General features: G+C 49.0%; 8 protein-coding genes across 8 annotated transcripts; 6 read left to right on the plus strand and 2 right to left on the minus strand.

The window, feature by feature from the left end:
- Positions 1-311: 311 nt before the first annotated feature.
- Positions 312-1267, plus strand: PtA15_12A258 (uncharacterized protein; the record flags this gene model as incomplete). Its single annotated transcript, XM_053161848.1, has 5 exons — positions 312-590; positions 660-675; positions 752-971; positions 1069-1093; positions 1235-1267. The coding sequence occupies 5 exons, from the start codon at positions 312-314 to the stop codon at positions 1265-1267; spliced, it is 573 nt and encodes a 190-aa protein (XP_053025825.1).
- A 1496-nt stretch (positions 1268-2763) lies between these two features.
- Positions 2764-3552, plus strand: PtA15_12A259 (uncharacterized protein; the record flags this gene model as incomplete). The annotated part of the gene is made up of 2 exons (XM_053161849.1): positions 2764-2767; positions 2837-3552. 2 exons carry the CDS (start codon positions 2764-2766, stop codon positions 3550-3552), a joined length of 720 nt encoding a protein of 239 aa, XP_053025826.1.
- A 13359-nt stretch (positions 3553-16911) lies between these two features.
- On the plus strand, positions 16912-17569 carry PtA15_12A260 (uncharacterized protein; the record flags this gene model as incomplete). The annotated part of the gene is made up of 2 exons (XM_053161851.1): positions 16912-17083; positions 17343-17569. The coding sequence occupies 2 exons, from the start codon at positions 16912-16914 to the stop codon at positions 17567-17569; spliced, it is 399 nt and encodes a 132-aa protein (XP_053025827.1).
- A 9920-nt stretch (positions 17570-27489) lies between these two features.
- On the minus strand, positions 27490-30100 carry PtA15_12A261 (uncharacterized protein; the record flags this gene model as incomplete). Its single annotated transcript, XM_053161852.1, has 2 exons — positions 27490-27519; positions 29960-30100. 2 exons carry the CDS (start codon positions 30098-30100, stop codon positions 27490-27492), a joined length of 171 nt encoding a protein of 56 aa, XP_053025828.1.
- An 84-nt stretch (positions 30101-30184) lies between these two features.
- PtA15_12A262 (uncharacterized protein) lies at positions 30185-30813 on the plus strand (the record flags this gene model as incomplete). The annotated part of the gene is made up of 3 exons (XM_053161853.1): positions 30185-30226; positions 30290-30360; positions 30495-30813. The coding sequence occupies 3 exons, from the start codon at positions 30185-30187 to the stop codon at positions 30811-30813; spliced, it is 432 nt and encodes a 143-aa protein (XP_053025829.1).
- Positions 30814-30871: 58 nt separating this feature from the next.
- Positions 30872-31665, plus strand: PtA15_12A263 (uncharacterized protein; the record flags this gene model as incomplete). The annotated part of the gene is made up of 3 exons (XM_053161854.1): positions 30872-31401; positions 31483-31557; positions 31626-31665. 3 exons carry the CDS (start codon positions 30872-30874, stop codon positions 31663-31665), a joined length of 645 nt encoding a protein of 214 aa, XP_053025830.1.
- Positions 31666-32593: 928 nt separating this feature from the next.
- On the minus strand, positions 32594-37629 carry PtA15_12A264 (uncharacterized protein; the record flags this gene model as incomplete). Its single annotated transcript, XM_053161855.1, has 3 exons — positions 32594-33166; positions 36019-36028; positions 36887-37629. The coding sequence occupies 3 exons, from the start codon at positions 37627-37629 to the stop codon at positions 32594-32596; spliced, it is 1326 nt and encodes a 441-aa protein (XP_053025831.1).
- A 3670-nt stretch (positions 37630-41299) lies between these two features.
- PtA15_12A265 (uncharacterized protein) lies at positions 41300-42128 on the plus strand (the record flags this gene model as incomplete). Its single annotated transcript, XM_053161856.1, has 4 exons — positions 41300-41606; positions 41688-41762; positions 41837-41998; positions 42124-42128. 4 exons carry the CDS (start codon positions 41300-41302, stop codon positions 42126-42128), a joined length of 549 nt encoding a protein of 182 aa, XP_053025832.1.
- Between the last annotated feature and the right edge of the window lie 11514 nt (positions 42129-53642).

Raw genomic sequence — 53642 nt, forward strand, 5'->3', positions numbered from 1 at the left:
GTGCAAAAGTGGACCGTAACAGTTGCATTTGATGAGTTTGTCAGAGAGATTAATCAGGGATTTGGAGTGGATATGCCCAACTGGATGATGTTCTGGCCATTGCCCCAATCAAAGTGATTGTCAATGGGCATCGGTTGTTTCAGTATGTGCCTCAGCCAATAAACCGAGTCGTCATTCGGAATCTGGCTTGAACCGGTCGCAGCCTCAGGTGAACCACTCCCCGGGGTTTCTCGATCTCCCCCCGGCGCTCCGACAAGTCTCAGTGCCGGGCCGCACCGGCACAGCCAACGCCGAGGCCCACCACCGCCATCATGAGATCCTACCGAGCACGGCCGGCCAGGAACCCATTCAGGCCAGCGCCCACTAGTCTTCTCGCCAATCGGGCTCCCAGCCTGCAACTCACTTGCGCCCAAGCCGGCCATACGACTATCGCCAGATCAATCTTCCTTCCCTCCATCAATCACCATCACCCCCCTTCCTCGGCCCTCGGCGCTAGCTCTCATCGCCTCGCGTCCTCATACAACCCGTGGAAAATGAACACGGATATCGAGTATCGTGACCTCAAGCCTATCACTGACATGCCGAGCGATGTTGAGTGCCTTCAATGACCCCACAAACCCGAATACCAAACCTGACGCGAGCTTGCTTGATCGGCACAGGACATTCTCCTCATAGGTTCGTCCCCAGCCACCCAGCTCTAACCAAAGAGAGCGAGAGAGAGAGAGAGAGAGTTGAGAGGAGGGCTGCGCAGATGTACGCGAAGAAGCGGAGGTGATCCAGGGAAACATCCCGTCCTCGGTCAACATGCCCATGTCCACCTTCGAGAAACTCATCGAGCTCCATCCCGACGACTTCATCAAGACCGTCGGCTTCCCGAAACCCAAACCGGAGCAGAAAATCATCTTCTACTGTCGCTCGGGCGCACGCTCGGCCAAGGCGCTGGAGATCGCCAAACTCAAAGGCTTCAAAAAGTCCGTCCTTCCATCCCTCCTGCTCTCTGCTGCTCCCGCATCCCGCTCATCGTCCTCTTTTACTATTGTTTCTGGTCGGCCGGCCTCGCGGGTCCAGCGTGAGGAACTACAAAGGCTCTTGGGTACGCATCTCCCCCACACCTTTCATATATCCATCAATTTGTGCATGTAGAGCTCGGTCTGATCGTTGCTTCCGTTCCGACACGCGTCCATGCTTTCATCCATTCGCATGTATACTAACATGCAAATGCACGACCACGCAGTTGGATTGGATGGACAAGGAAAACGCCTCCTAGGAACCCGCGTCGCCCCTCATTGACCACACTCCCCATGTTGTCCTGCCTGGGCTTACACAGTCATGATATCCATAAAAAAGAGGAGACTGACGGGATGTACAACCACAAAAAGAAGGGTCTTCAATACCACCGCACTCCTCCAACCACACAAAGAGGGTCTTCAATGAGCCTGAACTCCACCAGTTTCTCCATCCTTAGTGCTGTGCTTGTTATTGTTCACGGGAGTTTTCATTTTTTTTGCAACCACATGGGTTTGTTCTCATGTAACAAACTCCAGTGCGCATTCATGAGTCGCTCTCAGACCGATCGTCTCTGCGACATAGTTAATTCCCAGTCGGTGTCCCTTCTTATCGGTGATGCGCTCACGCGCTGTCCGTGTCACCAACGAGCTCCTTCACAGATCAAGTGCTGTTGTTTTCTGTGATGACCAGGTGCTTTATTGGCCCCGTCTTCTCTATATGTATCTAAATGAATGCCATTTCCAGTTTAACGTAAGGTTTTTGGGGGCAACAAAAGTTAATACAGTTTGCCTGTTATATTTTGGTGCAAAATTGGTCGAAAGAAACATCAAAAGGTACTGAAACATCAAAAGGTACTGTCCCAACAGTGGCTTGAACACTGGACCTTCAGATGAGGTGATGTGATCACCAGCGATGAGGCCGGGAGAACAACTCTACTTCAGTCTGACGCTCTCCCAACTGAGCTATTGAGACCGGGGGATGATGCCAAAGAGCACTTTTCAAACTATATTCCGCTTAGGCCAAGTCAGCGAGGTCCCACATGGCTCAGCCTCCGGTCACTCGAAGTCATCCGAGCTGTTGGAGAAGTGCCCAGTGTGGTGCCGAATTGAATAGAGCGCCCGCCGGTCAGTTTTGAGCTGCATCTGAAGCTGCTTACGTAATATTCGCAGAGGGTTTAGCGTTTCAGGGTATGGGTGGCACAGCCTCGCTGGGGGTGCGGATGCTCCAGATGGGGGGCTGGGCTGGTTCCCTTCTTCGGCCGGATCCCTCGCCCCGCCACTGCCCTCGCTCACCCTGCCCCAGATAGTCTTGGCTCTCGAAACCTCACACACTTCCATCCAACAACTATCACCACAACCACCCACCACAAACAACACCCCCTCGTCCATCCACACAGTGTCAGTCGTCCTTCCCTCCCCATTGCTGACTCGCCCCCTCCCTTGCCTTTGCCCCCCCGTCCGAACATCCGTCTGACTATCGCTACCGGTTCTTGCCCCGTTTGAGAGATACAGAGCTCTGAAAGGGTCATGGAGACTTTAAAAAGAATCAATAATAATAATAAATCTAGTCTTGGCGCCAGTATCGGATCTGCTTTCAGCGGAGCAGCCGGTACCGATGGCGCTCACCTCATCAACCCCTCCTGCCTGGACTCTGCTGAACATCAACACCCTACTACGCCGTTCAACGAAAAGACCGAGTCGTCTACTACGTTGGACAGGAAACTAGGATGGTGGCCCTGACGTTGGTGTGGAAGAAATGCGTCAGTCTCTTATCTCTCTCTATCTGCCCCCTTCAACTACCGACTAACTTTTGCTCTCTCACCCACCAGCTCCCGATGATTACTCTAAGGGAGGTCGCGACCGACATGTGAGAGATGTCACCGCGCCCAACTTTTCCAATCCTTCTTCCAGTCCCGTCTTTGTCAAGTTTCCCACTGCTACCACCGTTTCGCCCATCACCCCGTCCTCTAGTCCGACTGGTATCGATCGTCACTCGCTTGCTGTTTCTGCCCAAAATAACCGCTACACCAACCCGCCCGCGCTGTCCAGCTTAGATTTCAAGGCCCCCCATCCCGTGTACTCTGGCCGTCCCAACCCGACCCCCCTGTTGACCCCCTGCTCGAGCTTCGACAGTCTGTCCCTCAATTCGGCTCTCAGCACCCGTCACAGCACCCCTGCCATCCTCACCACCATCTTCCCCGAAGGGATCCCCGATGTCCAAGCCATCCACGACATCTCCACCCAGCTTCCCAACGCTCTCAAAGGGGCCATCGTCGACCGCCCCTCCGGAGTCCGCTCGCTCTACATCCAAGGCCTCCCCTCCTCCGTCTCCTTTGACCACCCAGTCCGCGACATCGTCGTCCGTGTCCTCGACCTTGCCGACGAAGAAGTCGAGGCCGACCAGGTCCTCTTCGCCCTCGAGAAGGACCACGAATCGTTCAGGGAACTCCTCCAAGGCTTGCTCTATGTCGGCGGCGTCGTCGTCAAGAACACCCAACACCAGCCCGTTAACAGTCGCTTCATCTTGGTCGGAATCGAGGTCTAAGATCCCTTCTACCCGCTGAGAATTTTGTTTTTCTCAGCGGCCCTCGTTTTTTTTTTTCCTTCCAACCGTCCCATCAAGTCATCTGTGAATCGGCCTGTCGCGGTCGCAGCCATCCCCTCCTCCCCTTGTTTTCTTTTCTTCCTACTGTGGTGTCTCCCCCCTCCCCCTCCTGTTTACATACCCCCGGTTCCATAAATACATGTCCCCCTGTTATTTAGCCTTACCCTTGTAACCGGTGTGTGCGAGTGATTCGTTGAGGGCCGATCTGGACCCCCAATTGACCCTGCAACTGTTATTTTGTCCCCCCATCCCAGCAACTCCATACGTGTCTTCCTCTTTACCTTTCCCACTTTTTCTTTCTTACAACCCCCCCCCCCCCCCCTCCTACACACATCCTATTATTCTGAAAAAATACAAAAAAATCTGCAAATAAATCCCTAAAACCCCGCAAAAAAAACACTGCTTTTTGTTCTGTTTTATTCTTTCTGAATATATATATGTTTTACCCCTGTCTCGTTGTTTCCTCCGAGTGTTTGCGGATGTGATACACCACGGGTTGCGGTTGACCGACCCCACCCAGAAATTTGGGTGACTGACCTGATGTCTCATAGCGGGATGTATTGGGGTTTTGTGTCAGCATATCTTCCGACAGCGGGTCTACGCAGTGGAAGCTGTCGGCGTATCTTCCGACAGCGGGCCTACAGAAGGGCAGCTGTTGGCTGATCTTCCGACAGCGCGTCCACAGAGCATTCTGTATCAATAATGGGTTGCTGCTGCACAGTCAAAGATTGACAGTAGCATCAACCTGCGTCAACTTTAACAGCAAGGTTTGGCTGGGTGAGAAAAATCCCTGGATGGAAGATCCGTGACCCCTTCGCCATCCTTTTTTGGAATTGCTGTAACACAAGTCCCCCACTTCAGAGGGCCCTGGTACAGCCTGGGCTGGCGCGAAGCGCGACCTCTAAAGGAGGGACTTGGGACTAATGTCCACATTTTGGCCTGAGAGATTCCGACCTTCCAATGAGTTTTGCTGGTGATTTTGTGCCTTTCCCATTTTGACCCTGTTCCCGAAGGGCCCCATGTATGCCCTTTGGACCATGAGACGCACCTCACTCTTCCCTATCTTTTGCCACTACACACATGCCGGGAAGTCCATGCATCCTCATTACACAACCCGTCAAACTTATAGATTTTGGGGTGTCTTCAGGGTATTATGAGCTGTATGATGTGAATGTATTGAACTAGCTGAGAAAAACAGTACAGCATTCAATTCATTCCCCAGGAACCAAGCTCTGTTTTAGATGCCTTGGCCAGTCAAGCTTGTGCCACCAATCCTCATTTTGAGGATAAGGACCGGGAGCTAGGATTGCAGGCTCTTATTGCCCTTCATGGCTTGACTGGAGGTGGGCTACTCTTTTTAGTCATAAGCCTCTCCTACGGAGAGTCCCTTTGGGATGCAAGGGTGCCCCCCTCCGTTTGAGAGCCTTAGTTAGGCTAGGTCTACACAGCGGTTGCATAGCGCAGTCAAAAGAGCCGCAAGATTGGCCGTCAAATTGACAGTCCCCCCTCGGCCATTGTTGACCGGCAAAAAACAGCCCCCGCGTCAGCTGTCAAATTGATGGCCAAATTGTCAGCAACGCTGGGCCGCTACGCTACACTACGCTACAGGGACACTTAGCGTTAGCGTAGCGGCGCTAACAGGAGGCCAGTTTTCCTGTAGTGTTAGCGGGATTTTACGCCGCTAACACCAAGCTTTAGCGTAGCTTTTTTTTCTGCGCTAACACTTTTTTTAGCGTTAGCACAAAAACAAATACGCTACACTAACGGTTAGCGTAACGGGATAGGCGCTAACGGATTTTTGCTCCCCCGGTAGCGTAGTGCAATGAATTCCTGCTACGCTAGGGCGGCAAAAAACTGGGCAGAAATGACATGCTAGTTTTTTTCCTGTATTTGCGTGACTGCAGGAAAAAAAAGGAGTGTTGCTTCTGCCCAGTTTCATCTCTGTAGTTGCGTGGGGACAAAATTGGGCTGTTTCTGCCCAGTTTTTTTCCTCAGGCGGCGCTAGCGTACACAAAATCTATGTTAAAAGTTAGTGTAGCTTTCTTCTAAGCTAACACCGCTACACTAACGCTATCCAGACAAAATTGTAGCGTTAGCGGCTGTAAAAAAACAACTGCTAACACTATGCTAGCGCTACACAAGCGCTTTCTTCTATCTTGTTAGTGTTAGCGGGAAAATCCGGCTGCTAACACTAGCACCACCATAGCGTAGCTTAAAAAAGCTAACACTACGCTACGCTAGTGCTAATGTTAGCGTAGCTGGCCCACCGTTCTTGTCAGCCTGCCCACCAGAGAGCAGCTGGGCAAACTGTAAACCCCCATCCCTTGTGGGGTTTCACAAGTCCTGTAACCTGCTTATATCATCCTTGACTTGCCATGAGTACTTAGACTCGTCTCCTCCCCCTCCTTCCCAGTCTGGCAAAGAGCTCTCTCTCTCTCTGGTCTAGGTCAGCCAGTCACCCTTTCCTTTTGCCTTTCCTCCTTCCTAGTTGTACTTACAGAGAGAGCTCTCCCTCTCTCTGGTCTAGACACTTGCAACAAAGCCCCCCAACGTTGGAAGTAGAGCATTTCATGGCCCTTGTGCCACTTCCCGTGCCCCTTGGACAACGCTCAGTGAAGGACTCAACCAAGTCCTTACACAAACAGCTGGCAAAACTTCTGGCCCGCCAACCCAAGCGGCAACTCAACTTCAACCTGGACCCCAGTAACAAATGCGGGCGGCGTGTTTGGCCACCATTTCACAACAACAAACCGCCAATGCCTGCCAATCACTTCACCAGCAACTCAGAGCCAGCTGATTATTGATTCTTGGGACACCACACTGTTCAGTCAACTTGCCAGGCACTTGGAACAAGATTTTGTGGCCACAGGGGCACTTTTTTTTCCAACAGCGGCCCCACAGAACGGCGGTTGTGGGCTGGTCATCAAGCTTGCCCATCAAAAAGCTTGAGTATTGGGACTCAAACAGCAATCACAACCCTTGGCCAAGTAGTAGGCCCAGTGGCACCACTAACCACTACACCAAATTGCATTGTACCAGGCCTTGCTGATTGTTGTATATGGACAGCAAAGCATGTGCCTTGCAGTATTCTTGTTGAGTTTGGTGGCTTTTTTTCTTGACATGTTCTTTTGCTTTAATTTATTTTTTTTGTAAAATTTGAACTGTGTAGCCTCTTTCTTACAGCAAAAGAGGCACAGCCGGGTGACTTGATAAAAAAAAAAAAGAAGCCCGACCAATTGTTTAGCTAACCCAGACAGCAAGCCAATCATGACTGAGGCTTGAAGCAGGTCCAACCAGATGGCGGTGTTGGCTTGCTCAATTAGACAAGCCTTTGTCCGCTGCTGAGTCCTGTTGGACTTGGATTTGACAGACAATCAAGCCAATGGAGTCAATTGGGCATGAGCAACCCACTGACACCGTTGGCCTGCTTGCCAGGGCTGGATGGGGTCCACTGGACAATCCATGACCCCTGATTGACCCTGCTGTCATGCCGACACACTGTGTTGGCGGTGGTAGCTTGACATGCGGGCCGGATGGGTCAGACCAACATAGTTCTGACCCATTGCCAGCATCAAACCGTCTCTGTTGTGAAAAGCAAGGCGGAGAGGTCATGTCAACCCTGTTCCTGACCCCCCCCGCCAGTCAGTCTCTCACCAACGCCTCCAACCCAGTTCCACCCGCTGGTAGAAACCGCTTTGGCTGTTGTAGCTCACCTGCTGACGCGCCGCTGCTACCAGTCCACGTGTGTAGTCCGCCGCAGTCCAGCCCTGTCTTTCCGCTCCGGTCCAAATACCCAATCTGAAATCCGTGCATTTCAGTCCGTGCGTGACTTTCCGTAAGCTTTATTAGCGTGCTTTTCTGACATCATCCTCAGTGCTTATGTCATTGGAATACACTCTGCCTGAGCCGCTCTGTGCATTCCCGCCTGCGCTATCCCCAAGTGGACATTCTACCACGCATGCCTATATAATTCACCACATCCGACCCAGTTTTGAAGTCCTGCCCCCAGGATCTTCCCACACATTCATCCGCTCCCACACTTGAAACCTCTCCCGTGCCCATCACCCATCACTTCCCGTCACAATGGTAGCTTGTGATTGCTGCACTAGACTCAGCCTACCCTGCGTCTACTCCCGCGCTGGTTGCACTTGCAACAACTGCTGAGATTCAAAACGCCGCTGCTCCGCTTTCACACCCAAATCCAACAGCTCTTGCAAAATTTCCCGCCGCCTTCTGGATCTCGAAGTTCTTGTGCGGAACGTTCCCCGTCCGTCATCTTGTTCAGTTCCCACACCAAGTTGCTCTCCGCACAGGTTGAAGACCTCATGACGCCTCTGCCTGTCCAAAACAAGTTCCCAAACGCCAAAGACTAAGTCCGCAAGGCCAGGGAATGGGCCTCCAAACACGGCGTCAACCAGCCCCTCTTTGACAAACGTCTCAAACGGCCCCAGGCGCCCTTGTTGTCTTCCGCTGCTGGAACGTCTACCACCCACTCGAAGCAACCCTTGGAGGACCCTCCGTAACAATCTCCAAAGTGTCCGTGTCCTTCTGCTCCACACACTCTAGGCCTTGCCAATTGTCTTTCCGCTTGTCCGCGCGACCCAACACCAATCATACTATCCCCCAGGCTCCAGGTACGTAACTTTTCCGCTCTACTGATTGTCTCTTTGCTAACCTTGACCACTTTTTCTGCTTCAGCCACCCCAACAAAGGGCACAGAGATGGCACCAAACAACCCGTCCCATACCCCGTCCGGTTCGCCCCAAACCACGCCGCAAGTCCAAGCCGCCCGCGCCTCCTTGATCCATATGTTGGAGTCCACAAATCCGCCTTATCTGCCGGCCAATACCCGTCAAGAGGCACCTTGACTCCTTGCTCCTCCACGCGCTACCGCCCAAGCCGTAACGTTGGCTCCCAACTCTCCGCCTCTGCCCCCTCGAGCCGTGTCCGTGCCTACCCACCTACCGCCTCAAACCAAACATAGTGCGGCAATGGATCGCCGGGTTGCGGAAATTTCATGCAACCTGCACAACACCTTCCCTGACAATCCCCTTTGGGAGGAAGCCGCATTTCCCGCCACCGCCGTGCTTGAATATGTAGGCCCCTTCCGCGACATGTATCACGACTTGCTTCACCTTGCCGCGGTAACACCTGCACAATGCCCATTGTAGGTACATGACTTTCCTCGTCGGAATCCACCAACTTGCCAAGAGACTTGAGCTAGCCATCATTGTTCCCACCAACAAACGCACTCAACAGGCTCAACGCAATCTAGATGAAGATCTGCGGAAAGAGCCATACCCAGTACAGCCGTCCAAGCTGCAGCACCGCACCACCCCTCCTGCGGAGCGCACCCGTTGCGCCTCTCACTCCACCCTTCCCTAGCTTTCCTTTTCTTGTTTTTCTTCTTATTCTGTCATCTCCTCTTGTATATAGTCTTATCCTGCTGAAAACACTTGTAATCCATACACATTCTGAGCCCCGCGCACAAATAACGGCTGCCTTGAGAGAGAGACTGAGAAACCAAAACAAAGTGAGCAAAAGGTCCACCATCCACCGTAATCAAAACAAAAAAAAATCTTATAAGTGCCTGGAACGCCCGAGAAAGAGAACCACTTTAGGGCCTATACCATGGGCCTCAATTTTGAAAAATTTCAACTTTTTTTGCCCTGTACACAAAAATTGAAAACTAGCGGAGGGTTCAAATGTTGAAATTCTTCACATTTGGGCTCCAGCATACATTTTGGACAGGCGCAGTTTTTGTCCCAAGAAATTCTGAGGCAAATAAATTTGGAAAAATGAAATTTTCATGCCCTATGGTACAGGCCCTTAGTCCCTGAACTTCCTTTTCTATGTTATCCTTCTTTTTTTTATTCCACCACCCTTTTACCGTAACACAATCCAGAAAAGAAAGGGTCAGCCTAAATGCACTCCAAAAAAATCCCAAAAGCACTCCAAAAGTGAGTGTATGGAGTGTTCACTCCAATGATTGTTGGAGTACAGACTAGAGTACCCCAAGTCAATTGGAGTGCACAACCAGGGACTCAAGACTCTTTGGAGTGCGCCACAAAGAACTCCAATGGCCAGGAAATGTAATGAGTGCCCATGATTCTCACTCCATCAGATTGGAGTGCATTCCCCCAGCACTCCATTTGTGATATTTCTCCTCCTCCAAAGGGGAGTGCAGTACTGTGCACTCCAGCCAGAGCTGGAGTGCCTACAACTTCAACCCCATACATACCTGATGTCCGGCATCTGCAAGCAGGGTATGTATACTACAGGGTGTCTGGCCATCCTGTACAAACACACCTCTTGATGGCCGGCGCAGACCGGTCATCAGTCACACCTCCCAATGACCGGCACAGACCGGTCATCAAGGGTAATAACACCTCCTCTCAATGACCGGTCATCACCGGTCATTGAGGGGAGTAACATCTCCTCTCAATGACCGGTACACACTGGTCATTGAGGGGAGTAACATCTCCTCTTGATGACCGGTCAGACCGGTCATCAAGGGGAATAACGACTTCTCTCGATGACCGGTATACACCGGCCATTGAGGGGACTCATACCTCCTCTCAATGACCGGTACACACCGGTCATTGAGGGGAATAACACCTCCTCTGGATGACCAGTGTATACCGGTCAACAAGAGGAGGTATGAGTCCCCTCGATGGCCGGTGTATACCGGTCATTGAGAGAAGTCGTTATTCCCCTTGGTGACCGGTCTGACCGGTCATCCAGAGAAGTTGTTATTCCCCTCGATGACCGGTCTGACTGGTCATCAAGAGGAGGTGCTACTCCCCTTGGTGACCGGCACAGACCGGTCATCAAGAGGAGATGTTACTCCCCTCAATGACCGGTGATGGCCGGCCATTGCGAGGAGGTGTTATTACCCTCAATGACCGGTCCGTGCCGGTCATCGGAAGGTGTGACTGATGACCGGTCCGTTGTGGAACTCCTACCGTGCCAGGCGGTAGGCAGAGCGTTGAGGGGAAAGGTGCTGTTGAGGCTGCCCTTGTGGTGGTCCGGATGAAGAGCGATGAGGATCAGAAAAGGTGATAGCGTTGGGGGGAAGGATTTTGTTGAGACAACGGGGATGGAATACCGTCGGCAGTGGTTAGTTTGTTGGAGATCAGATGATAATGATAAGGGGATCAGGGATAAAGGATCAGGAATAGTGCTGGGGATACTGCCAGCGGATCAGAAAAGAGTGATGGAATTTCTCTTGGATCAGAGCAAGTCCCATGCCGTCCCATCCTCCAAGTTCGAACTCAAACTTGGACTCTGGGGAGTGACATGTCACAGGACATGTCATCACATCCCTAACTACAAAACAACACCACAAGGAGAGAAAAGAAAACACAACACAACAACAACCAACAGAAGAGAAGAAATAAAACAAACATGATGAAAGAAACCCACATGACTCATGTGTTAGGACCAAGAAACATGAAAAAGAGCATAAAGAGAAAGAAGGGGGAAGGGATCTTGAAGGATATTGAGAATGAGGGGCTTGATGAGAATCTTGAGGCTGAAGAGTCTTGCTGTTGAGATGTCTGATCTTGATGATCTTGAGGCCCTGTACCCATCTGGCCACCACACCGTGCCGGTCATCAAGAGGTGTGAGTCCCCTCGATGACCGGTCTGACTGATCATTGAGAGGTGTGATTGCTGTGGGCACTCCAAAAAAAAGGAGAGTTGGAGTGCACCCCAATGCACTCCATTTGGTATTTGGCAGCTGGAGTGCAAAGCCAAAATCCTTCACTGAAAAGGTGGAGTGCTTGGGCTTGCACTCCATTTTTCTTGGAGTGCATCTAGCTGCACTCCCCTATTTTGGTCAATTTTGGAGTACCCAGTTGTGTACTCCAAAAAACATGGAGTGCCCATCTGGGGACTCCATGTTTTGGGAGTACAAAATCAAGGCACTCCAACTTTTTTGGAGTGCTGGCCCCCCAAAGCCAAAAATGTGGAGTGCACAAAGTAAAAGTTTGGAGTGCATTTAGGCTGACCCAAAAGAAACCAATCCGCAATCCAAGAGAAAAATCCAGAGAGAAACCGCAAGGTACCTGGTCCGCCCCAGAAGAATTTTCTGCACAAAAATCCCCGCACCACGCACCTAGAAATACAGATAGACAACAAGCCAGTGAAACGTATAAAAAACAGAAACCAAACTCTATAGGGTAACAAACATTCTGGGGTGGCTATGTAACCTGGCTGTAGACCAGATAGCGCACCCCCTCACCAATAATCACTTGTGGCCTTTGCCTGCCACGGCTTTTTCCGCCCCAGCCCTTTTACCGCTGTCCTTAGCGGTCTGAAATCTCTGACTCCGCCGCAAAGTTGGAGGTGGCTGATCTGCACCATCTCCATCTGACACAACCTCTGAGCACAAATATCCATTGCTTGACACAGCACTCGTGTCTTCCGCGCCATCTGAGCTAGCCAAAGACAAAGCATCACCCAGAACCTGAACCTCTTCCTCAGAGTCATCGGATTCCGCAGTCTGGTCAAAATCCGTAGAGCCCCTTGCATAAAACCGCTTGATGTGCGTAGCCGCCGCCTGCCGTTTCAAAGGCGTCCCATCCAGCTCCTCCAGCTTGTAACTACCTCCCGGAAATTGCAACACAATGCAATAAGGGCCATTTCAACGGTTAGCAAACAGGTTACCTCACTGTGACTCAAGGCTACAATTATAGAGCAGAAACAATTCCCCCTTGCAGAGTGAATCCCGCAGCCTGTGGGAGTAGCAGCGATCCCAGTAACAAACTGCCTTAGCGCGACTCTCCTTGAGGCGCGCCGCCACTTTTGCAATAACCAAATCCCGCCGCAACAGCTGCTCCGCCCATGCCAGAAGCAAGTTGTCCGCCGATTTAACTTTCCACCAGTCTACCTCCAAGTACGTGAACATCTCTATGTCCACCGGCAAGACCGGCCGACACCCAAACAGCAACTCGTACGGCAAATACCCCGTCGTCCGTTTGGTGGAAATCCGGTCCGCAAACAACATGGCAGGCAAATACTGCTGCCACTTCTTCCCGTCTTTGCCGCACAGCTTCACCAGAGCGCTCTTGATTGGCTGATGGCCACACTCAATCATTCCCGCAGCCTTTGGATAGTACTCCGTCACCTCGCCAAACTTAGCGCCACACGACTCCACTAATCTCTGCAAGCCGCCACAGAACTCCGCACTGCCATCCACAGTGATCAGCCACACACATCCAAACCGCGCAAACCAGTCTCCTTCCAAAAACTGCTTGACTTTTGCCGCCGTAAGGTTTACCAGCGGCCGCGCCTCCACCCAACCGGAAAGATCGTCCCGCGCCACAATCAGGTACTTGAATTTCCCTACCTTAATGTGCACCGCGTCCATGGTTATCCTACTGAAGAGCGTGTCTGTTTCCGTAGGTTTTCCAATCTCTTTATACAAACGCAGGCTACACCTCTGGCATTGCTTGCAACTCCAAACCCATTGTCGCACGCTCCTTGTGACACCCGGCCACCAAAACCGCGTCTGGACGCGCCATTTGGTTTCCGCTTTGCCTCTGTGACCCAACTCCTTGTGTAAACTCTGCAGGACAGCCTCCTGATCAACGCGCTGCGTGACCACCACTAGGTGCACCGGTGTTCTCCAACGCCACAGCTGGCCCTCATGCACAAAGAAATTCGCCGCTTTCCGCTTAAGCCAGCGCTGCACCGTAGACCCAATGCCCACAGGGTAGCAAAGGACTTGTCAGAAACGCCACCTAGTACTTGTACCCAGCCGTCTGCCTCACTGGCAAACCCCTGCCCTCCTTTGCAGTCGTGTCGCCTGCCATTTGTACATCAAGAATACGCCGCTCCACGTCCAGCTGCTCCGCCAACGCGAACCGATCCTTGTTGTCGCCCAGCGGAATGCAGGAAAGCACGTCCAGTAACGTGAACACTTTTCCTGGCACGTGAACCACTTCAAAAGAAAACAACTGCAAAAACACCACCCAACGCGTCATAGGGGCATTAGGCAACAATGGACAGTTGATCATCCGCACCAACGCCTGCGCATTGACCAGTAATTTGAAATAGATGGCTCACAGTATATGCTGCAATCTCCGCACTATTTCTGCCACTCCACACAGCTCAAGCCAGCTCAAGCTTTGGTTGAGAATACCGCAATTCCACGTCTGTAAACATCACCAACTCATACAGCACAGGTTGATCCTTCCCGTCCTCTTCCTGGGTGAGTACTCCGCCCGCGCCAAACTCACTCGAGTCCACCACCAAAAGAATTCTGCCACTATTGTAGTTGAGTTCCTTTAACAAGATCTTCCTGCCCACTATGTTCTTCAGCATTGCAAATACCTTGTTGCATTCTTGGGTCCAGTTCCATTCTCCATTTTGCGTTCTTCCGCGTCAACCTCTGCATTGGGCTTGCAATTTCTGCAAACCTTTCAATGAAAATACGCACAAAACTACATAACCCAAGGAACTGCAAGATGTGCGACACTGTCCGCGGTTTTGGCCAATCCAGGATCTTGTTCCGCTTTGGCTCCGCAACCCGCCGCCCGTCTTGAGACACCTCGTGCCCGAGAACCTCCAGCGGCGGAACGCAAACCGCAAATTTCTTGCCTGAAACCATAAGCCCCGCTCCCTCAATCCAAAACAGAACCCGCTCCAGGGCCACCACATACTCCCAGATAAACCGGTGGATGTTAGGATTTTCCGCCAACGCCGCTCTGCCATAGTCACTCCTTGGTCCCTTCACGGCCGCATTGTCAATAAATATCTGAGTCACATGGGGTAACTCATCCTGCAGGATCCAGGACATCTGCACCTGGTACACCACCACCAAGTTTGTAGACCCCTGCGGAAGCCAAGTAAGCTGGAAGCGCGCCAACTGCATCTCAAACGCCGTCAGCGGCCTTGACTCCATGTGCAATTCCTGCTGGTCGTATCCGCCCATGACGTCCACCAGGCCATAGCAGCCCCCCGCCACCATAGTGTCAATAAACTCCTCTATGCGCGGCGGTAGCCCAGCGTCCCATATAGTGAACAAGTTAAGCCGTTGTAGTTGTAAGTTGTGCACAATCCACAAACTCTTCTTGTCCTTCTTAATTACCGCAAAGATTGGGCTAGAGTAGCTAGAGCATGATTGCTCATACAACCCTGTCCGCAAACGTTCCCGCACCAGCTCTGTCATCTCTCCATGAATTGCCGCCGGTATAGGGATGGGCCATATCTGCCATGGCTTGTGCGGAACAGTGGGTATCCAATAAGGATCCCCAATACTCCGTTTGAGTAAGCCGTGATCCTCTGGCCCAAACAAAAACACTTTCTCCCGCAGCATAATGGCCTCCGCCAACAGGTGGAACTTCTCCTTGTGGAGCCATTCCAGTGGCCCAAAATTGAGACTAGCCATAAGCTCAACCGTAATCCTCTCTGTTGGCACAAACCTTGGTGGAACCCAATGTGAAGGTGTCTTAAACGGATCCTGGCTCCACTCAATCTCCCTCAACGGTGGGTTGAGCTCCTGCGGCATCACCACATTTTGCGGCCGCACCTTCTTCCACTACAAAGATGGATGAATTTGAAATGTCTTATATTGATAAATATAGCGTATATTGATCAATTTATATTGATCAATATAGCGTATATTGATCAATTTTTTTTATTCCTCTTGATACCTTTGTCTGTGTTCCATGTCTCCTTCATACTTATCTAGAATCTCTCTCCTTCCCCCTGTGTTAGCTACAAGCCACAGGAATCTTTCTTTTTTTTGCCTGATAAAATTCATAAATTTCTACATACACCATTCAATCAACGTTGTAAACGCTGCGCTGCGCTAAAAAAAGCGGTCATTTGGCGCAGCGCAGCGGTCACATGGCTACGTCCCAGAGGCAAGTAGCGGAAGCTGTTGAAAAAACCGCTGCGCTACTCGCTACGCGCAGCGGTTGACCGCTACCCACCCAGGGCAATTAGCAATAGCGCAGCGGAAGTGGAAATCCGCTGCGCTATCCGCTAATTTAGCGGATAGCGGAATTTAACTGCATGTTAAACCTCTTTTAACATGATTTAGACCATTTTCTTTCTTCTTTTTCAAACCGCTGCGCTACTGCTGAAGCGCAGCGGTTCAGCGCTATGTGACCGCTTTTTTTAGCGCGCTAAAATTATCTTTTTTTTCCCAGGAAAACAAAAAGCGGTTAGCGCAGCAATCTGGCCGCTGCGCGCAGCGTTTAGCGCAGCGGCACAAAAAACCGCTGCGCTAACCGCTTTGCTGCGCTAAAAGCAGCGCAGCTGTTACAACGTTGATTCAATTCTTCCTGAAAAAAAAGTAGTAATCCAGGGTGGCTGAGGGGTCTCAAAACTTTTTCTTTTTTTTTACTTCAACAATTGATGTTATCAGAAGTCTCCAAATCTACTTTTTTTCAAAAAAGGAAAAACATTGCTCTCATGATACCATCCTGCACACATTGTTAATTTGGTTGGTTGAACTTCCTGAAGATATTGCATATCATACTTGAAGTGCTACATGCATAGAAGGCCTTTTTGAAATGGATTTACTTTGCACACGGAGGGAAACTCGTTGCGCACGGGAATTTCCGTTGACTCGACGTCACGTGACGTCGGGCCCCCCTCCGTGCGCGCCACCAGCTCCCCCCAAAAAACTATCCGCACACGGGGGTGCCGTGCGGTAACAGGTGGCCAGGTTGAGACACTCCGGCCATCCGGAGGAGAAAATCCCCTCGATGACTGGCACAGACAGGTCATCAAGAGGCTACATCCCTCTTGATGACCGGAAAAGACCAGTCATCAAGAGGCTATATCCCTCTTGATCACCGGAATAGACTGGTCATCGAGAGGCTACATCCCTCCTGATGACCGGCATTCCGGCCATTGAGAGGCTTCATCCCTTTTGATGACCGGTACAGACCAGTCATCGAGAGGCTAAATCCCTCTCCATGACCGGAATAGACCGGTCATTGAGAGGATACATCACTCTTGATGACCGGCATTCCGGTCATCAAGAGGACAAATCCCTCCCAATGACCGGAATAGACCGGTCAGTGAGAGGCTGCAGCCTACGTCCCTCTCGAAATCTTCTTACCCTTCAAAATCAACCAGTTGTTAAGATTTTTGCTTCTTCCTTAGGCTGAAGCTGATAGTGGAGCTATTGGAGGTGCAACATCCCACAAGTACCATTACAAGTTTTCATGTGCGTACCAATTCCGCTGTTCTTTCCACCACACTTTTGGCGCATTGGTCCGCTTACTCACGTCTAACTCCTGGTTTGCTCATCAAAGACATTTTAATCCACTGTACCCGATGTTCATACACCACAAATCTGGAACTAGCACAGTGGAGCCTATCACCACGGGTAGACGACCCCGTCCCCAGCCAGCTGAAAGTCCAGTTCTTCTCATCCCCAAGCTCGGAGCGGTTCCTTGCGGCCGTCTTGCCGCCAACCCACAAGCTGCATCCCCTCAAGCTGTCAAAAGTGTGTCCAGAAATCTGTCCGGTTCAGTCCTTCAACAATGATGTGTTGCCTGCGTTTGAATTGCAGTGGGAGTGGATTGAGGTGCTCCTGGACAAGAGCTGTCTAGCCGTGGAGATTGAGCAAATCTTTGAGCGCGTCAACTCCCAGTTCCGCCGCTGCTTTCCACCGCCTGTACAAGACTCAGGGGGCCCAATTGAGCTGTCCCCGCTCTCAATCTGGCCCAGTCTACCAACCTACACTGCCCACCACCTGTGCACAGTGTCCGTTGGTAAACCAGGATCAGGGCCATCAAGCAAGCCAAACACTTTTGAAGAGCACTGTCCCAACTGTGGCTCAGCCTTGGACTCCTCAACGGCAATCAAGGTTGGCCAAATGTTTTATCTGGGCACAAAGTACTTGGATGTGCTCAGTCTACGGGTGGGCGGGAATGAGGGACAGGCCAAGCGGGCGGTGAAGATGGGCTTCTTTGAGATTGGGATCAGATGATGATGCACACTTTCAAAACTGGGAACTTACACTATCCAGGTTGCTTGGATGTCATTTAGTTATCCAGTCCTATGTGGTGTGAAAAACAACATAAATAGAATCTGTGGGTGTCAAAAGAAAGCTTGAATTTTGCTTAACAATATGAGCCCTAAGATGTTCCAAGAAGCTCCTATTTTTCATGTTGAAATATCATTTTTGTGACCAAAAATTAGTTATCTGGGTAACTTAGGCTAGATAACTAACTTTTGATGACAAAGATGATATCCAAGTATATTAAAGTCAGTGAAACATAGAATGAAAGATCAAGGGTTCCCCCTAGAAATATACAAAATCACAAAAACAAGATCAAGGGTTTCCCCTTTAAAAAAGCTAAAATCCACAAAAAACATTCTGGTATAATTACAAGTCAATCAGACACAAGAAAGAAAAAAAACTACACTCAGCCCGCTAGCATCAGCAAGCTAATGCACCCGGGCCCACCTTCCATTCCTGTCTAGCAGGGCTAAAAAAGGTGGGTGGATGACCCCCAGCGCGCGCAGTAAAGGCATTATGCAAAGGGGGGCCAACAAATATTGCCCCTCAGACTGTGCAAGTGCAACAGCGGAGGGGGTTAAGAATGACCCCCGGCTGGAATTACAGCGTGGGGGGCAGCCTGGGGATCAACAGCTCAATAGTGCCTCCATTTTATAAAGAATCTATACACACCGACTCCTCCTTGCGCTCGCCAACCTCACTCGGCCAGTTCGACCATTGTCCAGACACCCGCTCAGCCCTGACCACACTAACTACATACAGGCAACCCTTTCTCTGGTTGCCGCTTCCGCCAAGCCAAGCAAAACCCTGACCCTGCCTCTCCCAAAAATTACAACCTTGACACCACTGCCTCCTTGGCTACACACCCGGGCGAATCGGGAAAACCCCCTGCGCCCACCTGACTCAGGAGTCATACATGCGCCAGGTGGGCGTTACAGGACGCCAGCGTGACCAGGAGTCACGCTGGCGCCACCGTGATACACCGCGGTCCGCCCACCTAGGAGGCGTCAGGACGAGCGGGATCCTGGCTGGTGCCGATGCGAGCGTGAGCTGGGCGCCTCAGCGGATTGCCAGCCATGCGTCACGGTTGAGCTGGCGTCAGGCTGTGGCGCGAGCCGGGGTCGCCTCCCTTTGGCACAGGTCATCCGGGCGCCGGGGGGGATCTATGGCCAGCAGGCGTTGGCATGTTGCCCGCCCGCCTGGTTCGCCGATTGGGCGCCTCGAGGTGGCGTGAGGCCAGGGTGCTCGTGGGGGTGCGCCCTCGGGCCGGCCAAGGGGCGACATGATAGGGGATCGGCATGATCTCCTCATATGCCCTTATGCACCTGCCACCGACCACCCGTCATCGTTTCAGATGAAGGCAACCTCAAACGTGCAACATGCACATACAACACTGGGTCGGGTCACCTGACCCGCCCCCAAGACAGCACTTGGGTCGGTCACCTCGCTTCCCCGCCCCCAAGTCTTACCAGCACGTCCTATGTAGTATGAGCAGGGCATGATCGCCTGACCCCATCGCCGCCGTGCCGCCCCCGCGGGCGCAGGAAGATCACTCTGCACACTCGGATGGTCTTGGGGCACTGGAGTTATTTGGTCTCAACGAGACCGCCCCCGTCTCAGCCCCTGGATGGGTGTCTTGACGGTGTTGAATGTCTGAATCGGCGCTGATTGTCATAGTGCATCCTACGTAGGGTGACTTAGCGACTTGGCAAAGAACAGGACGCCGGAGGGCGGGCCGGGCTCTGCCCAGGCCCTCTGGGCCTTTGAGCTCCCCCAGGGGATGTCGAAGCTGCGCGAGGAGACAAGGAGTGAGTGTTGGAGTGTAGGGGTGGACAAACTTCATATATGGAGTATGGGGAGTCAAGAGGAGGTCATGGCAAATAGGTTTTCTGAGCCATAACAGTTAGCCCTAATCCCGCCGCAGCATTAGGGCTAACTACGCGGCTTCATCCATGCAATACTTGTAGGGCCATGTTCCCCAGGACGCAACCATCCTCCATCATTGTTCCCACTCTCCCCCATCTGGTGACAGCAGTACCCAAGCTCCCGCCCCGCTATGTCCTTCAAGGTATCCATCGGACGCACAAGGGCCAACCGACGCCCTTGACAGCCGCGTCCACCCCGCCGATCTCGCGCACATTCAGCTGTATGTCACTCAACGCGCGAGCCGACCAGTCCGCCGCCGACCCGCGCTTGCATGACTCTCTTGTCTCGACCTTTGACAAGCTGCCGCCCACCCACAACACATCCTTTGGGTGGAAATATGTGCCGCACCAACAACAATATCAGAAAAATTCTGCTTGCCTGTCCCCATCACCCTTTCCCACTTACCCCTTCCACTTGAAGATGTTGCTTGAGAAAAGTGCTGCTCTTGAAGTAGTGCTCAAGTGAGCCAAGCCAGTTGATCAAGATTTTTTTGATTGTTTCTTTCTATATTATCATTTTGTTTTGCAGCCTCAAATTTATGAGAGGTCAGCAAGTAGGAATATGCTATACAAACAAAATAAAGAACATACGCCAAAACACTGCCAGTATATTTGGCTGGGTTGAATTCATCCCAGCTTAACTGGAATGCACTCAACCAATTTAAACTTGGTTGATCTCAACCAATTTAATATAAACCCAAGGGGGGTACCTTGGATTTATATTCCATCAGTTGAGATCACCCAAGTTTAAATTGGTTGAGTGCATCCCAGTTTAACTGGGATAACCTCAACCCAGCCAATTATGCTGGCAGTGAAATCAACTGCCTGTGAGCCAGCAAAAGAATGTCTCTTGTTTTTCAGTTATGTATCCAGGATAATACAAGTTCCTGGAGAGGTTGGCTGTGCACAGGAGCAAGCATGAATTCTAAAGGTACCAGCCAAACTTTATTTCAAGTCATAATACACATATACAATCACCTTAGGGAAACTAAGGTCACCTACATACAATTGAGCCCTCCTGCTATACCACTGTGGCTGGGACACAAGTGCTCAAAGCTAAGAGATTCTGGGCTACAAGCAAGTCCTAGAAAATTTGGAATGATTTTCTTTTTTTTTCATGCTTGGGAAGGAGTTATTTTTGATGAAACTTTTCTATAAATGGATGGGTGTAATAGTGGGGGGGGGGGGGGGGGGGGGTCAGCCTTGCAGGGAAAACCTGATGTGTCTCAGGGAAGGATTGGATATATTTGTATGGAGTTAAACTTGGAGGCTAAATGGGGGGGCCTGAGATTTGAATGCTGGGTAGACAGGGAGAGTAACTAGAGAAGGTGAGTCAACTGAAGCTAAAGTTTGCAGCGGCGAAGCCGCCTTGGCCTCTAGTTTCAAAAACAAAAACATGAAGTTCTTGGAAGAAATTAGGTCCCATCATGTTGAGAAACATTCAAGCTTTCTTGTGACACCCACCCACCATGGGAGTTTCCTCAGCACTTGTGTGCAAGTGCCATCTCTGAACTCAGTGATAGATTTGGTTGGATCTCAGTTAGATGCTGGTTGGAAGGAAATTTCATGTCTGCCAGAAAGTAAGTTTATAAGAACTGGAACCATACCAAATATGTCTTGCAATGTCTGTGTAAAATGTATGCCATACCTATGCTGAAAACCAGGCCAATTTGATGATAAGGTTTACTTGATCCTCAAGCTTGACCAAAGTTTCTCATATTTCAATCATCATAATTTTTGACCTCTTTGGAAACCCATACCCAGTAGGTTTCTCTGAAACAGTGTTGGTGTTTATTTTCAGGGCACACACCAAAAAGCTGCCAGTTCTTTTCAAGTTGTTTCTATTACACATGGTTAAACATTTGGATGGAGTGTAGTGATACTGTGGGAGGGAGAGCTGGTCCTTAGTACCTGTTGGCGGGTACACAGGCGGGTACCCATGGAAGTGTGCAGGTATCCGCCAGGTGCGGGTGCGGGTTTCCAGTCTGGGTCCAAATTCAGGCAGTTACCTGCGCACAAATTGCCATTCTGCACAGCTCTGCTTGCCCCTAATGCCGATTGGCAGGTACTAGGTACCTGTGGGCGGGTACCCATGGAAGTATGCAGGTAACTGCCAGCGGGTGCTGGGTATGGTTGCGGGTGTCCATTCTGGGTCAAAATTCAGGCAGGTACCCACACCCGCCGTGTTTACCTGGGTGCAAAGTATCAGCTCTAGTGGGAGGTCTGATTTTTCTCTGGTACTACAGTTTGACTTTGGCGCTGTGGGGACAACTGTCACAAAACCATGTAACCTGTGCGGGTTTCTGTGACAAATTGTGTCACACAAACGTACGCGCGCGCGTTTGTGTGACACGTAGACCATCACCCATCCATATCATTCCAAGATGAGTGCCCCGCTATCCCAGGGACAAATTAGCTGAATCCTTTAATAATTGACAGTATAGAAATCCTGTTGAGGAGGTTTTCTGAATTCATTCACAAACCCTGGGTAATCTGAGGCTCCCCTGAACTTGTCCCAGAATTCTAACTCCCTTGAGACAAAATTCAGCAGCTGAAGAATGTGTCACACAAATTTACACATGTGTGCTGGTGTGTCACATGTTTCATCACTGAGCCAAGTGATGCCAACCTGAGTGCTCATGCAGAGCCAGGGGCTTAGGTGGACCCTTCAAAAATTGTTTATAATGTTCAGCCATATGTACACAAATGATTTTGGGGATATTTTCTGAAGTCATACACAACTCCTGATTAATATGAGGTTTTTTCCGCTCAACTTTGCCCAGAACTTCAAATATTTTGTGAAAAAATTCAGCAACTAAAGAATGTGTCACACAAGCTTACACATGTATCTTTTTGTGTACTACTTGTGAGAATTCACGCCTACGTGAAAGGCATTGATCTCCTAAAATGAGAAAGATGCCGGGAACCAAAACAGCTGCGGAGAATGGTAAGCAAAATCAAACCACATCCGCAGTCCAAACCAGTGCCACGGGATTGTAAACTGAAAACATATTTTGATGCATGCAGGTCCAATCACCGTGAGCAACAAGATTCAGCTCAAGGGAAATCCCAAAGTGCAACCACTGTTTGAGAGGATCACAACTGCTACCAAAGGTATGTAGTTTGATCTAAATCAAAGGCAGTTGGGTAGATAGTTGCTAATGCACTATCCAATGTCCTTCAGGCAACGCCAAAGACAGAAGAACCAATCACACCAATTCCGCTCAAAGAGCCGGAGAAAAACTTGGTAAGTGTTTGTGTTAGAAGCAGTGAAAGGAAACAAAAGACTAAGAAGGTGACATGTATCCACAGATAACGTCGTAACTCTTCGCAGTCGTTTTGCGGAAACGAATTAAGCTTTGGAACCTGCCTGGTCTCTGGCTGGACTAATGTGAGGAGCTAAAGAGTTCTATAAGAAAAAAGAATAAGAAAAGAGGACTGATACCGTGTCTGCTAAAGCAGAACATATCGAATCAGCCTTTGAACCGTTGAGGTTCCTGTTTCTATTCACACTCTTATCTCATTAGTAGAACACGGTCTAGTGTCTGCTCTTAGGTAAAAACTGAATTTATCATTGCTCTCATCATCAATTTTACCTAGAGTAATGGCAAGTCTAACTGGAATATATGGTCTTAGTTCTCTGAAATCTTTCACCACTAACATATTTCAAGCTTTTTGGGATTTATGATAAACACATGATAGAATGAAATATATACAGCTGGCACTTTGCGCCCGGGTACCCGCAGCAGGTGCAGGTACCTTCCTGAATTTTGAACCAGAATGGACACCCACACCTGCTGGCTGTTACCTGCGTACTTCCACGGGTACCCACCCACAGGTACCTAGTACCTGCCATGAATGGGAACTAGGGGCAAGCAGAGCTGTGCAGAATGGTAATTTGTGCACAGGTACCTGCCTTAATTTGGACCCAGACTGGACAGCCGCACCCGCACCCGGCGGATACCTGCACACTTCCACAGCTACCTGCCTGCGGGTACCAAGTACCCGCCAACGTACCCACCAACAGATGATAGGGGCCAGCTCTAGAAATATATGATTCCCGTGGTAAATACCTTGTTTCTGCCAGGTATTTGATATTGCGCTGCAAGCTAGTGGAAAATGTGTTCTAAAATAGTTCCGGCAATAACAAGATTCAAGTTGGATGTGGTTTTCAATTGAATTCAACTCCTTTCCAAAGTGACTTCAGCTCAATTGAGCATAAGTTAAACATCAATTAATCATGAATTCAGCATAAATTGAGGCTCAAGTTCCAGGATATATCTAACAGGGTTCTTAAACAATATTGTGCAATGGCACTTGCACGCAAGTGCCAAGCAAACTCCCATGGTGACAGATTCTATTTATGTTGTTTTTCACACCATGTAGGACTGGATAACTAAATGACATCCAAGCAACCTGGATAGCATAACTTCCCAGTGTTGACACTTTGACAGGTCAGAACAGCTTACTATGATTGAGATGACACATGCACCAGTTACTAATGTACTGGTTTTCCAACCCAACCTGATTTACCAAATTATTTTCTTGAGTGTTGAGCAAGCATAAGCTTAAGGAACTAATTACTGCTGCCATCGTTTTATTAAGCCACCCAAATTCAAGGATCAGGCAAGAGTCTGACTTTCACTGGATGGAAAAGAAAATAACCAATTGCTCCCAAAAAAACACTGGATTGCTTACTGCAGCAGCTACTGAACTAATTGTCAAAGTGTCCCACGTAGGATGTGGCCTACAAAACTACGAGCCTATGATTGATCAATACGCCCGGATATGGGCTTGTGTTCTTTTTTGACGGCGATGATCCAGGCGCCTCTCTACCCGCAACACATTCCGCTATCGTATCAAGTATCTCCCTGAAGTTGGGAACACCACCTCGCTGCCCTTTCAAGAACTCTGGGATTCCAAGGGCATACTCTTTAATACCTTCATCTTCATGAAGTGCCCCTCCCCCTCTTCCCAATCATGTTTTTTTCTTACTGATGTCGTTTGTGCTTTGCTAGAGATTTCTTGCGCTGTAAAGATGATCTGCTCAAACTCATCTAGTGGCAGATTCTACACCAAAATTTTGGGATCACATGTGTGAACTACATATTCCACAAAGAGGTAGCCTAGCTGATATGCTACTTCAGTGCGCATCTCTCTTTCTTCTTAAAAAAAAAGAACATGAAGAATGAGGGATTATTAATTGGGTAGCGTGGGACGTCAACAGGATAGTTCTATAGGCCCTGTTTGGAAAGGCATCACCACCTAGAACCTGCCCCACTCTATGGCCATTTCTTCCTGTCATGCTTCATAACCTAATTTATACTTCCCTCTCATTATCTGAAAAGAGGCGTAGAAAGCCTTTGCTTTCTCCATCTTCCACCCACATCCCAATTATCCCGGTCCTTCGCCACCGAAACCAGCAAAGCCTTTGTGCGCGTCAGTCGGCAGCTGAGTAAGGCCTGATGTACAGTTTATAGCAGGTTGAGACCCAACGGCCTAGCTTGCACACGTCTTCCTTGCTCATTCCTAACGCATGCCGAAAGGAGGCCCCTCCAACCCAAAAACTGTGGCCGAGAATGCCATGGTGCGCCTCGTCAGATGGCTACGGGTGTCGCTGTCGTTGTAACCGAACAGGGAGGTGGAGGTCGACCCCACCTCCTCCAAGCGCCATCTCAGAGCAGCCACTGGGCAGAAGACGTTCTGTTGCTCCGCAAGGATCAAGAGTTGTGGATTGCCTGGCGAGGCGATTTTTGAAGACCTCAGAGACCGCGTCGCAATAGTTCCTAAAGAGGTGTTGCACGGGAAAACAACGTCTGTCGTGAGGAAGGACTTATCAATGCGAAGCGTGCCCTAGCGTGCCTGTCTTGTCGTTGTACGTCAACTCCGCCAGCTGTGCCAGACCCCAGAATGCCACTAGGCATAAGTCCACCACGGCTCGCTCGAAGTTGCTCGAAGTTCGAACCCGTAAATCGTAGGTAGGTGCCACAGCATCACCGGGGGCTTCACGGGACGGCGTGCAGTGCTCGCATCCATCCGCGCGGAGCTTCTAGCATCAGATCTATTTGAGCCCTTTTTATTCCTTTCCAATGAGCAAGACTAACTCAGCCCATCCACCAGCACCGCAATCTATTTTGCTATCCAAAAATACAGCTTTAAAGGCGAAGAAGCCACCAATTTCAGCTACGCTGATCTAATTGACCAGACTGTATAAAAGGGGGGGGGGGCATTTTTTTTTATTGCCAACAGAACATGGAGTTCTTATCATCTAAGCAGATCGGGAGTGCTGGTCTAACCTTCAGGACTCAAATTGAATAATATAGCCCAAGAAGCGTTGCTTTTTTGGGATAGCCAATGCTCAAATATCAGTCCAATGCAAGGAAAGGGAAATCACATAATCTGTTTGGGATATTTATGATCTAACTTTCCTCATGCATGTCTGTTGCACATTTGAGGCCAATTGATACATAAATTTCTACATCTCACACTTGATTTTTAGGCTCTGTGCCTGAGAAGCCTTCACAGATTAATATTCAACAACCCCAAAAGGATACCCTCAGTTTGCATTGGGCAATAAAAGTGACATACTGAGATTGATGAAGATCCTTTGATTTTGTCTCAAGAGAGTGTAGAACTGAGAGGAGACATCCATTGATGATTGAAGGGATTTATAAGCTTCTAAAGCCAGCTAGATGGTGGTACAATAAAATTAACCATTTTGCTTAGGAGGTAGAGGAACAAGAGACATTCTTTCAACCCTTTTTCTTAGGGGATAGAGCAATTGGGGAAATTATTTGCAGCGGCAAAGCCGCCTTGGCCTCTAGTGAGATTAATTGTGGGCTTGAATGGCAGTAATATGCAAGAGACTATTGAAGTAAAGAATCAGTAAACCTTTCTGCCCCAGGTATACAGAATCAATGCTATATGAGTAGAATGAAAAACAGCTGGTGGTGATGATGTGGAAAGACCAATTAATGAAGAAAGAGAAAAAAAAAAAAAAAAACTCAGAAAAATCAAACACAAATAATATTCAAATTAATGTTGGGTGAAAAAAATGAGGAAAGTTTTTTAAGTACCGCTCAAGTCGTTTTTGATATTTATCAAACTTTTCAAGTACAATTGCTTCTAGCATCTCAATGGTTTCTGAGAAGGATTCATTGGTTCCATTTTGATTTTCTTTGATTTTCTTCAGTTGAATGAGGTATTTGATGTACTGTTCATCAATCATTTCCTTTGAATGCTGTGGAAATTCCTTTGCCTCCTTTTCACAAAGACTTGCTGCTAATTCAAAGTGTTTTTCATATTCTTGGAATCTTGGCAATTTCTTGATATTTGCTATTGTTTCTTGGTCTATTTCAATTTTTTCTCCTTTTGCATTGAGATTGAAGTTTGAAATTCTTCCATTTTTGTTTGAATCAGTCATGTATCTGTAGCCTTCTGTGTCTAAAAACTCTTTACAATAATCCAAATTTTCCAATTCCCATGCAACATCATTTGGTTTTTTCTCTGGATCCATTTGGTATCTTTTTCTAAGTAATGAAAGCAATTGTTCATCTTGGGTTATATGCATTGGGAACAACTTTCCTAGTTCATACTCAAAGTGGTTAACACTTGAAAACATCCCAATAGTTTCTTCAAAAGCCCAAAGTTGTTGGAACTCCCTTGATTGCTTGAATTCATTTGAGATCACCTGTGGATATTTTCTCTGGATAAGTTTTTCCATGTCATAAATCAATTTGTAATGGGCGAGTGCTCCATATGCATCAATATCACTTGCAAACTTGAAAACAGACAAGTGGGAAATTATATTTTTTAAGAGGATTATCATTTCAGCTGATGATCTGGCTTTCCCTGATGTTAATTTTTCAAGAAATTCTTTCCAGATTGGCTCAAATTTATCATAACCAGTAAAAGACGGTAATGATTTTCCATATGCAACTCGAGTATGAAGGATTTGGAGCTCTACCTGGTTCCAAGTGTCCTCATCAAAATCTGACATGTTCATACAAAAACAATATCAATAAGCAAGGATGTTTTTTTCTTATTTACATTATAAAATATACATTTTAAAAGCTCACCCTGGGTAAGCTCCTTAAGTTTGCTATTCTTCAGGTTATTGTCCTCTGCAATGCTTAATCTGAGGTCATAGTTCAAGTATGTGCTGGGAAATTCATGTTGAGGGTATTTGGCAATAATGAAGCTTGAAAACAATTTGCCATGGTCATTTTTATTGAATTCAGAAAGAGCTTCTGGTGAAATGATTCCAAGCTTTTTCAAGTCATAAAATAAATCAATCATCAGTTCAGTCCACTGGGAAATTTTTGATCTTTCTTCATTTTCAAGACGTTCCAAAGGATTCTGAGTGACAAATTTCACAAACTCCCCAAAAGATGAGAGGGGATCATCTATTGAATTGAGGTGTATTATATCCCAAATTTCTGCAGGTAATCCATCTTCTTTTTCTGTTGGTATAAATTCATTGCCTTTTCGAATTAGAATGATCTTTTTATCATAAAGACGCTTCACAATACACTCCAAAATTGTCATATGCTCAAGGAAATCTTTGGGAAGGATGGTGTCTTTGCTTGAAAATCTGTTTTTAAGCCTGGCAATCTTGCTCATCATTTCTTCTTGATGTTGTTCTATAATCAGAAAAAAAGAGTTCATCAGGACAGGAGAATTTGGTGCCGCCACAACAAGGTTTTGATATGCGTACTTTTTAGCCTTAAATTTTCTGCATCTTTTTGCTGAACAGAAAGTTGACTTTTATGAGGAATTCCCTCCCAATTTGAATCTAAAACAAACATCATCAGATTAATATTCTAAAAAAGAGATACTTTGTCAATGAAATAATTTTTGTTCTACCTTCTGGTTTGGAGATTTTTTCCCTGGTGGAAGAAGCAGGGTCTTCCTTCTCCTCATCCTCCAAATCTACAACAGCAATTTGATCCGGATCATTTTTAATTGGAACCATTGACTGCAAATCTTTCATGTAACAATATGAGCAATATTTAAAATAGCACTCAAGTCAGAAGCAGCATTATCTTTTGGTTTGAAGATAGTATCAGGAATTGTAAAAATTAGAAAACATACCTGAACTTTCTTCCAAGCCCTTATGTGTAGAGGGTGTTATTTCTGGGAGATGAAAAGATGAAAGACAGAAGACAAGGATAAACCAAATCCAGAATGGAGACTGCAGATTAGTTTCATTTCCTCTTTTACCCAATTTTAAGCTCAATAAGTACAAACCTTTCCCATCATCATTGGCAGAAGTCAAGGTCAAATGTGCTCGAGAAGACTTGCCACACATTTGGCTTAATTCCATACCGGAGCTCCTTGGATCAAAGCTTGCCAATAGGAATGCCATGATAAATGATTTTTGCATGGCCCCACAAGATTTCTGAAAAAAAACCTGAATATTTGGATCTATGTAACTTATTATGTGAGGGTCTGGCTTGTTGAAAAGTTAAATCAGAGCAATTCAATGACTTGTTGTGTAGTATTGATTGTTGGTGATGAAAATGGAGTTTGCTGTGATAAGTAGTTATAGCACCTGGGGAATAGGATGGTCTTGTTATGCAAAATAAGTTTGAGCAGTTGAAAATTATCCAAAAAAATATGATAAGAGGCAATGAAATGGTGGGGTGAGGTATAGCAAGTGAAAAAACTTGAAAGGTTTAAGTAAATATATGTCTTTGGGTTTATGGGGGACCCAGTGTAGGACGTAGTGGGTTGAGGAAATATCCAAGTTTATTAAAGCCTCTGAATCACAAAACAAAAATTCAAGGGTTTCCCCTACAAATATCCAAAAATTACAAAAAAAAATCAAGGGTTTCCCCTCTACAACTTTTAGAAAAAAAAACATAAAGGGTTTTCCCTCTACAAATTCCAAATTCAACAAAAAAACATAATTTTACAACAACAAAAAAATACAACTGTAACCTGTAACCAGCCACCTAACACCAGCAAGCTGATGCACCGTGGCCCACTGTCCATCCCTGTCTAGCAGGGTTAAAAAACAGTGAGAGGATGACCCCCAGCGCGCCGCATTGAAGGCATTATGCAAAGGGGGGCCAACGAGTTTAGCCCCTCAAACTGCGCAAGTGCAACAGCGGAGGGGGTGAGGACGAACCGCACGCTGGAAGTACAGCGGCAGAGGACGCCCTGGGGGTATAGCACTCACAACCCCCTTGTTTATATACCCATCGGACTCAACCGTCCAGCTGTTGCCCACTCTCGCCCAACCCCACCCTCAATGCTACAGCCTGGTCAACAACGCCACCGCCACGTCCCTGCCTCACATCTGATCAAGCAATCCCGCCATTTAATCCCTGCGCCATGCTCCCCGTTGCTAAGACACTGGCAATGACCAACAAAAAATATCTGTTGTTACTTGTTACTCCATCCCCTGCGCCATCTGGGGGATGCTGACCTGAGAGAGGAGGGCGTCGATGGTCTGCTGGAGTTCCTCGGTATTGGTGCTGGTGGTTTCCTGGGCTGGTGGGGGTGGTTGGGCTGAGCCTGAGGCTGCTGCTTGCTGGGAGCGGATGAGGTGTGCGTCCGACCTGGCCATCTAATTCTGGCTTTTTTCTTTCTTTCTTTTTTTTTTTTCACCCCGCTTTGACTACTTCGACCAACCAGCCAAGCCCCGCACAGGATGACCCTCTTCCGAGCCTGCCTCGATCTCCACGCCGGCCAAGTTGAGCACCACCACTCTCCCCCCTCTTCCCTCCTCACCATATCTCATCCGATTCTTCCCCAGGTCAAGCAGATCGTCGGTGGCTCATTGGACCTGCGTGAACCGGACAAGCTCAAGACCAACTTTGAATCATTGTTTGTTTGCTCATCCTCCAAGAAGAAATACGCACGCATAATCATCAGCTTGTTTTTGGGTAGACAACCGATCAAATATTATACCGACCTGTACAGATAACACCAGCTCACGGGCACCCATCTGATCAAACTAGGCCCAGCAAACGACGAGGTTGCCCGGCGAGCACTAGAATCCTGGCCGGGCCAGATCCAGGTCGGCGGAGGGATCAACCTGGAAAACGCACAGCAGTGGATCAACGCCGGCGCATCAAAGGTTTATCTCCCAAAGTCAAAGCCATCCCCACCCCAGATTCGAGCAGCTCTGGCCGCTCGAGAAATTCTCGAGACCGGGAGGGCGGTGGGAATGGACAGCGCCGTGGAAGGGATTCTTCGTCTTCTTCATCTGGTCACGGCGGAGCTCGCCTGAAAGAAACGATCACTACCCATACTGAATCAAGGAGAAATAAACCATAACGCGCACGAGATCAAAGAAAGCTTGCTTGGATTCGACGGACGTGGCGGCCCGAGTTTAATGTCTGATTTTAACGGCTTGCCCGATTCAACCACCTCAAATTATCATACCGAAAGGTTCCCTGAAGCTGGTGAGAGCTCTTCCCAGCTTTCATGGGATATGAGGACGCGGTCCTCCCCATCCCGTTCCCCATCTTACGATCCGAGTGAGCCTGCGAAATACCTCGACATGAACACTTCTGCTCACCTCGGCTCCTCAGCTCTCATCTCGTCCCTGCGTACATCAGGGGGTTCTCCCTCCAAAATCGTGGCTCATGGCGGCACTCGAGAACCTGATAAAAGTACGAGTTCTGGAAAAAAGCAAAACTCGCCACAGATGACTGGAAATCGAGAATACCAAGCGAATCAAAAACGAGTAGGAAGTCTGATTGATATACATCATCTAACGAACCATGTGCCGAGAAGAAGGTTAACTGTCGAGCAGGAACAGATACTCTTGAGGCGTTTCGCAGTTCAAGAGTATCTTAGTAAACGTGAGATGGAAGAACTCGCGGAGAAGTTAAAAATACCAACAAGTCAATTGAGGACATGGTACGCGGATGCTTTCCTAACTTCTTTCCCGTTCTCTTGTTTTCTGTAGGGTGCTGCTTGACTGATTGTCCTCGGCATCAGGTTTGGGAATAGGAGATCAAAGCTTAAAGCTGCTGTTAGACAGAAGGCAAAGATGGAGGCGGGAATGGGGCACTTGTGAGCTTTGGAACCCAAGGCGCGCAAATAGACCAAGTATTGAAGCTAACTTGGAGAATGTTCACTAGGACTGACGCCGAACTCAGAAGCCTCAGCAAGAGAAGCTAAGGAGAAGATAGAATCCGATTCTTGCCAGCTTTGCTGAAAGATAAAAAAGGAGATTATGACTTTCTTCCTTTCCTTTCGAGTGAGGTAAAATCAACCCGAAAAATGAAGAGAAAGAATGATGTCTGTTCAACATATCATTCATCTGCAACGTTGATACTTCCTATCGAAATTGTTTAATTGAATTTCTATTGATCCTTTCGTACTTCCGCTCACCCCCAAAATCTCTTCAAAGGGAATCCCATGTCCAAAACAATATGATCTATAGAGCTCATTATTCAACTGATCAAATTAAGTAGCTGGCTCATAGAAAACCCCGCCTGTTACATCAATTGCTCCACTTTTCTCAAGACTTGTCTCAATATTACACTTTCAGCCCCAAATAATGTTTTTCACTGTAAAAAATGGGTCGCTGTTTTTTTGCAACCCATATTTTACAACCCTTATAGGTTGTAAAACCGCAGGGATGCAAAAATCCACAAAATGTGTCATTTTATGGATTTTTGCAACCCATCAAGAAAAAATCTGAGTTGCAAAAAAAAGGATTGCAATATTTAGATTGCAAATTTGTCCCAGGATGGCCTGAAGAGCAATTTTACGACTCATTTTTTACAAACCATATGGATTGCAAGATATATCTGCCGCAAAATTACTTTATAACTTGCAAATTAACAATTTCACAACCCATTGGCGTGCAACCCATTATGAATTGCAATATATGGTTTGTGAAATAGAAATAACTAAGGGGCAAAATGTAATTTTACAACCCTTACCTTACAAACCTCACAAAAAAATGATTTTTTTCGAGGCACAAGTGGAAAATTGAGCAAGAAAGAAACTTGGGATACTTTGCAAGTCAATCAATCACTCAGGAAAAAAGGAAAACAGAACAGAAAAGAAACAAGGAAACAAGAAGTGAAAACAAGCAGTATCACTTTTTTTGGCGGGTAGATCGCCGTCTTGCGCTTTCAGGTGGTAAGGGCGGGCTTGGAGGCTTTGAATCGGGACGTAATTCATCACCTGAGGCCGGTAACTTAGGCAATTTGAGCAGTAATCGAAGTCGTGAGGCAGGCTGAGACTTTGGAGGTGGCTTCTGAGACTGTACGGAATTCTCTTCGGCAGCGGCAGTGTGATTGGCCAGGAAGGATTCGTCTTCCCCAGTCTGAATGGTTTCGTCGCCAGGATTAAGCAAGGAATCGTCGCAGGCTGTCTCGGCCGTCTGATCAAGCAAAGACGCGTCGCCGGCCGTTTGATTGGCAAGGAAGGAACCTTCGGCGGTGTGATTCGCAATGGATTCGTCGCCGGCCGTCTGATTACCAAGGAATGAGTCGTCGGCTTGAAGAATATGGGCCACATCCGACTCGACTTCTGCCTCTTCGGATTCCTTGAATGAGGCGGACTTCTTCTGGATTTTCTTCTTGTTTCCTTTTGTTCTCTTGTTGCCAGACGCAGATTTCGCCTTCTCCTTCTTTTTGCCAGATGAAGGGGTTTGTTCAACGTCGTCCTTGTTGTTTGAAGTCGGTCGTTGGCTTGAGGAACTGGTTTCCCGGTGTGCGATCGAGGTGGAGTTGTGTGATATGTTCAATATCGATTTCATTTCTTTGAAGGGGACATCCCCAGCAGCATCTGGATTGTCTTCCAGAATCCTTTGGATTGAGCTGTCCACGTATTCTTCCTCGGATTCATTCCACGTACGTGAATACAAGACCCACGCCGTATACATCTCGGCTCCAGCAATAGAACTCGGCACTCGATTGATTTGCTGAGCATAGCCGTCATTCTCGCCATCGTTATGCATCCAAACAGCCGTCAAACTACCTTTTTCAGCGGAGATATTGGCGCTCCGAAGGACCTTACACCAGTAATGGGCTCTGTTCCAGTATCCGCGAGAAATGAGTGTGTAAGTTTGGCCTCCGACTTTCAACTTGAAAGGCCAATCAGTTGTGGCCATGAAGCTGTCCCGGCGAGGCACATCATCAATGTGGCTGACCTCAACATGGAAGTTGAGGTGAAGAGGGGGAGGGAGGTCGTCAAAGGTAAGCTTGCAACGATCAATCAGATAGTGTGCCGACGGCTGAGAGACTCCAACGTTAACGCAAATTTCATCCTCGGATGTGCCAATCGAAACTATCGCTTTCTTTGACTTCCTTTTGGGCTTGGCCTTAGTATTCGGGTGGGTCGGGAACTGCGATTCTTGACATGCCTTACACACAAGGCCAGAGGTACTTATCAAACCGGTCGTTTGCCAGAGTTCCACAAGCGTAGCAACATCGGAATACGGGATCCTATTCGAATCAAACATCTGAGGCTTGATAGTCAATACATGTAATGTCCGGGAAGCTCGGGTAGGATGTGATTGGAGTGTTTCAGGCTTGAGTTCACAAGTAAACGTCCTGCGTTCGCGAATCGAGAACAGTTTCTTGTATTCTGGGCTCTGGTGGAGTTTGGGATCGAGGACTAGCTCCATGAAATAATTGGCCGAGCTGAACGCCCCAGGTATGAAGCTTGCAGGGTATTGTGCGTTGAGAACATCGAACAGGTGATTTTGGCCCCGGGTTATAGTCAATCGGATTGAGCAGCCTCCGTTTAATTCACCAGTGGATCGACACGAGAAATGATGCGCTAAGTGGGTGAAGAGGTCCTTTCCCTTTCCGCTGATCCCACGAAGCCATAATGGGGAGAACAATGCGTACATCGATTCCAATCCGGCTGCTAGCCAGCAACGATTGTTCTTTTTGGAGGCGGAGTTTGCTCGATAGGAGGGATAGGCGGCCCAGAGGCTTTTGTTGTGGTTTCTGGAGTTTGGGGGCCGTCCAAGCTTAGCTCTCTTATTCCCTTCGATCAGACTGTCAGTCGTGTCCGGTGGTCTTCCATCGTTGACAAACTTTTCGGCTCGCTTTCGCTTCTTGGCTAATCCTAAAGTCGATCCGATGTCTTTGTTATCACGTCCGTATTTGATTGGAACGCCCTTCATTGCGGCACACCAGTCCTTTTCCAGCATGTCGACGAATGTGTAGAGGTCAATCATTCCGACCATCAGGCACTGCCTTCCTTCGCTAAAGTGCAACAAACAGAGTCGGATGTCAGCTCAATACATACACCAACAGTAAAGGAGATTTACCTGAGCCAATAGTATGTCCGGTGCAAGCTCTCCTGGGCATTTGTAGTCTCAGGAAGTCCATCTCCATCGGGCGTGTCCTCAAGCCGTTGTTCTTGGGATGGAAACAAAAGGGCCTCGATATCGGAAACGGTCCACCAGTCAAGCCATTTCCGGACTTTAGGAAAACGATGACGGATATAGTCAACCTTCTGCTCATGCGTTTGATCACCCGGCTTGGACCGATCGAGGAGACCCATACAAGCCTTTCGGAAAGGCTCCTGTGAATATGTAAGTCATAAAGCAAAAAAATCAGCATGATAAATAAGGTTTGTAAATTTCGATGAGTGAATTTTGCAAAGCAATATAGATTGTAAAATTCACATTTACAATCCATTATGCATCGCAAAATGGAATTTTGCGAATCATTAATCAGAAAAATCAACAGATCATACATACCTCTTGATCCGCAGTGATGAGCGACCGGTTGCGTTTGATGCGTGTGACTGACTGGCGATAATGCTTGCGGCATCCTTTCAACATGCCCCTGACCTCTTTGCGAGTTCCCTGTCGGAATACTTCGAGGTAAGCGGACACGAAGCCCTCGACTTGAGCTGACGAGAAGTCTACGACCTCGCGGACTAGTGTGTCCCTCTCGGCGGGGGTGATCGGAGCCGCCAGAAACTGCCGGAATAGTGTAGCAAAGTGGATTTTGTAGTATTGTTCGCTAAGACCTCGAATCCAAGTGAGCTGAATAGGTATCCATCGTTTAAGATCTTCACAGAACATAGACGTCGTCAATAGGTATCCCGTCTCGAAGTACCGGTAAGTCACGTCGGAGATGAGACCGCCGCTGTACACTTTGTTGTCCTTATCGCGAGCCAGCAAGCGATCTGACATCCATTTTGTCTGGAAGGTGAAATGCTCGGCCTTTGGCATGAACGAGCTGGAGATTATCCACAGACCCCGCCTGTTGAGAAAAGACAATATTCTTAGTCAGATGCAATCAAAATTATACATAAAATGTATTAAAACAACTTACGATGCCCATCCAAACATGTCCAATATGAATTTGTCCCCCACGCCGGCGCCGAGTTTGTCAGGAGCTAATCCTAACTCAGCAAGGATGCATCGACGGTAATAGGCCAGCCGATCTCTGTTCTGATAGGACTCGTGGATTGAAACTACACTTCCGAAAGCTGAATGGGGATCGGTGGGCTTCCCCATCTACAAAGAATGGGAGGGTAACAAGATCAGACTGGAGGAAACCTATGGGATGTAATGGATTTTAAAAGAAGGGTTGCAAAAATGAAGGTTGTAAAAGAAGGGTTGCAAAAATGAAAAGAAACAAAATGGGAGAGAAAATAGTTACCTTGAGCTTTAAAGCTCCAGCCTTGGGGTTTTTCTTGATTTCTTCTTTCAATTCCTCCTTTGCAAGCGGGTCGGGCTTCTTGGCGACAGGCCACGGATGAGGGTGGACGCCCTTATGCCGGAGGATCCCCCATCCTGATGGGAGATGGTGGTCGATTCGAACCGCTACGGAATCGGGACATTTGACATGTCGAACGGTGCCTTTGCACTTGCCTACCAATCCTTGACATTTGATTTTACTGCATGGTTTGTAAAATAACGATCGTAAAAAATGAGTTGTAAAATTAGTTTGCAACCCATATGTCCAAAAAACCGCTGGCAGGAGAGGAGAAGAAGACTCACCCTTGTTCCAGCTTTTCCTGTCCTCCTTTTCCAGTTGGGGGAGGCCCAGTCCATTCGCATGACGAGTTATCGCAGACCAGAGCTCCAAGACAGAAGTAGCGTGTCACCTTCCAGGTCCTGTTGCTGCGATAGCTCGTAGTTTGGGTCTTCGAAAACCCAACGGAGCCGAAGTTGGTGACATTGTCTTGAGGCAGGCGAACAAACGTGGTCCTTCCGTTTGGGTAGATCGGATAGCCTTGCTTGTCGAGGGTACACCCGTGATCTATGTAGGTCTCGTACGACTTGCTCATATCCGGAAGGAACCATTCCTTCTCGGACGGTCTTCTCTTGGGTAATGCATCGTCATCTTCATCTTGATCTTCATCGGAGCCATCCCCTTCGTCATCTGCATCATCAGAGGAGGTAGAGTCAGACGTCTCGGGCTGCTGATAGTGGCGGTCGTTGTTGATCTTAGTTTGGTGGCTGTTCTTTCTGATCTTTGGCAACGGGGGCGATACGTTCTTCCTGTTTTTCGAAGACGGGCAAAAAGAAGATTTAGTTCTGTTCTTCGGCGACGGGGGCAAATTTTCTTGGTCGTCCGAAGAAGGTTCTTTGTCGTCCGAATCATCAGGAAGGGAGTTAGGATCAGACAAATAGGACTCTTCAGACGTTTCGGATGCTTCAGAGGCGATGGAAGCTTCAGGGAGCTGATACTCAGAGTCCTCGTCGCTCTTGGTCACAATCTTGGACCTCGATTGGGATAGCTTTCTTTTGACAATTGGCGACGGGGGTGATTTCTGTTTTTTTCCTTTCTTCGTGAGCAATGCCGGAGAGTTTTTCTTTGGGGGCTTTACTTTGATCTTTTCGGACGATTTTGTATGTTTTGGGGTGTTCAAGAGCGGCATCTCTTCAGAAGACGAAGAACAAGGTGTTGGCGGGTCAGCGGTGGTGGTTTCCTTGTTCAAATCTGAGGGGCACGGCGAGTCAATGGGACTAAGGGGTGGGATCAAGGGATGGATGAGATTTCCAACGCTGAAGGGGCTGATTGGGGTGATCGGGCTTGATGGAATTGGGGTGATGGGGCTAGATTCCGGAATGAACAGTCGAGGGCTGGTGTTAGCGGCCGGTTCAATCGTGCCATTCGGGTCGGTGACGGTCGTTGGAGTCGGATTCGCCATCAGGGTTCTTTCGATTGCAAATTGAGTTCACATGTGATGTAAAATTATATCTCACGGGCTTGTAAAGCTTATTTACATAGCATATTTTGCATGCGATACTAGGTTGCAAGAACTTAGCTTGTGAAATTACATATGCAAAGCTTGTAACGTAATTTCACAACCGCATCATGCGAGAGTTGCAAGACATGGTTTGTGAATTTAGTCCATATGCATGTCTGACGCAATTTTACATACTATTATTTGCAACCTATTTATTTACATACGTCCAAATTAGCCCTATGGGTTGTAAAATTGCATAACACCCCGGGGGCTATGGAACTTTACAACCCATCGGTTTTACAACCCATAAGGGTTGTAAAAGATGGTTTGCAAAATTCACTTAACCGGTAAAAAATAGAGAACCACCTGGGCCATGTAAACAACAAACTGAGTCTTCTTGAAGCAAAAAATAAATCATTGTCCATGGTGATCTACATGTGGATTATAAGCTGTGAAGGATGCCAGCAAACAGTACCAACAGTGGGCCGCTACATTGCACTGCGCTAAACGGACACATCGCGCTAGCGTAGCGGCGCTTGTCGCAGCCCAATTATGATGTAGTGTTAGAGATTCTACGCCGCGGGCCCTATAATCAAATAGGGCCACAAAAAAGATATGGGCCCACGCAAATTCTCTTTGTCCACTGCAAGGGCTGTAATGACTGGTGAAAGTCAACCAACTGGGGTTGTGGTGTGCATGAGAGTTTGTGAAATCTTCCAAGGTGGGAAGGGTCATACAGGATGAGGCATTAGGGCTGGGTGTATTGAGCTGTATATACAGATCTCAATAGGGACACTTGATCCTTTTCCCTATTAGGATGGTTAACAATCAAAATTCTTCAGTAACAGACCACTCACCAAACCGTCTTCTGAAATTCTGCCTGTCCTCCCACTTCTCAATAGTCTTGGTAGAGATTTGGATGTGATCCTACATTATAAGACTGCCACAAATATGCTTTTGAGAATGCAAGGGAAATTGTTTTTTGTCACTTCAAACTTGAGAACATCTTTTCTGAGGGTAATCAATTATTGAATGGCTTTTGGGGCGGGTTTGGGCACATTTTGAGTAAAAATTAGTTGACGGAAACCCCTCCGGTCCCCAGATCATGAGTGTGGGTGTGACAAGGAGGGTTGAGCTTTGGACAGCAGTTGCTGTTTGCACGGTGGAGGCTGCAGAATTGTGGGATGGCATCTTTAAATTTGAAAAGGGAGGGTGGGGTGGGCTTACACCCTGCAGCGGCGTAGCCGCTTTGGCCTCTAGTTTGATATCTAATTTGCTTATTGATCTGATTGACTGGATGCAAGAAATCACCAAAAATACTGATTATTTATATTCAGTGATGAGGAGACCAATTGCCACCAAGGCATGTCAGAATACTCCCTTATCCGCTCACCACGCGCAATACAATCTCCGCAAGCTGCCTCGCTGGTGCAGGTTCGAACGTGCAGATCCGAAAATTACAGGTCCTTTCTTGGTTACAACCAATCCATTCAGAATCCTGAACATGTGTTGTTTCTTGTACAGTGTGCAATGGCAAGGTGAACGGTATGTGTTATTCAGGCCGGGTAAACATGTCTGAACAATTCAAGACACAAATACAATAGCTGGGCCTGCAAGTCAACGAGCCCAACCCCCCGATGAGAAGAGATCAGTGTGTGTTCACGATGTTGGAGTGAGAACACTTACCTCAGAGCTGCCCCGCTGGAGCGGGTCCGGAAGCTTGTAAAATGAGATCTGTTCCGGGTTAGACCAATCCATTCCGAGCCTTAAACATGTCACGTCCATTAGCTGAGTGTGCGTCAGCGAGAACAAAGGTAAAGAAAGTATACAAGACTCATTTGTGTGATTGAGGTCCAGGTAAAAATTCCGACCAACAAGTAAAGTACAGGGTCTTTGCCAAGCTATGTACATAGTGCCAGAGCGAGCGTAACAAAGCCCGCGACACCGCGAAGCCGTAGGTGCAAGCGGGGCTGATGACTAACGAGATTCTTGCGTGAGAGAATCTCAAAAATAACCGCAGGAATTCTTTTCCTCCAGATATAGAATAGGGGGGTCCACGCAACGGTGAAACAGTACGGTACATGTATTGGTATTTTTTTTGAGTCCAATACATGTATTGGTATTGGATCAAGTCACCAAACCAATACAATCCATGGTATTGTATTGCCAATACATTCTGATACAATACAATACAAGTGTATTGCTGGGAGGGGCCATTGGATTGAGCGCCAATTGCCCAGAAAAGGTGTTGTTTTTTTAGATACAACATCACCGTATTGTATCTTTTTTTCAATACAATACATGGTATTGAATTCTGATGTATCAAAAAAACAATACTATACGTAGTATTGGCCAATACCAATCCCGTATTGTATTGTTTCACCGTTGGTTCACGCTAGCCTGATTTCAAAATCAGTCTACAAACCTTGCTGAAAATTGATAAGGTTCCGATCCGGAGAAATCCGGAAACCCCGCAGGCCGGATCAGGGTTTGGGATTGAGCTCGACAGATCCGGAATCCGGTCGGATAGTGAAAAGCACTCCAAAAGCAAGATTTATGCGGGTAAACCTCAGGAAACACCCAAAAATAGGGTCTTTTCTTGGGGAATACCCATCAAACCCACATGAATCGGGAACTCTACCGGGGAATCCCCGGCATACCCAATCAAATTGGCACTTTTTTTGGGAAATGCCCCTTGCTTTCAGATCCGGGAAAATCCGGCCAGATTCCGGATAAGACCAGGGTCAGGGTGCGGGATGGGTGATATCCGGCTCCGGGGCACCGAATCGGAACCTTAAAAATTGATGGCTGCTCATGCAGGTCAATGCAAGGATATTCTGGAAAATAAATAGAGTTCTCAGCAAGACCTCCCCTGTAAAGGCCTTGCTGAAGGAAATGCTTGTGCAGTATTTTTTTAAGTTTATGCAGGAAGTGTGCATGAGATTTCAAACCAAACGTGAAAAGCAGTCAAAATCAGGCTAACATGAACCCCCCTAATAGCAAATACACCCACTGCTTTCAAAAATTCATCCCAGCTGAGCGCTGGCATCTTGTCTCCAATGCTACATAGGCAGCTTCTCTCCATTGTATTTCATTGGTTTTTTACCTTTTTTTGAAAACAGGGACTTCTTGAAGACTTGTCCAACTTTTACAGTTTTGTCTCCTGTCTAAATTAAATGTTAATTAATCACATGCCTGCTTTGCCAGTAAGCGGCCAAGCATCTCAAATGTTTATGTTTTTTTAGGCATGAGGGGGATGGATTACCCAAATTCTGAATACGCAGTTTGATTCATAGCCAATTACCGGGAGTGTAGCGGGAGGTGATCATGTCCAAGGAGCCGCGGGCCCATGACATGCCTGCCTGATGCCCGCCCAGGGCATTCCCGCCGGCGCAGAGGCGTAGCGGCGGAGAACGCGCGGCGCGCAGCCAAGGAGCTGCGGCAAGGGCGGCAAACCTAAAGGGAAACCAACCGGTACCGGCGAGAAGTCCGGCGCCACCGTCTGAGTTAAACCTTATCAAGGGAAACCCATCCGACCCTCGTTGCCGCCGAACCGCAAGAACAAAAAGAAGGAAGAAAAATTTGATCTCGACGTGATAAGTAATTTTCCTTTAGAAACGGCGCAGAAGAGATGGCAAGCTCAATCAAGCAGGCGACAGCAATCATAAAGAGGATAGCCGGGATCGCGGCGCAGAACGAAGTGGGCACGGAAGATCCCCCGGTGGCATTGCAGGAGGAAGAAGACGAGGTGCCAGACTTGAACCCCCCAAAGAAAGGGAAGAAAGGATCGTCTGTAAAGGAAGCGCCTCGGAAGATAACGACCAGATCAACGTCAAAGGCCCCGGAGGACACACCGCAACAGGTTGAAAGGCAACCAGGAGACCTCGATGGATGGAAGACCTTGCTAGGGACTGTTGGAGGACCAAAAGGAAAAAGAGGTAAGTGATCGATGATTACCGCTGAGAGGAACCAGAGGAAGGAAAAGGGAACTGAGCAAGGATACGCCTTACCGCTATCAGCTGCCAATCCAGAGGAATCCACCAGTACACCGCTGATCGATCAGGGAAGAAAGAAAAGAGACCGACCTGGTCCAGGTACGTTGTCAGATCGTAAAGGAATCCTAAGGAATTACCTGCAAGGACTAACCTGGATTGGCTTACCCCACCAGGATTAAATCCAGTTGAAACGGAAGCGGTGCCAGCTGAATCAACGGCCGCAGACGCGGTGCCCCCGTGGAAAATCCAACAGAAGTTGGTCGCGATGGTGGAGTGGGCTATGAAAGCGGAAGCGGAGGGCGACTCGGTCATGGCAAGCCGCCTCTACGATATAGGTGCAGGCCTGGGGAGGGCACTACCAAGAACAACCCAGGCATCAGCAAGTCCAGCCGCGACCCCCCCCCCCCCCCCCCCCCCACCCATCCCAGGGCTCAAGGTACCGGTCCCACCCTCCAACAAGATTGACCTGACCGGCGAAGTCAAAGAGTCATTCCTTCCAACCAAGCCCAAAACTAATGGACCCGCAGCATCAGCGGGGACCTTGATATGCGACAAATCAGCCGTCCCAACGTCGGTCAATGTAGGCCTCACCCCCTTCTTTCAGAAAAACTTGGAAGAGCTAGGGGAACCGCTCCCGTTGACCATTTTCAACAAAGAATGGCAAGATAAGGCCATTATGCATTACGCGGAGAAGAGACCAAAAGCAGAAGAGAACGGCTCCGATCGGCTACGCTATACAGGTTATCCGTACCCAAACAAGTATTGCCAGACGTATAACGAGTGGTTGGTTAACCACCAGGGTTTCTACACCACACTCTTGAAAGTCTAGACCGAAGCCCACAAGATGTTTGCCGGATGGCTGGTCGTCCACAAGAACCACTGCGACGCCATCATTATCCGGGACGGGTACATGACCGGACTGCGCTACGACATACAGGTCAGAGCAAACGCACTGGCGCATCAAGTGAGGCTTGGAGACGGTAGAGAGTCGGTGGCAAACATATCAGTGTATAGAGAAGATGTGGTGAGGAAAGCATGCGGAAAGGCACGGAAATTTGAAGAGACCAATTTCCCGGACAATCCGTACTCAGCAGGTGGCAGACGCTTTGGATGGGACCCAACGACCGGCCAACCCAAATCTAAAGGCGACAACGGAGCGAACGCACTCCCGTTGCACCTACGCCAACCTGAGACTCGTCAGCTCGACGGGAAGCATATGATCCAGCAGCGACAAGCCTCCCCGGAACCATCGAAAGGGCAGTCCATTTCTAACCTGGACGCCGCGGGGAGGTCTAACGGGAGAACAGGGTTCTCCATTGTAGCAGCCCGGGTGGGTTCCACCCGTGCTTCCCGCGCGTCCCTGCCGCTAGGCAGGGGGCCTAAAGTAGCTGCGTAACTACAGCCGGTCCTTAGGGGTCCCGGCCTAGTTTGTCTAGTAGTTACTTGTCTACTGCTTACATAGAGAGAGCCCCGGAAGTCAGGGAGTGACTTCCCAAGACTCTCGTGTGTGGGTCGGGGGAGGATTGATCCCCGATCACTTGTGCTGCGTTCTCGCAGCGCTTCTCTCATACAAAGTCCTCCGGGAGGGAGGACCTGTCAGGGAGAAGTTCCTGAGGGAGGAGAAGGCAGCTGACCGGATCCTCCCGGAGCAGAAAGACCCCGGAGGGTGTGAGGGTAAAGGCGCTAGACCCACCACTCCAGTTTGGCATAAACTGGAGCCCGGCGCCTATACTGAGTCTGCTCCTTCCCGAAGAGTGACAAGTAGATGACACAGGGAGGTCGATGAAGGGGAGAGGATGCATTGCATCAAGGGAGAAGGGAACTAGGCCGCCTAGCATCGTTTTAGTTCTCGCAGAACGTTGCTAGTGTTGGCGCTTTCTCTGTCAGGGTATCCTCGGATGTACAACTTGTAGCAATCCGACTCCCATCGGCCGAGCCGGCAGAGGTTGTCCTTGCGGATCCCGGTCGCGTGGAAGAAAGAGGTCCCTCCGACCCGGAAGGAGCGCCCTGAGATCCCTGAGCCACCATTTCCGTTCCAGAATTGGGTCAAAGCACGGGTTGCAGAGGACTTGGTGATGTGGACTCTTGTCCCAGCGTCCCAGTATCCGTACAATGCGGTGTCATGTTCAGCGGCGTCTCAGGTCAGTCTTCCGAGGGCAAGGATTGGGCCTATCACGAATTTCCCGGATGATAGGTGGATTCCTTGGGTCACTCCTGGGCTGGTAGCCTTGGCCCCTCTCATAGTCTAGACGACCCTCTCCTTGGGTCCAACGACCTGGAACTGGACGTCGCGGACGAGGATAGACGCTGATCCACGGAGGGGACCGGACTTGTTGTTGTACGCGAGTTCACCGAGGTAGGCCAATCCCCAGAAAGCCACGATACATAAGTTGAAGAGGGCCTTCTGGAACTCGGTCTCGTTAACCCATGCGGACGTGGTATACATCCTCTGCCGACAGAGGTAGGGGGAAGGGGATGCGGCTGGAGCTTCCCGCAAACTTGGAATACTTTTCCCACAGCGGAGTTATAGCAAGCCAGGGTGTTCCACCTGTACCCAGGAAGAAAATGCTTGTCCTGAGTGGAGGGCTCCCTGGGGGAGGAGCCCCTCTTGGCGAGAGTTGTCAGACTGTCCAGAGGTCGGAGGATGACATATCTCGGAGGTGGTCCGCCTGGGAGCGGCTCTCCTTGGGAGGGAGGGGCGCAGAGGGGAACAGTTTTATATTACGCGTGAGAGGGGGAAATCGGGAGACCTGAAACAACCACTGAAGCAAGGAGGAAACATTGACGAGGGGGGGGAAGGAGATAGTGATCTAAAACATGTTTACACCTGAAATATCCTATTCTCCAGGTCCCACGGCACTACTACCGCCACCTGGAACTGCTGTGGTAAGCCAATCCTGATCTACCCAGAAAACCAGCAACCATCAATCACAAGGCTGTCACACCTCAAGACTAAATCCCATACCTCTGGCCCCCTTGTCAGCAAATCCCAAGGCCCTCAACATCCCCACTCAATGGTCATACCCTGGATAATAGTATTCCCTCTTCCCACACTCCCCCTCTCTTGGATAAACCCTCTCCCTAGTCTCAAACATCTACCCAGATCACATGTTACCCCCTTCTTCTAGTGTTTCCTTAGAACCATGTGCTCAAAGATGTATAAGCACCCTTGAAACCCATCACCCTCCAAACCCAACATGATACACATTATACTAGACATATCCCCAAACCCCACCTAGATTATTTCTCCCTGAAACACTTCCTGCAACGCTTCCTGAAACACCTAACTCCTCCTATCTTCAATCCCTAGATGACTTCTTCCTGAAACACTTCCTGAAACACTTCCTGAAACACTTCCTGAAACCCCTAACTGCTCCTATCTTAGATCATAGAATATTCTACCCCTGTTATGTCTCACATATCCCCTCCTCCAACTAGGAAGATTGCACCATAGCCCCCAGAAGATGGCATCATCCCCACCCACTATTACACCATCATGTGACTCCTTGACCCACTACTCTGACCACATGGCGGTTTCACCCTATAGAAGTAGAATGTTCTATGCTTCCCTTCAGGTTATCCTTGTTTCATCATAGCTCCTCTTTCTTGTGTATATAAAATGGGTTGTTTTCCTCTTCATTTGTTCCCCATCAGATCCTGTCAAAGTAATTCAGATCACTGGTCACCTATCATTAGCCTTGCTTATGCCAATAAATCAGATTGGACAAGCTTGTTATCTGTGTACAAAATATTAGATTAGTAGAAAAGTAACCCTCAAGAAATACCTCAAGAATCCTCTATAGCCACACCTTTCCATAAGAGTCCACACTCTTATATCTTTTTCTTGTTCCCAGAGAGGCAGCCCATTAAAGCACCATTCCCTCTCCAGCTCTATTCATCCCAAGAGTAGTTCCACACTGCTTGTCGTGTTTTGAGCGGTCTCCACGTGATAAAGCGTCCGCGGTGTTTTCTTTGGATGTGACACGTCTGGAGACAATGTCGATTTCCATGTCTACCAGCATCTTCTGGATGATTTTCCACTCCTCGTTCACGGCCGGGTGTTTGGATTTCTGTTGTAGGATGACTGTCTCGGTCGTAGTGTTGTCCGTCCAGACTATTAGAGTCTTACCCGGTCGGACACCCAGCTCTTGTAGGAGGAGGAGACCTAGCCGTATCGCTACGGTTTCTAACCATGCAATGTCCCTTTTTGGTTCGGGTCCTTTATCCCAGCCCTGCACTAGCTGGAATTGGGCCCACCTTCTGCCGACCAGGACTCCTATACCAAAGCCGGTAGATGCGTCACCCACCCACCCAATTTCAGTAGGGTCTGGGTTTTGTATCATTCTTGTCTCCTTATATTGGAGTAGGGTTGATAGCCAGTATTCGAGGTCTGCCCTGGCATCCTTGGGGAGTGTGCAGTCTGTCCTTCGGTATATCCAACCATTCATCCACCGGTACAAGCTATTGAGGTAGCACCTCAATTGTGGGAGGATATACAACACGTGGTTCAGGCGACCTGCTAACTGCTCGACTTGAGCAAACAAGAATTCTGCGTCGGGGGCGAGGAACGCTTTGACTTGCTGCACCCGTTGGTATTTTTTGTCATCTGGGAGGCGGACGGTTTTCTTCGTAGCGTTCCAGATGAAACCGATATACTTCTGTTCTTCCTTGAATGGGGAGAACTTGGTCGCGTTTGTTTTGACGCCGAGTTGTTCCGATTGTGCTACGATGTGATCCATCTCTGCCGTTGAGTGGAGTGTTTTGACGAACAGGTTGTCATCTACCCATCTAAAGATATTGATGAGGTCGAACTCGCTTTTCATGAGTTCTTTCCAGGCGTCCGCCGGTCTACCAAATGAGCCGCATCCCGCTACTCCTCCGAACGCGATGCGGGTGTCAATAAGGATTCCGCCGTTGAAATCCTTAACCATGAGGTAGCGCCATTGGCTTTTGGCCGTTGGGATTTGGTGATACGCCTTTTCCCAGTCAAAAATTGCCAGGAGAAGGGGTTGTTTTTGGCTGCGGAAGAATTTTGAGGTCGCCTCAAAATTGTCCCACGTTGTGATGTAGTCAAGTTTGTCTACGAATGAGTTGACGGATGGGATCCTTGGGTCATTCCTGGGGAACGACAGGTCGTTTATTGGTTGAACTGATCCATCTCCGTTTATTGCGGCTCCAAGGGGATTAGTTCAGAAAAATCCGTAGCGCTCCATCAGTTGATTGTGAGTGAATGGCCCAAACATCCTACCCGCTGCAATCTCCTTGGCGATTGTGGATTCAATCTTTTCTCTCGCTAAGAGAGCCCCTTGGTGGTTTGGTGGCGTGTAATACGGGACGCCTGGGCCTAGGTCATGGTCTGGAATGCCTTGGTGGAAGCCTTCCTGGAAGCCGCGGACGACGTCGCTATATTCCTCGAACAGGCCTGCTTGAAGCAGGGCTTCCCTCCATTCATCTATGTTCATTTCGCATGTTACCCTTGTTGGCCATGTCAGGGGCGTTGGGTTGCCTTTTTGGGGCCTCAGACTCTCACATGGCTCTTGGGGGACTGGGAACTCAGTTGTCCTGCGACGAGCGGGGGTTCAAGAATCGCGCATGTCAGAGATTTAATGATTTCCATTGCTCATGCGTCTCAGATGTGATAAGGAGAAAAGGAAAAAGGGTAACAACGTAGGGAAGGGAGAGAGGGGGGGCACAAGTGACAAAAAGATGAGAGAGATTAGAGAAATGGCGTAAGAAAAAAGGGGGGGGGAGATGGGGAAGGGGGGAGTGAGGGACCAAAAAAAAAAGAAGAACAGGGAGTGGCGGGTAGTTCGTCCTCCGGGGTTTTGGATCGCCCTAAAAGGGTGCCGTTCTAACGGTCCGTGCAGAGGAGTTAGAGCTTGGGTTTCTGGAGGGAGGAGGGGGGGGGAGGAGGAAAGGGACGATGCTGAGGAAAAACGGGGTACCCACTGGTCTCTGTTGCTGTTTCTGACGCTTCCACCTGTGTGGTTTGGGTTGAAATGGTTCCCCTTGTACCCGCTACCGGGGGGGCCTCTGCCTTGGTCGGGCTTGGGGGGTAGGGACGAGTGTCCTTGGCCCAAGTTGGTCCTGTCTTCCTGCGTTCCTTTTGGTTGCGGTTTGGTTTTGGGTGGATTGGGTTGGGTTGGGGGATTGTTCTTGGCTGGTCTTGAGGGTTGGATTCCTTTCAAGGGATCGCCTCCGACCTTCCCTTCTCCTATCGCGTACGGGTTGTCCGCGAGCCCGATCTCATTGAAGTCTCTGCAAGTTGAGATTGCTTCGTCTGCTGTCTCCTGTTTGAATTGGGAGATATCAGAGAAGGATTCTTCCCCGTTTTCTTCTACTCGGAATGCGAAGGCGTTATTCCAAATCCTGATATCGTAACGGAGGGCTACCATGAAGCCCCTTTTCCTGTGGAGCCGGTCGCAATGCTCCTTGTGGGCTAGGATCCAGCTGGCCAGGACCGGATAGTTGTATCTATCTCGCATCGTTAAGTGGAAACAACGGTGGTTCAAAGTCCAGTCGGAAAAACTTTGGGAAAATTCATCCGGGACGGGGAATCCGTGGTGTCGGAGGCCTTTCTCTGCGGCGGTTTCTTTGATTTTTGGTCGATTCTTCGAGTGCTCGGCTAGAGCTCTTTCCTGCCACTCCCTATTGAAGATTGTTAGGGGGAGGGGTCCTTTGCACTTGAGGAGCAATTTGTGGAAGTAGGGGGGAAAACCGCCATCGTCATGCGAGTTGGATTGGCCAGCAATGAACTTGACCGTTCGGACCTGGGTTGTATCGGCCGCCTCTGCCGGTCTCTTCTGGGGGATGGATAGCATTTGGGGGGCGGGGACGTTAACGCTCAGAGTCGCCACTTTAGGATTGACGGCTGGTATCGCCGTTTTGGGGTTGCCGGTCTTCCTGTCTGCCAAGACGGCTTTGTACATTTTCATGTACCGCTCTACTCCTGCCTCGTCTCCGGTCTTCTCAGCCTTGATGATCTTGGCCATTAGGATGGATCGGGCTTCCCTGTTGAATTCGGCTTCCGACAACTCCTCGACATCAACAACAAGTGGGTTGGCCTTGGCTGCGACTGGGTCTAACAAGGGAGCTGTGGTTTCCGTCAGTTTACTGACGTGCTGCTACTCCGCTTTCCTATTTGTGTACAGGCTTACCGCTTGTGGGATCAAGGATCTCTGCGATTTCTGGGTCCCTGAGTAGACCTCCTGGGCTCTCCTCTTGGGCCGGTTCGCTTCTCGGAGCGGCTGGGGAGTTTTTTGCTGAGGCTCGGGTGACCACCTTGCTCTTCGTGACCTTTACCGCCTTGGTCGGTTTCGGGGTCGGACCTGTGGCTTGGGACGATGCGCCTTGCGGGTTTGCATCTGCGTCCGGCTCTTGGGATTGGGTGGGTGGTTGGGCCGTTTGGCTACCCTCATCCGCCACAGGGGCGGCTTTCACGCTATTCGTCGTGTCTTGGATGTTTAGTCCGGACATTTTGCGACTATCAATGTTTGTGGGGACGGATGGAGATCAAGGAGGAAGGCTGAGTAAGCGACTGAGAGAGATTATGTGTTGGTGGGGACTTGTTTGGGTCGAAAGTTTGTTTTTGGGAACGTACTATTACGAGAGTTTGTGTGAGAAAGTGGTCTTGCAAAAGAAAAGGCTTTTGCAAAAGAAAAGAAAGGAAAAAGGCTTAGATCTGGAATGGTGGGAGCGAGTGGGGGAGCGCTGGGCAATCCTAGGATCTTGGCGATGGGGAGACTGGGAGATGGGGAGCTTGGGAGGAAAGGAGCGAGCTCTGAGGGGGAAGGGAGGGACCCTGAGGCTTCTGAGACACGACCTCCCCTGGTTCCCTGTACTCGCTATCTCCGGCGCCTCCTGAGCACGAGCTTCTATGTACAGCTTGTCGGCGTCCATCTCGTGCGTAGGGGCTTAGCGCGTACAGGGAGGGCTGGACGGTTCCATGGACTCCACCCACCTCCCGCTGCGCTCCCGGTAACACAACAGAAAAAGGTAATCAGGGAGGCCAGCAGCAGACCCAAGGAGGGTATAAAGGCAGCCGGTACAACCCTCGTCACAACGATCGCGATGGAGGGCCGGGACGGCGGTAGAGAAAGCGGCCGAGGCAGGAATTATTAGTAGGCTACTCTCCAATCCAATCTCGCCTTTTCCCTTATGGACCAAAGGAAATGTCAATCCCCAGCTAGAGCCTCCCCCCCCCCCCCCCCCCTATCCCGAACTCGTGGCCCTCTTTTGTCTTCCTCAATTGTTTTGAGCAATGTTATGAAACGATCCAATGTTATATGATTGATTCTAATGTGAGAACCTGTTTTGAACACAGCGGAGAGTGCCCCAAGGATTATAGTGGCACTGAAGAGAGTGAGCACGAGCAAAGAGAAGAAGAAAGGATGAGCGAGAGGACGCTGAGAGGAGCGAATAGGGTCCTGACGCAGGAGTGGCCAGTCTGGCCAAGAAGCGTATTGTGTGAGATGAACTTACCGCAATGGGAAGAAGCGCTGGAAAGGGCCGGGTTACTCCCCGAATTCGAAGACGTCATCCAGGGTTTCAAAGGAGGATTCGACCAGGGCATTCCTCCGCACACCGTGATAGGACACCACAAACATTACACCCCACCAAACCATAGTTCAGCGCTGCTGGCCAGGGAAAAGATTGAAGACTCAATCAAGAAAGAGATAGACGCAGGGCGAATGTTTGGGCCATACACACGAGCCCAAGTAAACAGTCACTTCCCGTTTTTCCGAACCAGTCCCCTTGGAGCCGTGATCAACGGAGACGGATCCTTACGACCCATCAACGACCTCTCTTTTCCCCACGGGGAATTGGGCATCCCATCGGTAAACTCTTTTGTTGACTCCAACGATTTCCAAACCACATGGGACAATTTTAATATTGTAGCAAATTACTTAAAGAAAACAAAAGAACCAATCCTCCTAGCAATATTTGACTGGGAGAAAGCTTATCGACAGATACCAACGCGGCCAGACCAATGGCCATATCTGATGGTACAAGATTTCGACGGCCAGATAATGCTAGACACTCGAATTGCATTCGCCGGAGGCTGCGGGTCATTCGGTCAACCAGCGGACACCTGGAAGCAGGTAATGTTGGCAGAATTTGATGTGCTGGCGATTTTCAGATGGGTGGACGATAATTTATTCGTCAAGAGAAGAGACTCGAGCCTGCTCATGTCAGAAGTCGTGGAAAGATCGGACAGACTTGGAGTGAAAACAAATACCGAGAAGTATGCCCCATTTGCAGAGGAGCAGAAATACGTAGGTTTCGTGTGGAACGGAAACCAGAAGACCGTACGGCTCCCTTCAGAAAAATTAGCAAAACGGATAATATAAGTACAGGATTTCTTAGTCATGGGAGCCAAGTTTTGGTACGGCGAGGTCGAGATAATAGCGGGACGACTAAATCACGTCTCTTATATCCTCCCTCAACTGCGATGCTATCTATGTAGCATATACCGGTGGCTCAAGAGCTGGGTCTATCGCGAAACAGCAAGACCGCTACCAAAAGACGTTGAGGAAGATCTCCAAGTCTGGCTGGCGACCTTGGAAAGCTTCAAACCAACAAGACTAATAGCGTCACCAGAACCAACAGAAGTGGGTTGGGTAGGAGACGCTGAGAGAAAACACAGAACTAAGAGTTTGATTTCTTAAGTTAGATAAATCACTCTGGCATGTACAGAGGCTAGGAGGAAAAATAGAAAGAAAACAAAAGTACCTAAGAGCGGTTCAGGCCGGCTCTGGTATGAGAAAGTACTAGGAGAAGTAGTTTGAGGCTGCGATGTAGCAGCTATCACTTGCGAGTGATGAGGACAGTAGGACAAAGATGTCTGCTATGGGCAACTGAGTTTTTATGGTCAGCGCTATGACTTTCCTCAGAGAACGCTTTAGAGTGATGAGGTTCTCACTTTAGGTCAAATGGCACTGCGCTTAACACCGGCCTATTCGACTGGCTAAACTTCCGGAGCTGACGTCTGTTGTTTCCTCAATGGATAGGACAGTCAGCTTCGGAGTCGCTTGAAGGCTCTGCAGCGATGGGCTTACCGCCTGATGTTGGGGTGGTTATCCTATCGCTGAGGCTGGGACCGGTACGGTCTGGGATGGCGTCGGATGCAAGCGTGCTAAGGAGAAATGGTTTGTCCATTCAGCATCGCTTGACCTAGCTGGGACGATACAGCAATACTCTTACCTTGATGAAGCTTGAGTTTGCTTGTATCGCTTGGGCTCTTCGTCGATTGCTGACGTGGCTATAGTTTGGAGCAGAGGATTAGCGTTAGCTACATCCTTCTGCCTGGGAGCAGCATGCATATGCATGCGCCTGAGGGTCACGCGAACTCACCGGTCCCCCTTGCAGGGTTAGGGTTTGGCTCCTTGCGTTTCCTGGACACCGGGGCTTGGCCCGAGTCTTGACAGCCCACCGTGCTTCGATCCGGTAGGGTTGAAGCAATTTGAGATGAGGAGGGCTTGATGCCTATGGTTTCAAGGGCTCGGCGAATAGTGACACGCCCGACCGGTTTTGTGAGGAAGTCCGCGGCATTGGCATCCGTGCGAATGTAGTGGAGTTGGATTAGTCGCCGAATGACCAGTTCCCGGACGAAGTGTAATCTGATCGACATATGCTTCGTGCGGAAACTGTTTTGAGAGGTTTCGCTCTTTGCTAGGTCGATGGCACCTCGGTTATCAACTAGGACTTGGATGTTTCGAGGCTCCTCCTGAGTTTTCACCTCGGAAATCAAGTTAGACAGCCACGCTAGCTCACGGCCGAGATCCGAGAGCGCTTTGTATTCGGCCTCCGTGGTCGACAAAGAGACTGTGGCTTGCTTGGACGATTTCCATGCTAGCAGATGATTACCCGCCAAGATTGCGAAGCCGGTAGAGGAACGTCGAGTGTCGGGACAATTCCCCCAATCAGCATCGACATACGCCTTGATAGCATTGTTGGAATTCTTGGGGAATGAGAGCCCAAGAGTTCTGGTGCCGGACAGGTATCGATAGACTTGCACTGCTGCGTGGTAGTGAGAAATGCCAGGATGTTCAAGATATTGTGAGAGTGTACTAACAGCGTAGGCGATATCCAGACGCGTTAATACGCTCAAATAGTTGAGAGAGCCTATCAGAGCTCGGTAGTTGATGCCGGTCTTGCGAAACTCTGCGATTTCCTGCTTTGTAGCTTTCTTCAGATATGCTTTCGGGTTGAGAGGGCAGGAGGCTGGGTGAAGTTTGTCAAAGCCGAATTCCTCCAGCTTCCTTTCGATGAACTGGGCCTGGTTGATGTGGACTCCTTTCTTCGTGCGCTCGATGTTCATTCCCAACAGAAACTTCGCCTCGCCCATATACTTTATCTTGAACTCCGCGTCCATCTCGACCTTGAAAGCCAGTGGCTTTTTACTCACGAAGACAAGATCGTCGACGTGAGCATAAACAAGGGTGTCTTCCCTGCCCGCGACCCCACAGCGATAAAAGACGCACGGGTCCGCAACTGAGATAGAGAATCCGATCTTCTTGAGGTACGTTGAAAGTCGGTTGTACCACACCAGCGGGGCTTGCCGGAGTCCATAGATCGCTTTCTTGAGTTCAAGAACTGTGTTTGGCGGAAGGTCTAGGCCCGGTGGCGGTAGAAGTGTGACCTTGTCTTCCAAGGGACAGGTCAGGAAGGCGCTCCTCACATCAAGTTGGTGTATTTCCAGATCATTATCAACAGCAAAGGAAATTAGCAGTCGCAGCGAGCATGGACGACCTGTAGGGGCATATCTTGCGTCGAAGTTGACGCCGTAAGTCTGGCGAAATCCCTGCGCGCATATCCGCGCTTTGAACTCGATGACTTTGTTGTCGGGACCGAGTTTCTTGCGAAACGCCCAAGTTGCAGGTATCGGGGAGTCAGAGGGGGCACGAGGTCGTTGCAACCAGACTTGATGTTGCTTCATGTTCGCAACCTCCTTGAGCTCCGCCTCTTTCCAATCAAGCG

Source organism: Puccinia triticina, chromosome 12A (genome assembly GCF_026914185.1).
Source record: "Puccinia triticina chromosome 12A, complete sequence".
NCBI lineage: Eukaryota > Fungi > Basidiomycota > Pucciniomycetes > Pucciniales > Pucciniaceae > Puccinia > Puccinia triticina.